At 39.6% G+C, this 72089-nt stretch overlaps 2 protein-coding genes across 5 annotated transcripts; one reads left to right on the top strand and one right to left on the bottom strand.

Annotated features, from left to right (window-relative positions):
• Positions 1-35354: 35354 nt before the first annotated feature.
• On the top strand, positions 35355-46586 carry MNS1 (meiosis specific nuclear structural 1). 2 transcript variants are annotated; one of them, XM_072870783.1, is made up of 10 exons: positions 35381-35414; positions 35492-35614; positions 35897-36024; positions 36964-37066; positions 37929-38158; positions 38916-39132; positions 39211-39318; positions 40858-41115; positions 42037-42162; positions 43846-46585. In XM_072870783.1, the coding sequence occupies exons 1-10, from the start codon at positions 35412-35414 to the stop codon at positions 43942-43944; spliced, it is 1395 nt and encodes a 464-aa protein (XP_072726884.1). In that variant the 5' UTR covers positions 35381-35411; the 3' UTR covers positions 43945-46585. The 2 variants fall into 2 exon arrangements, with proteins under 2 accessions (XP_072726883.1, XP_072726884.1); XM_072870782.1 differs by having other exon boundaries at positions 35355-35614; positions 43846-46586.
• TEX9 (testis expressed 9) lies at positions 45330-70733 on the bottom strand. Of its 3 annotated transcripts, none has more exons than XM_072870786.1 (12): positions 70586-70733; positions 70385-70476; positions 69345-69408; positions 67721-67791; positions 64014-64062; positions 62898-62983; positions 61191-61369; positions 57199-57281; positions 54608-54781; positions 50150-50284; positions 49520-49654; positions 45330-45535 (listed from the first exon to the last, which is right to left on the bottom strand). In XM_072870786.1, exons 1-12 carry the CDS (start codon positions 70634-70636, stop codon positions 45458-45460), a joined length of 1197 nt encoding a protein of 398 aa, XP_072726887.1. In that variant the 5' UTR covers positions 70637-70733; the 3' UTR covers positions 45330-45457. The 3 variants fall into 3 exon arrangements, with proteins under 3 accessions (XP_072726887.1, XP_072726885.1, XP_072726886.1); XM_072870784.1 differs by having other exon boundaries at positions 54599-54781; positions 70586-70709; XM_072870785.1 differs by lacking the exon at positions 45330-45535 and having other exon boundaries at positions 50190-50284; positions 54599-54781; positions 70586-70709.
• Between the last annotated feature and the right edge of the window lie 1356 nt (positions 70734-72089).

Genomic DNA, 72089 nt, shown 5'->3' with positions numbered 1-72089 from the left:
TGAAATGAAACAAAAAAGCATTCTGTGTGAAAGTGGACCTCTTTTCCTGACTGTGAGCTTTCACGGAGCAAGTTAACTGCACTAGGGAACTGCTGTTTAGCAGTAGTATTTTGCAAGCTTTTAACATGCTGTTTCCTCTTATTGCCATTTGTATTTTGGCAGTAATAAAAATATATCTGTTATCTTCTCACATCATATGTAGTTTATATTCATGTATTCTTTATTTGATGTGTTTACACAGTCCTTACAAATATGTTGGTTCTTTCCATCAAAATCAAATGTATTGTTTGAGAGAGCTTACAATCCACTTGCACTTTTATGAGAGCTTCTTGATCACATCTCATTATGTCATTTTGTATGTGAACTTGCATAAAATAAATTGGGGGGAGCAGGGGGAGGGAACTATGGAAAAATGTTTTAGAGGTCAGTCTCTTGCTTATCCCTAATTAGAGTGGATAAAATATATCCACCTTGAACTTCTGACTCCCTGCAATAACAGTCATATTCCCATCCTTATAGGTGGTGCTAAAGCTGATAGGAATTCTGCTGAACAGAATCTCCAGAGAAAATACAAAGCAGCAAATGAAGAGTGTCATTGGATTGTCAAGGTGCCTCATTGCAATAAAAGATCAATAAGCAGCAGCAAATGGGAACTTCACTGTGAGTGGAATATAGAACATGTACAGAAAAAATGCTTCTGCTTTTAGTTAATGAGTAGAGGTCTCTATCAAGAAACACGAGATTCTGTGCAGCATCTGACCAAACTGTCTGTTATCAGTCGCTTCACAGCACAAAGACATTTGACCTGACTGTAAACTGATATTCTTGAGTATAATGTACACCAATTAGATAAAGGTCAATAATTGACAAAGTTCACTCAGTCCAAACTCAAGTAATAATTCCTGTCCATCAAGCTAAATATATCTCACTGCCATATCTGGTTCAGGGGAGGTGAAAAGCACTTTCTACAACTCACCCGTATTATCCACTAGGGTCTCTTGTCTTTTATTTAATCTGCTGAAAAGAACATGCACAGAGTAGGAAACCTTTATGCTTGCCAGAGACCATATTAAGTCAGTACCGTCTTTTTTTTTTTTGTGCAACACCTTGCATTTTGGGGATGCTGTAAAAACAGTTTCAGTTTAACTGTCCTCCTGTTCTTCTAGCATAGGAAATGGACTTTCTCTCCTGCATTTTTTTTTTACACAAACATATCTGTACTGCTCTGCCATCAGTTTGACAGTGTATATTTTAGTTGTGCATAGTACAGTTAGTAATGCTGAGATATAAAATCAAAATGTTTAGAAACAAGAAATAGTTCTCTTTATTTATAGATCTAATATTCACCAGTTTCATGGTGCCTCTCTAATATCCTAAACTTTTGAATACTATGCCGGATCAGTTCTAGGATCGGGAAGATAAAGAACCTCACTGGAGAAAGAAATGTTATTTTTTTTTTATTTTGGTGATAACTGGAAATCCAGAGAAAAAAACAACAAAGATACAGATATTTTAAAAAAGTTTGTCTTCCCCACTGCAACAGCAGGCAGAACACTGTGATTGTAGAGGTCATGTCACAGAGCTACTAATCAGGCTTTTCCACACAGTGCCTGGTGGAAGCTCTAGAGAAAGTTACTGAAGCTGAAAACAGCTAAAAGAAATGCAGATTCATCCATTTAGGTTTCACAAGAGTGTCCTTTAAAATTCCAGTGGGTTCTGCATCAGATACTTGTATTTTTACCATTCCGATCATCAGCAAGTTCTGTGTTACAGATGGTGCATGACTAGAAAAGTTAAAATGTAAAAGTTGATCAAAGGAACTTAACAAAAGAACTATTTTGTTCTGCACGTAGTTGCACGAATAAACTTGACTAGGAACATGCATATCTAAGGAAAGGTTCTCAATGCATGTGCTGAGCTTGAACAAAGAAATTAGCAGCCCTTCTACTGATTGCAGAAAGGCTCTGCCTGCACATGCTGTTAAGGTGAAGCAGACAAGCCATTACTGTTTTTGTAGATGGATAGCTACAGTAGTTGCCTATGAAACCATAGCTCATTAATCTTTGCACACTTTATGGACTGTTAGAGTATCTGGTGAGGTAAATGAATTGCAAGGTTAACCAGCTGCAGTTGTGAAATAGACACATGCTTAACTAGATAAGATTTGAGATATTAGAACTAGAGTCTCTACAGGCAATGATTTGTCCTATTACTACAGAAGCAAGAGGGTAATTTTTTTTAACAATACAATGTATTTTTCAAAGTACGGGTGAAAATCTGGATAAAACTCTGAGGTTCAACTAATTCAGTAATGAGCTGAGACAGCTTGGTATGCAGTAGCTGTATTGATGATTGAGTATGTAACCACTGCAAGAAGATATTAGCAAAATTGAAAATAGGAGTAATTGGACCCACCTTCAGGTTTTAAAAAACTCTTTGCAAAACTGGAGAGACAGCAACTGTAAAGTATTCTGGTCTTCCTAAAATTGAATTCAAGAGTCGTCTTGTCAATGAAACATGATAGGTTTATTAAATATGCTGTAGAATATTGTATGAGAAAGTTGGTTTTATCTGCTACAGTTTTTCTCCTTAATTTCAGCTGTATGTATGCTACTGCAGCTTCGAAACATCTGGGTACAGCAATTTTTTTCTTTTCTGCACCTGCAAGTGTAAGTACACACATAAACAAAAAAGAAATTAAATCTTTCACAGAGCCAAAGAGAAGGAAAAAAACCAACCAGCCATGAAGCTCAGGGGAGCAGTATGACAAGTGCTGAGCTGTAAACAAGCTTGAGAGGGATTTAATTCTTATGACAAGCGCCAGTGGTAGCATCTCACATGGACTCAGCATATGCACACATTTCAGAGGAGGAATCACAGAGGACTTAATGCAAATATAAAAAAGCTCAGAGCACATCAGCCTATACTGTTCTAAAAATAGCCTCACAAGTCAGGATGAGCTAGGGTTGTAATTATCTTGATTTTTCAGAATTTTGCCACTTGTAAGAGGGTTTCTGGTTTATGCTCTCACTATAATTAGACTTTATAACATATAAACTGCAAACTCTTTGGGGTAGGGATTGTGTCATATATTTGTAGGACAAGTACAACAAGACCTCATAGGGTGGTGTTTTCAGGGTGATAGTACAATATAAAGGCTGAGTAGTAGCTGCTGTACTCAGTCTTAAAGCAGCTTATTTTAGGTCAGAAGCTTTTTTGTGGTTGTTGTTTGTTAAGGAGAGAGAACTGAGATGTAATTTGGTATCCAAATTAAATTTTAAAAGCCTCTAATGCACACTTATTCCCTAATTACAGTCAGGTCCTTTCTCTTTCAAGTATGCTTGTAACTGCCTCATTTCTTTAGCAGCATTCTAGGAAGCACGTACTGCAAACCATACCCTGCAGTGTGTACTTAAGCAGATTTCCCCATGGCAGTTGATGAGTTAGTGCTGCAAGATGTAGCCAGTTTCCACGTAACCTTCAGGCAGCTTTGAGATGAGTAGCATGCTCCCTATGCTCCACCACTACACAGGTTTGACTAATTTAAGAAACCAGAGCAGTGCTCTATTCACCTTAGATCTTCAATCCAGCTGCTTTCTTTTCTGCTTTCCTCAGTTTGCAATAAATTAAATTAAAGGTTAAATTTACTAGCAAAGGGTTAATAATCCCTGGAGGTATGGTTTTGGATTGTCTTCAGGCTCAGCCAAATGCTATTGTGTTGGGTTGTAGTTAGCTAAAAAACTGTTTTTAACCATAGTTTAGATTTCATTGGAAAAGGAGGTAGTCTCTAGGAAAAGAGCCTCTCTGGGACCCAATCTTTCTTTTTTCACTTTGATGATTGACAATTGGAAGGGCATGTTATTTTACCAAAGTTCTATTATGTTTTAAATGTACTGAATTTTAAATGCAGTTTTACAATACTGATATTTCTGGATTTAAATATGAGGGGGTTTTTGTGTGCAAATTACCCTTCATTTGTATGATGTAAACACTCAGTTTCTTAACCTGTTTCTGGATGTGTTTTGGACATCCCATGTACTGTGAATGATTGAAAATGGCCTTGCATTTGCAGTTGGTATGAGTAACCTTCAAAATAACAACAGGCTTGACTTTACGAGTGGACTAGTTTCCCACCTTTGGCATGGAAAGCTAAAGCTGTTCTTTCCCTCTCTCACGAACACAGTAACATCTTCTGTTTTAAAATTATTTTTTAATTCTGACTTTTATTTCTATAATTTTTCTTTTAAGGACAAGTAAGCATAAAAGGAGCTCATTTTGTTTTGAAGTTAGTATTCTAATGGTTTGCAAAACTGTAAATAAGCATTATGTCTTCCAGGAATCTGTAATTATTTGCTTTACTGATTCAAAATTGCCTGGATAGATCAGTGTATGGGAGAAGAGCAGAATATTGAAATCCTTTTTTACCAGGTGACTAGAAAGAAATTTTTTTTAACTAATTCTTTGTTACCAGAGCAGATGGAAATCCCCAGCCTGAACTGTCCATTATTTGTAGAAGTTTTGGGAATCATGTCTAAATAAAGATTCAAATACTGAAGTAAGTTAAACATGCATTAAAATCCAGGCATCTCTGAATCTTGAAAGCCAAATCCCAATGTAGTTTGGATCCTGTAATGTTTATATTCTTTTTAAATGTTGAGCATAGTGCTGCGTATTACAGAAAGCCACATATTTATTTGCCCAAAATTCTGGGACTTTAAAGAGCTCTTATGTGAAGGTAAGACGTTTCCCTCTCAAAATAATCTTTTATGCAGATCAAGAGCTAGTATCTGATTTAACAAAACAAGTTATAGTGACTCCATTTATACTGTAGTCCTTTGAAAGAAGCATTGTACCCCTGTCAGCAACTTACTATTTATTTGTGGCAAGATATAATAAATTTGACTTTTCTGAAGAGCTTCTAGAGGAAATGCTACATAATATGTTTGGACCTAAAGGTATTGAAGTAGGCTGAACTGTTATTTTGCATACTTTATGATTCCTGATTTTTCAAATATCATTAATCTTCCCCACAAAGAGAAGGTCTGGGTTATGCTAAATATCTCGTAGTAATTTTTAGAATTATAATGGGTTCTCATGTTCTACTTGTCTTGCACAAGTAGGTTGAAAATAAAGGAGGGTTGTTTTGTTGATTATGGGCACATCTGTAAGCTTTAATGTCTTCTAACTTGACACAGGTAGCCCAGGTAACTCTGTTGTTTACAGACCACTGGGTAAGCATCTCTGCCCATCATTGGTTTTGTGCGTTATTGCTGTTTGTAGAGAATGTGCTAAATAAGCTACATCTCTCTTACAGATTTCTTTTGCTTGTTTTATTTTTAATATTCTCTGTTTTGTTATTTTTCCAATACTTGTCTTTCTCTTTGTGCAATAGCAGTTGGAAGGGTGGTACTGGGAGGACACCGGATACTGTGGCTGGCAGTAGAACTGCTCATTTTTATTGTCCAGGGATTATGATCTGTTGAAGACTAAAAATTAATATAGACAATAGACAAGGCTATGATAGGCTCCTGTGCCTATGGGTTTTCTATTAATTTTGATACCTTTATATAGGTAGTGATGTGCCTAGGTATACACTTTATGATTCTTTATGTCAACCTTGCCCTTCTTGTTGGGGAGCGCAAGAAAGTCCGTGCTCACCCTAAGCTTTGAGTGAAGACTAGTTATGTGAACACAGATATATAACAACTAATTGAAACTAATTTGATTGCCCTTCGGCCAATCAAAAGGCAACTATATACTACACTATACTATTCTTATAATGTCCCTGTAATATAGCAACAGGCTATGACAGATAATGTATGTATATATGGCTGGTGTTTGGTAAGCTTTCTATGCAGAATGTTTTGCTTCATTTTATAACTTGATTGAACCGAAGTTGTGTGTGTCTTTCAAAGGTAGAAGACTGGATTTAGAAGACGGATTACTGAGGTAAGAGATAGTTAACTGTTATTCTGGGCTTCCTTGTGCTTGAGTGCTTTGTAGCCAGAGCAGAGTGTGCCTGCCAGGCTCCCTCTCACACCTCTCTGTTAGGAGTGACTTTGAGCCCATCCTACTGCAGATGTCATAGTTTTGGTTCTAAGAATTGTAGTGAAAAGACCGCTGCTTTCATAGTAGTGGGGAGAATTTCTATAAACAAGGCAAATACCTGTTTCTTGAGGAGGGTCTCCATTTTTTTTGTAGTTAACAGAAATTAAGTTGATTGAACTTTTTTGTATGCTGTATTATTGAACCTAGCTCACTCTTCTAGTGCTGTAACTAAAAGCAAGTGAAGAGCAAGCTACCAGTTTATATAGCTTCTTCAAATAGCTTACAATTTAAATCTTGCTTGGACTACATTTAATAGTGAGACAGTACTTTTAGTCCTCTGGTTGCGTATATTGGTCTGAACATTCAGAAGGTTAAAAATATTACATTTACTAGATTTCTCTTAGTAAAAGACAGAAATTCATTCTGCATGATGAAGATGACATTCACCAGAACACAAAATTATCCTAAACACATTGGCTGAGTTTAAACCTTGCTCCATTAATTTAAACCCTCTGTGGATGCACAGGCCAAACATGAGTAACCTACAAGATTTGTTAAAGGCTTTACTCTTCTAATTCCCACTGGGGTATTTTAATGTTGACAGCTGTTAAAATTCTCAAACTGGAGCTTCACATCCATATTCTCTTCCTCACAGACACCTGTAATGGGATTCATCTGTTTTCTTTGTTATTCCCTCTGCTCATTTAAATGTAATGTGCATTTCTCATCACACCACTGGATTAACTTTTATATAAATTACTAAAATGCACAGATACACACATACATTTGTCCCAGAAGTACAGAGCATGGGGTTTTGGTTTTGAATATAAAGCTGGCCAAAGATAAATACAGTACTATAATCCTTATGCCTTTCTTTAAAACAAAAGAAAATTTTTATTATGTGGCCAGTAAGGTGTGGCCTTTTGAAGCTCCTCCGGAGATTTTCATCTTCCCTATCCCCTTATCATTGAGCAATGTTCCAGGAGTGGAGGAACTAATTCCATTTATACTTCTGGTGTTTTACTACCAGTTACAGGCTGCCTCCCTGCCCCTCCAGTCCATCTCTTTTGGTTTATATTAGCTAGAATCATGGCTTTGCTAATTTTTCTCCTGGGAGGGTTTAGCCAGATATCGGGTGGGTATTGTATTGCTTCAGGGATTATTCATTTCCGGGGCCTTTGTTCCGCAAATGATGCATTAATGGGTGTTTTAACCTGATGTCTGGTTGAGATTCCTATTGAACCAGTCTTCTCTGCCTTGGTTCATCTACAGTGCAGGCAATTCAGGATGCCAGCCTTGTATTTGCACTTGAGTTAACTCAAAAATAGCTTGGGTACAGTGGTTGGTAAAGCTGATGGAGGGTGGCTGAACAGTCTGAGACAGAGCTGTTAAACCATACAAAGTTTTCTGCTGCCACAACTATGTTCCTTGTGATACCTTACTCGGCCCATTTGAAGCCTTGTTGGTGAGTCTTGGCTGTACTGTGGTCCTAACAGGGATCAACACAGAATAGATCTAGCACACGAATTAAAAGTATGAGATTAGCTGAGATGTAGTCATTAAGAATCTAATCTGCAGAAGATGCATGCTGCAATGCTGGTCAAATTAAATTCTAGTAGGAAGTCAGGCTCATATGTATCTTATTTAATTCCCTTCCTCAGGGAGCAAAAGAATAACTTAATCTAGATGAGTCAGTGTTATCTACCTCTCTGCAAATACTCTTTCCCATACCAGCAGTGTTGCCCACTCAGCTGGAAGAAAGGCCTGCTGGTGTGATGACTCTGGATATCATATTTGCTTTTACAGCCTGTATATGAGGCTGTCAGGCTGTTTGCTCATCAGTCAAGGGTGGCTTTTTGGGATCAAGTGATACTTACGTGCTTAGATGAAGCTGTGGTCCTTGTAGCTGTTGACAAGGATAGGGGTTAGACTTCGGTAATTTAGTAACTGGTCTAGTGGTCTTGTGAGGAAAAACAGCAATGCAAAGAAAAAGATGTAAAATACTTCATTTGAACAAAATCAATTCTAGTCTGCCCTGACTTCTGATTTTAGCTACTTAGGGAACTAGAAATAACGTCTTGCTATTTTAACTGTGCAACTTTGGCCTCTTAACTCCAACCCATATTGCTATTTTTTACTTCTACTACAGCTGCATGCAGAAGCCCAACCCAGATTTATAGTTTTTGTATATATGGTATAAATATGATTTTTTTTGTTGTTTCCTAGTTAACAAAAAATCCTGTAAAAAGTTGCAGTGGGAGGTTCGAGAAAGGAAGGATTTTAATGAATCAAAGTCAGAAATATGGAGAATAAGCAACTTTCTAAAAGTAGCCTTCAGTGAAAATCAGATTAAGCAGAACGTATATAGTACTTTTAGTAGAGCTAGAAACAAAGTATTTCCTTAATTTCCATTCCAGTGTTTTCATTTACAAGGCCTTTCCCGAGCAGATGACCAAGGTGTACTACTCAAAAAACACAGAGAGAAGCATCAATCACATAGAACAGAAGATTTATTTTGGAACAGTACAGAACTTCAGTATTACAAAAAAAAAAATAATCCTATAACATACTTTGTATGAAGAATGAAGGTATGTTTTGAATCTTGTTTTTATTTTCGATGGTGTGAAATGCAATCATATTTGCATATTTGAATAGGAAGATTTTGACATCTCATATGAAGCCTGTTCCTGTCATACCTTAAAAGCAAAGAGAGTGTATAGTTTCTAATAATAATCTGTGCTCTTTTTTAACAGACACATACTAGCATAAAGATGTTACCTGTGCATCAAACATAAAGTATAATGTCTTATATGTCAAAATATTCTTTAATGAGGAAAGGTATACAAAATGTACAAAGCAGGGCAAAACAGCTACGAATACCTTCATTTCTGTCTGTCAAAAAATGACAGTCCTATTAGTAAATGAGTGAGCTAGAAAGAATAAATGGACAGTTTACAGAAATTGCTTTCACAGTGATCTCTGAACACAGAAGATGCAGTTTTAAGCCTTCAGATTTCAATGCAGTCATTTTGGCAACAGCAACATATGAATGTGTTAGGTGTCAAAAATGTTTTACTCTTTATATTCCATAGTTAGGCTTTGGAGTATTTTTTAGTTTTAAATACCTTTTGTGAAATATTGGTGTGTTCTACCCTTTAAAAATTGTTTAGCCACTAGCATTATTCTGGACTGTAGAATTCAACCTACTAATTACACTTCTAACAAGTATAGTTGTTGGGGTTTTGGCCTTTCAGAATTAAAGGACCTCTTTGCTCGAGGCATATCGGAGCATAATACCACGAACAAAATGCTGATCTGACCATTGGTTCCAGGACATGATGTTGGGGCATAATATTTTTGAGGCTCATTCCAATAATAAATTACAGTTTTAATGATGGTTCTGATAACATATGGCAAATAGAAAACACTTTTAATAGATTAAGCAACATAGCTTCCATTAAACCTCTGCAAGGACTAAAGACCAGTAAATTGTTAGCCACCTAAATGTTTTTGTTGTACTTTCTGTTTAATTATTTAACACCTTCCTCCTTCCTGCTTTAAGGTATAATCTGCATTAGAAATACTATTACTAATCAGGTTATCAAATCTTAAATCATATATACTGCTCCTGCTATTTTAAATCTGTACATGATGTTTACCTGAGAAGCAGTGAAAGGAGACTATATTTCCCATATATAGATATTGATCAATTAATTTACCAGATGGTTTTTCAAGTGCTAGCCAAAAGTGATGGTCCTTAAACCAGAGCAATTGACAAAGATTGAAATAAGAAACTCATGAAAATATCTGTGGAGGGGTAGTACATTTGTGACTTATAACAGCCAAATTATTTATGGATTTGGAAGTACAGCTTGCCTACTGCTGATACATTCTTGAGCTTCATGTTCATGATTGTGCATCTGATCCTGTAGTTAGCCTGTGCTTTTAAGAGAATGCTTACTGCTGTACATAGCACAAGATTAGCAAAGGCTGAATGTATGACGACTCCTGTAACATGAATATCTATCCACAGTATCCTTCAGAAGTAAGACTCTGACTCAGTGCCTCATTTTGCTGTGCACTCTTTGAAAGGCAAAATCTTTGCTTACTGGTTAAGGATTGAAGTCTGAGACATGTGGGAAGGTGATGGTTTATTTTAAAAGGTGCATTCCAGCCTTTACTTAGTTTATGTCTATTTTATACAGTTTAAATTAGCTAAATTTCAGTACATTTGTTTTAATGTATTTGTACAAGCAATCTGTCAGTTATCTAGTAGTGTTTGCCTACAGATTGAATTTTAGTGCCATCATCTGTTGACAGTGTATAATTGCAACATGGGCATATTGGGATCCTGAAACATGTAAGATGACACTTTAATTGCTTGTTTCACATATAACTTCAATTCTTGTACTCACAGAAAGACCTTATATATGCTGGTTTGAAGAAAAAAAAACCCCAAAAGTCTATACAGTGGAGCAGCCCTTGTCTGTTGGGTTGGATGTCATATGTGAATACTAGTGCAGACAAAGCAGAATTTTTTTCAGGGAAATAAACTAGACAGTGTGAACTCTACAACAGCATCTAGAAAGTTCATTTTACGTAGTCACTTTATGTCAAAAACTACAGGTGCTCCTGAGATTTTGCAGCAAGAGTGTGTGTGGTTGTTCTGTTTGGAAACTTCTGCTCTTTGTTTTGGTAAAGAGTTTATCTGACCTGCATGAACAAAACTATTTGAAAGTGGTTTACGCTGATTTAATTCTGCTGCTCTAGAAACTAGAGCTAAAACTCCCATTCACTTTTCTGGGAATTAAGTATCCTGCCAGTATTCTGTGTTCTCTTCAATACTAGCATTTTCAGAAAGAATTATGATTGGTTTCTTTGCTTTACCAAAATGGTGTATTTAAATTCAGTAGATCATCCAGAGACAAGAAGATTTAACATGAGTCTTACTTGCTGGTAGTAGCTGCCTACACTGTAATCAGGCTTTTCTAGCAGTGAGGTGTTGTAGTAGTAAGGTTCCTTTCCACATTTGTAGCTCATTATCTCTGGGTGAAAAACTTATCTCCATTCATAGCCTCAGTCTCAGCCTCCATTTGTCAATTTCTATCAGAGTCCAGCAAAAGAAATAAGTATGAAGATATTGGAGAGATGTCTGGAGTAAGTCATGCTTCTCACAATGCAGAACAAGACTTGGCTGCACCTCAGGGCTACATGCCTGATGTTTGTGGGTGAAAGTCATTGTCCAAACTTGTCTGTGTCTGAGTTGATCTTTTTCCATTAACAGCCAGTGGAGAGAGATACTGACATGATCTCACTCTGAGGTAGGCGTTTATAATTGGCAGGCATACCTGCTTCTATCCATTGGCAGTAACAGGACCTCAGACTCAACTGGCGATGCTACAGTCTGAACTTTGCTGAGATCTATCCCATACAATATATCCACACTGTCGCCAGATTTCTGTTGCAGAGAAAGAAACTCTGTGATGAATATCTACAAAAGGTTGTCATCTGAAAAGGAATTACTTAGAAAATCCCAGAGCCCTGAAATGCAGAGCAACATGCTGGAAACTGGCCCAGCTCTGAGCAGGGGGTTGGACCAGACAACTGCCAGAGTCCTGTCCACCTACAACTTGTGAGTGGTTTTGGGTTTCAAGCAGGTACCCTCTCTCAAGGGTGAGAATCAAGGGGAAAGCTTTCTCTTGTAATGTGTGCAGGATTTCTGTGTGTTATGGGTGATCCTTAGCAACCTAATAGATTTATAACTCAGTGACAGATCTATGCTGCACAGTAAGCTGCCCAGGTGAACTCAAAACTTGTCACTGATTTTTGCACTCTTAATCTTCCTGTTTATTCTGTGCTTCATTAAAGTCAATCTCTGCTGGGCAGACTGTCACTCAGGCTAGGCCTGTCCTGCTGTCTGTACTCTCTGGGGAGCACCCTTCATCCTGATAAATGGTCTATTAGGAGAGCACGTGTCAGAGAGAAACCCTCCGTGAAGCTAAATAGATTAGAGTCTCTTTCCTCTGAAAGGTCTCAGTGGAATGGGGTAGGCATGATCGTTAAAGCGGATTTAGAATGAGAAGACACTTTTTCCTCAGGACAGGAAATTGCTCTGAGTTTAGAAACATACGGATTAGTTCTAATAAATGTATAAAGTGAAAACTCTCAGCATTAGCACTTGCCACCAGAATGGATGCAGTGTTGATGTTCTGGAAGTTGCTGAACTTTCTCATGGTGCCCGCTTGGGAAATGAGTAGAGAGCGCCTTTCTCTGTGGAGGTTTTGTAATGCCTTTCTGGAGCTACAGCAATTGCTAGTATGGAAGAGCAGTACTAAAAAAGCATTTAATATTCTTGCAATGCAGTTTAGCAGCTGTAGCTATGTTAGTGGGACTGGTGTAATGACCAGCAAACCTCCAGCAAAGGGAGGGAATTTCTTTTTCTTACAGACATCCCATCCCCCTAGCTGTGGCATTGTAAGTCATTGCTGTGCTGCCCTTCACCCTCTAAACACATCATGGTAACAGCAAGGCCAAAAAATCCCTTACAAATGGAAAACCTGCCCTTGAAACCATCTGTTTACAAGTGTGACTTAGTATGAGGTATCACACACCCCAATGCCTCTGGTTCATCATCTGGTGCTGCCCTTTCTCTAGCACAGGTTTCCTCAGGCACAACATGGGGAGAGGAGAGAGGAGCTTGGGTTGCTCCTGTTCGCTTCTTCGTGGAGTTCTGGAAGTGCTAGGGAGAGGAGGATAAGCTCAGTTGTTTCTGAGGTTAATGGCCATTTACCAGAGGTTGGCTCTGTTCTCCTGCAGACCCTCAGAAGCAGCTTTGAGCTCGTGAGGTTGCTGTTGCCTTTTTTTTTAATTTTTTTTTTCCTTTAGTGTATTTACATCTTCCTTTTCTCTGTATTAGTGAGTGGGGATGAAGAGAAAACTGATTCAGAGCTTTTCTCCACAACTGTTTGTGTCCTGAGCAGACATTTCCATTAGCAGCAAAAGTCTCCCATTTCTCTGGTTTTGAGCTTATTCACCACTCTTGGATGTTTGAGGTGTTGCAGGGGTGCCTGTGGGAAAGAGAAAGCCTACGCGAAGAGTAGGCAGATGAGATCTTGGTGGTGCTTTTTTGTTGCTTGCAGGACCTAACATGCAAAAGCTCTGATTTTCACCCTTGTTGGAGCCAGTCCAACAGAAATGTCTCGGTTCTGTTGGCACCAAAGAGCGTGGCAGGTCCTCATTGGTGGCATTTGTACCAAAATGGGGAGGGAATGCTGCCAGAAGACTCTTGTGTGTGAAGAGTGGCTATGGCCCAGGGAGAGAATAGAAAAAGATTATGCTGAGAGAAGCTAATTTTAAATGAATTAAAGGAAGATAAATTCACATTTTCTGGTAGAGCATCTTCCAGGAAAAGGAATCAAATGAAATAATATAAAAGTAATAAACAGCAAATTCAACATTAGTTTTAATGAAGGACTAAGCAAATATTGTAGACTTTTTAATAATAGTAATAAAAAGCTACAAGTATCATAACAATATGCATGTTGTAAACTCATGTAATTGCATGCAGTTATTGTTCCTAAACTGCATCTTGGTTTTTGCAGCAGTAATATATTCTCTGTCTGCCCGGGAAGTTTTGGTAGACAATGACTGCAATGATGGTACAAAAGTTGAAAGAGGTGATGTGGGGGAAAGGGAGTTCTGGAAGACTTTTCAGCTCTTTCTTTTGTTGTTGTTTATTTAAATGCAAATCTTTCAGGAAAAAAAAAAGTCCAAAATCTGATAAATATTCAGTAGCCTTGGTGGATTCATGAATGTGAGGCTGAAGTTACAGAAATGGTGAGTCATACAGAAACTTGTCCAGGGAAACAAGGCACCTTCGATATTTTGAAGTTAAAGGAGGAGAAAAGTATAGCAAACTCTTAAAGTAAGCCAAGGTCTTATAGTGTATTTTAGTGTCTTCTAACAGTGTACTTCAAAAGTAATCTTTTAAAAAATAAACTACGTAGGAAAATACTCACTTTGGTCATCTTCAGGCAGACCTAAGCAGTACTGAATTCAGACAGCTATAATCAGTGCAGCCTTCTGCTTTCAGATCTGTGAATGACAAGTGTGTGTACAGGCATGATATGTTATTGTGAGAAAAGCAGGTTGTTATGAAGTCTGGGACCGGGTCATCATGCACAATTGTAGTTGCAAGCATGGTATCTAGAAATGTTGTTCTGCTGTGAATGCACTATTTCAAGTTCTGGTTTGTATCAGTGGAAGTAGTGCTCCCCAGGCTGAGATCTCTCCCTGGGCTGGACACGGTCTGATGCAAACAGATGCAAAAGCTCATTTTCCCTTTCTGTCCCTTGGTCAATCAGTGTTTGTACAGTGTGGCTTTCACTCCCTGGGCAAAGTGCAGCAAAAATGTGGCTGCTCCATGTGACTCCTGTGAGAATGGTACTAAACCTTCCTGCAGCACTGGGGAGCCTGGGTATACCCCCCCCTCTTTCCTCTATCAGTCCTGAAAAGGGTATGAGAGTCAGCTCCTTCACCGGAAAAACATTTTGGCATGCTGTAAATATGTTAATTCTTTAATTTATTAAGCTTAAAATGTGACCCATTTAAAAAAATTTTGCTGTTTCCTGGGTATCAACAATAACAATAATACCTGAAAGAGACCTACAGAAAAGGTTGTATGCATGTCACGAATGTCATGTTATTTCATGGCTTTATGTTTAAGCATATTAATTACCGCATCTACTTACACTTAGAAGATTACCAACTAGAATGGGTTCAAAACTTTGTTTAAATGAAATCTACATAGCATAAAAAGAATTCACAGTAAACATCTTTGGGATGTAGGCAGACATGACAAAAATGTGTGGTTCAGTATTTATTGTGTACTGGTGGTGATGTTTTCTTTTTAATGTTTCTACTGTACCTTATTATGAGGGCTTTGCCTTTACAGTGTGACACGAGTAAGCTTCAGTTGAGCATTATTATTATTATATTATTTGCTTGTAAGCTCTGCCTATTTTATTGCTAAATTATAAATTTTTAGCAATATTTTTTAGAAAATAAATGTCAACAAATGTCTATGTCTAGGATTTTTTCCGGTTTTACTCAGATCATTTTAAAATAAACTGTTCAAATCTGAGATAAAATACAGCTTAGTAGAGTGTATATATAACCTTAACAGTCATTTGGCACTGACTAGGACTGGACAGAAAATTTATGGAGGGTTTCATACATTTTGGATAAAAAGCATCTCAAATTTTTTTCACTGCTTCTTGAGGAAAAAGAGACAAATTCTCTACCTGATGCAGTTGAGGGCATGGAAGGTAGATCTTGTACATCTAAGACTACTGGGTATTTAGGATTATATATTATTTAAGACATATCTCTCTTTTATAGTCTCTACTTCCAAGTCCCTCTTTGAAAGCACATTTGGAATATTGTTGTTTGCTTGTTTTCTTGCTTTCAGTTGGGGACAAGCTGCTACAAGGACTCAAGCTTGTGTCCTCAAGCTCAAGGTGTCCAGAGAGGGACTTGTGCAGGGGGACTCCCTTCTACACCTTAGGTCTGGACCGGTTGGACACCATTCTCATCCCAGGCTGTGTGTAGAGTAACAGGATGCTTTCCAGTTTGCTAGTCCAGCTTGGGAGCCAAGCAAGGCGGGTATTTGCTGACAAGCTGCCTGGAAGGCAAAGAGAGTTAGTTTTTCAAATATTGAAATTCATAAGAAGAAAGGGCTTGCCTCTTTCTGCTCATCCCCCCCCCCCCCCCCCCCCCAATATAAAATAAATTTATAGGCCTTCAGGAAACTGGCATATTACATAACAAGTAGGTAAGAATGAATTGTTACTTTCAAGTCAGTTTTTAAAAGAGGAAACTATTTAGAAAGTGAATCTTGCAGTCTAGATAACAGTTATTTTGTTTTATGCCACTGCCAGTGAAAAGTCTGGTGTCAAAATGCAGTGGTACTTGTAAGTAGTAATCAATAAACGTGAATTATTTAGGAGACACAGGATAAAAATGGGCGAGTATTAAAATAGAATCAGTCCACTGTATAAGCACTAAGAAATGTGTATGAATTCCTAGCAAATTGATGGTGACATCAATTTGGAATCTCAGTTTATGTGCATAAAAATGAAGTGTAAGTGATTATTTCATTATCTAAATGTAAAAAAATTTTATATATAAGTTTTAACTAAACTGCATGAACTAACTGTTAAGGATCAAGTATTTTAAGTTAGAACATCTACAGTATATAAAAGCAGACATGTCTGGCCAGATGGTGTGAGAATAAGAAGTGACTGCGTTTCAAATAAATAACAAGCACCTACAAATCATGTGAGGTTAGTCAGGAAGCAGAGGGATTCAACTGACCACCACGTTTTAAAACAACCTGTAAGGAAGAGATGAGACAGTTTAGGAGTGATTGCTTTCCCTGTGCAACTGGTAGAAAGAAGGTTAAGGTTTTAAGACCATTCCAAGGTGGAGGAAAAAAAATCTATAGTAGAAATGGCAACACACAAGAGGCAGACTGATTCAGGCAATTTACTCTGTTAGACATCAGATGCTTTTCTGAGCTTGTAAGTGATCATTCAAAAAGTTACCTTGGATCAAGTACCCATGGCCAAGCAAAACCAAGCAGAGAGGAGTCTCTATGTGGGAGGGGCAATGAGACATTCTCATTTAACACAGACACTGTTATTCACACTTCTTGCTTATTCTGTCTGCAGAAGTCAGGGCTCAACAGAGCTCTTGGATCCTGGAGAAGCCTGATGAGAGATGTCATTCCGAACCCACCGCCAAGAGAAGTCACCCCACAGAGAGGAACAGGAGTAATAGTCCTCACATGTAAAAGTAGTGAGGCAAGGCCTGAAAAACGCTTCACAACAAGAGAAAAATTGAGGCCAGGAACTAGGAGTGCCCGAAAGAGCACTTTGGAGAGCAAGCGCCTGTGGGATGGTAAGAAAATGCCAAACAGGTAAGAGAGACAAGAAAAAGGGTAGAGATAATCCCTCTGAAAATACTAAAATGAGCTGCTTAACCTACAGTTGTACCTCTGTAGTACATGTCTGAATAGATATGGGGACAGGAAATGGTTATTTATAAGCTAAAGCAAAAAGTAATATTGAGGGGGTTAATTTTTTTTTTCTTTTAAGTAATAAGTGACATGCATAAAACAGGTAGTGAGATCATGACCCTGTTTAAGTCAGTGGCAAAATCCCTTTGACTTCAAGTCACAGTCAAGGCTTTTTACTCACAGTTCCTGGTCACTCCTCACCATGTCACTTTAGCACTACCTCAGTGTTAGAAGTCAATACTGGGCTTCCAGTTGTGTGCCATGTTATATATGCACATATGCAAGTGCTGTATGTTTTGTATGCTGAAGTGTACGTGGCTGACTCCCATTTTGTTGTTAGAAAAACTGAGGCACAGAGAGCCAGAGATAGGACTAAGGCTCCTGACTTGCAGCATAGCATTTTGTGGCTGGGAGCATGGTGCTTTCCTCTGCTCTGGATGTCCCTGAGAGCCCAAACTACCCTAGGGACCTCCTGGGAAAATGGGCCATCCCCTATTCCTAGAAAGCTTGTATCAGTCAGAGCATGACACCAGTACTGCTCTACAATTTGCAATGAGCAGAGAGGCTGATGAGAATGGCAGTCATGCATCTGGGGAAGTATGAGTCCTGATAGTGCAATGACAGCCTTTAATAGGTAGTGATGTATGCATTCAGATGCAGTACAGGTATAAAAATACTAATCCGTATGATGCTCCTCCTATGTAAGTATGACAAGCATTGTTGCAGGCATGCAAAAAGGCAGTAAGATAAAATAGTTTTCCGAGTGCTATGCAGCAAATTACAGGAAAAGCTGGAATTCAGGCACACCTAATCCTCAGTCTGTGTCCAGTCCTACTAATTGCTCAAAGTCTCTTTGCTGTTGTCACATACAAAAGGTAATTACATATTTGAAAATGTTCCCCCGCTAGTTGCTTGGAGAGCTATTAAAGAACCCACATGTGAGGGATGAACAGAATGAGACTGTAAGTTTCTCATTGCTTAACAGAAATGCAGGACTGGCAAATTCCCCCATCACATGCAGGATTGGTGCTCTGAATCACAAAGGAAAGACTTTCATAGCAGTGTTTAAAGTGGAATTGACAAATCTGAGGATTATCAGTCCACAGACCGTAAGAAAATTAATCTGAATATTGCAGCCCTTCAGTGTTTGGAACTTCCATTGCTTTCAGGGTCTGCAAGATTAGCCCCCAGTTTGCAAAGGAAAAGCTTTACCTGACAGGCTTTTGAGGAATGTTCCTCTTTGAAGAAATAATTCAAACCACCGGTTCATTCTAGAGTGTTATTAGAGACCTTCATCCCTGTGCTGCAGTTATTGGTTTCCTTCTGCATGGAGTGAATTAGTGCCATGTTCCAGCTGGATTTCATGACGGTATTATCCAGTCAGTAGTAAAATCCATTCATGTCAACTCTTTGAAATACCAGCCTGTTGTGGATGCAATGTCGTGTTTCATGGGAGCTGGTTACATTATGAGAGAAAGAAAATATTTGCATAGTAGGCTATGTAGCTGCTCTTTGAACTTTTGGACAAGCAGGAGGAGGGGAAAAAGGGGAAAAAAAAATCCTGAAGAATCTCTGGATGGATGGAAGTTTCAGCAAATTACTGATTACTTAACCATATTACTTGTCTCAAAGGCAAAAACATCCTGTGCCTTCGTTCTGCTGTTATCCTGCTGGTGTCAATCCATTTAACAAAGTTGTTCAAGCGAAGAATTAAGCCTACTTGTACGACTCTCACCACTGGGCACTGAGTATTGCAGAGGCAGAGAAGGCACATTTCTGCTTCCCCTGCCTGCCTGGTTCTAATGCTCACCCACCACCACCTTGCACTTGTATGTATGTGTTTTGCTGAATACATGAAGCATGTGCTTATTGTCTTCTAGCTCCACTAAAGTTCGAATTCATAAACTTAAAGTTCCTTCTCCGGTTACTTCCTTAGTTTCCTCTCCTGTCACACTTTTAAAATATGTCCTGCCCTATAATCAGGAGTAAAAGAAGCACATTGGTACTGCTTTTAAACTGCTTTTAATGTATTATCTAAAAGGCAAGCCCATGTGAAATGTCTTCCGAATGAACTTGGTTAAAATTTCAAAAGTATAGATTGATGGAGAGTGGGAATTTCCAGCATATCCAACAGTAGAAGTAGAAACTGCTTATCTTGACCTACAGAATTTTATAGGGTATGTTACTAACTCCAGGTAATGTGCCCTTATTAAAGCACCAAAAATGTTTCTAGACTCATTGCAGCAAAAGCACAGTTGTTCGACAGTGGTGTTCACCTATTAGGACAGCAAAATTACCACCGATTGTTACATGAATAACCGAAAGGTTGAGTTAAAGATCTTCAAAAGGAGGACTTTTTTAGCCACAAGGGACAAAAGGAGGGGGGAAAAAAGGACTGAAGAAAGTTGTATACAAAGAAGCCATTTAATGCAGATTCGCCATAAGGCAAGATAATAATGCTTGAATGTTATGAACTGCAGAAACTCCATGAACACATTATACTTTAAACACTTAATCTGTTTTACAAACTGTGTACATTCTTCTGCTAAATAAGATGAATTGGGATTCAAGAAGCAGCACATCCTGACAAATCTCCTCCTAAAGGCATCCATTAATATAAATCAACAGTAGCAATTTTGTTTGATCATTTATTTGCAAGAATCATTAAGGTTTATTAGCATAATTATTCCCTGTGGGACTTCATGTCACATAAATGAAAAATGGCATTATCAATATTTAAAAGATAAGTGCATAATGTTCAGAGTACTTAAACAGTACTCTGCAGGTGGTGTCCAGCTGTAGCAAATTAGATTAGGTTTGATTTCTACATTGTAGAAATATAATTTCAGTGCAACTGTTTATTTCAAAACTACATTTGCTTATTGTGCAAGGCGTAAATGCATAACCGAACTCTATAGTTATGTGTTACAGTACATGTGTGTACATTGTTTTCCGATTTCAAGTAAGCAACTTGTCTGAAGATATCAAATGGGAAGCAAATGTTGCTTACTGGTGGGAGTCCTTTTATAATCTTGTCTTTTTTACTTTTTACAGTTCTATATGATGATCGGAAACTTTCTCAGTGAAATGAGAAGACTTTCTCCCTCATCCTCCTATCTCCTTCCAAGCAAAATAGTAGTTATGGTGTGATTAGATCTCCTTCTCTACGGAGACATGGAGGAGGGCCCTGCTTTCCTGCAGTAGCTCTGAGACCAAAATCAGCTGGTGCCTCTGTACCAACTCTGTGATCATCTCAGTACTAAGAATGAGCTTGGCTCACATGAGCACTTTTTGAAGCAGACACAGGGACTGATGCATAGTAAAGCCAGCTGGGTAAGACTGTGCCAGTCCTGAGTGGGCAGCTGCCTGCAGCATGGCACAGACCTATGCTCAGAGCCTGCAGGGCAGGCACTTTAAGGTTTCTGAAGGACACCAAGGAGGTCAGACTTAAGAAGAGAGTATATGGGAATATAATTATGACAGTTTGATGGAGGTCAGATGAGTGAACTGCCTGCTTGTCATCTGCTTAGGGGAAACACTGTGTATCTTTGATTCCCTTTGCTCCTGCTAGAGCAAGTGCTGAGTGGCAGGCGTGAGCAAGAGCACATGCTGCTTTGGGGAAAAGTTGCCAAAGGTTCCCGCACAGATGTGTTACCATCTGGGCACTGCTCAGAGTGAAAGCCTTTGACTGAGGGAAGGGACTAGTGAGAGTCCAGCTGCAGGGTGGCAGAGTAAGCACAGCTTTTGGGGCTGGGTGAGCCCCACTTTTGGGCAGCAGATTCATGGTGTGCAGAGCAGCATGGTGCGAGGCAGGGAGTGTGGGCACTGAGCTGCAGCCACCCAAGAAGGCCTCTCGAGCCCTCTGCAGCCACTGGCAGTGCTGTGATCCCCCCAGCTATGCAGTGCCCCACATCAGTGTGCCCTTTCAACAGACCTGGCATGCAGGGTCCCAAGAAATTAATCATGCTGAGAAGTGAGAGACTGGGAACACCTCGCAGGCAGAAATCTGTGGGCTTTGTCTGGTCCATAGTAATACAGAGGCAATTCATCACTTCGCTGGTGAATTTTTTTTGGAGCACAAAATTGCTGTTTTATCAGTAGTGAAATGTATGGTTAACCACTGTGTGCTCTTCTCCTTTCTAAAGGCTCTTGAATAAAACATCGGGGATTTGACTAAAAATGCCCCAGGACTCTTCCACACGCATCCCCATGCAGGGCAGGGAAGCAGAGCCTTCACTGACCTGGGGTCATCACAGGGCTCTGCTGAGGCTGATGGGCAGAAGTGCCAGTGTAAGAGATGGATGCAGGCAGCAGACATACTTTCACATTACTCTCAGCCCTTTCTGGGACTGATGTTTGTTTTCTATTATTGCCCTTCGGTTGCCCTTTCTGTTGGTTGGCTTAAGGTTATAGTTATGGATTAGTTTGTTAAATAGTGTGTTGTTTGCAAATGGCATCTTTCGTCTTAGTTTTCTGCTCTTTGCTAAGCTCCCCTTTGGAGCTCCTCAGTTTTTTAATTATTCACAAATGTTAAACTGAACTCTTTGGAATTAATTGTTTGGTGGTATCTTGCAGGAATGAAAGGGGTCTGCTTTCTTCTAAGCATGTTTCTTGGTGCTGTCTTTTGCACTCAAGTTAGAGTATATACTAACACCTGGACTTGGTGCTTCCAAGGGAGTAGGCAGTCCAGGAAGCATATGCTATCTCACTCTTTTACTTGGTGTATACTTTTCTATGGGTGCTGCTATAGGGAGAAGAAGAGTAAAGCTTTGTACTTAGCAGTTTTTTCTCAATAGCTCATTTGGCCTTGGAAACTATGAAATCTTCCTTCCAGAGGTGTGTATACTGATGGATTGCATACAAAATATTGAAAAGGAAACGGTGATCTGGTCAAGTGCTTAAATGATGGCCAAAATCAGCTGAGGTGATGATGATCGCTGGACTGGGGTAATGTCTGGTTTCGCTCTGAGACACTCCCTTTGCCCTGTTCAGTTGGCACTTTGGCAGATGAGCTTGTTGCAGGCTGGTTACTCAAATGCCTGCTCTAAACCCTGCACAGAAAAGACAAGGATAGGATAGAGCAGGAAAAGATGTAACTGTGGTATTTAATCTTTCTGCTTCCAAATTAAAAGCTACATATGGGGCTCTTAATCTTGAGGGGCACTTTTTGACAAATAATTAAATCAGAGCTCACAAAAATCTGATTAAACTAGATATAACTTTTAAAAAAGCTTTTACAAGCAGAACTTTCATACCCATAAGCACTTAGATTCTCAATGAACATAAGCACTTAGATTCTCAATGAACAGTGATTCTCATCACTGTTCATTTTCTTAAAGAATTTAGTCCTTTTGCTTAAACTTACGATGTCTACTCTTTTTCACGGGGGACAGGATTTTGATTATGATAGCTAAGTGGATAAAGCTCTTGCTGCACAAACCAGAAACGTTGTTATAGCAGTGGTTTTACAACATTCTTTACATAGAATAACTATATTTGCTTAAAAAAATTATTACAGGTGAAGCAGAGAGCCTGGTAATTGCAACTTGTATTCTTCCCAGTGTTTGCTAGTTGGATTAAAAAGAGCATGGTGGACATGGTGCTCTAATTGTTTTTTAATCACTGAATACTAGCAAAGTTGTGCCAGATGCACAGGAGAAATGCTCTGTTGCATAACCCAAACAGATCTACTAGCCAGGCAGTCAGTTGGCAGGAAAGCTGAGACTTTGCTGTGTGCTATAAAAGCTCATTTCGCAGCTCACTGAATGGATGTTGGATGTTGTACAAAACCTGGCTGATACTGATGGTGTAATTGCTGCCTTTTTTCAGGTTACCTATAGGAAGCAATTGAACTGCAATATAGATTAAAGTAGGAACATAATAAGAAACTATAGAATATATAGGACACTTACAAACTACTAAATGTAAATAATGTTGATCGATGGGAGAGATGCAGAAAGCCACAAACTTGGTATTGGTTGGAGAAATAGGAATGGGACAGAAAGTGCAGAGAAACAGAAGCACCCAAAGAAGATAGGAAAGAAACAGTCAGAGAGCCTAAGGCAGCCTTCCCATCTTGAGCCTGAACAAATCCTGAAAGGCTGAATGCTGGCTGGAGAGAGGCTTGAAAATGAGTGATGAAAGAGTGTCCTAATTCCCTACTTTTATTTTACAGTGTCAAATGAATTTGGGCTGCATGTTTCAAGAAGCACTTATGTTTTCTGGCGTTGCTAATGTGGAAACAAAGAAATGACAAGGGTTGTGTGGAGGTAAGATTGTGGGATGAAAAATGATTTTGTCAACACATAAGCCTGGAAGGGACTGTCTATTTCTTCTGCCTGCACAGAAGCAGAATCTAGTGTAGTTGCACTACACTACAATTTTTATTTTTAAAGATCCTCTCTGCAAACTACCTAAGGAGTCTGTTTTTGGTGTTATCCTGACATTTTGACTAGAATAACAATTATTTCATGTCCAACCAGCAAAAATACCCTCTGTAAGAAACATTGGAGTATGATGTCACTGTGGAGTAAAATTAATCTGTGGTCTTTGGAATTGTATGTATTCAGTTGTTAAAAACTGTGTGTCTCCTCAGAAGTTTATAAGGTGGGTGCCTTATACACTTGAATAAATCAGTAATAAATATTAATAGGGAATGTTAAGAACTCTTGAGTTTACCCAGAAATACATGTGTTGTGGTTTAGCCCCAGTCAGCAATTAACTACCACACAGCTGCTCGCTCACCCTCCCCCCTCCCAGGGGCTGGGGGAGAGAATCAAAAGAGCAAAAGTAAGAAAATTTGTGGGTTCAGATAAGAACAGTTTCATAATTGGAACAAAACAAAAAAAAACCCCAAAAATAATTTGTAATGAGAAGGAAAACAACAAGAGAGTGAGAGAGGAACAAAACCCAGGAAAAAAACAAGTGATACACCCACTCACCACCTGCCAACTGATCCCCAGCCAGTCCCTGAACAGTGATTGCTACCCCCTGGCCAACTGCCCCCAGTTTATATACTGAGCATGACATCATATGGTATGGAATAGCCCTGTGGTCAGTTTGGATCAACCATCTTGGCTGTGCCCTCTCCCAGCTTCTTGTGCACCTGGCAGAGCATGGGAAGCTGAAAAGTCCTTGACTGGTGTAAACATTACTTAGCAACAACTAGAACATCAGCGTGTTATCAATATTATTCTCATATTAAAATCCAAAACTCAGCACTATACCAGCTACCAGGAAGAAAATGAACTCTATCCCAGCCGAAACCAGGACAGTATCCACCCCTTATTCTATACCATCTACATCATGCCCAGGCTCTACCTTCTAATACATTCCAATTTATCACCACCACTTTTCCTGTCTTTTGATATGTACACACAGATATAATTCCCTTCATCTCTGGGCCATCCCTCTAAAGTGTCCACTGAGTTCATTTAGTCCATGACTTTGGGCTCCACTGTCATAACAGTCCTTCAGGGCAGGAGAGATGGTGTGTGGTGTTGGATTGTTGCATGCTGAAGTCAGTTCTGGTTCCATCACTGCTGCACTTTGCTTGGTTTTCATCGAAGTTCATTTGTCATTAATCTGGGTGATCCTTACTGAAATACCATTGATATAGTGTATAGTAACCATAAAAGTGATGACATACAGTATTATACAGCAATTAACATCATACCATTTAGTTAATTGGCTATTCTCACCCAAAATCAAATCCCCTTGAGGTACACAGTGGATTTCCCCATCCTTTCGCATTACCCACCAAGTGCACCCAGGTCCTTGAGCAAAAGCAGTCCCACGAACGGGCTTGCCTTTGCCCGAGGCAGTAGTAACCCAGACTGTCTTCCCCAGCATGTTTTTTATGTGCGCTAGAGGGACTTTATCTCCTTCTACAGTGCATAAAAGTTTGGGCAGGGCCAGCTTGACTGACAGATCCCCTAGTGTTGACTAACCAGGTGGCCTTTGCTAAATGTGCATCCCAGTGTTTGAATGTCCCACCACTCATTGCTCGCAGTGTAGTCTTTAACAGTCCATTGTATCGTTCCATTTTCCCGGAGGCTGGTGCGTGATAGGGGATGTGATATACCCCCTCAACGCCATGCTCTTTGGCCCAGGTGTCTATGAGGTTGTTTCGAAAATGAGTCCCATTGTCTGACTCAGTTCTTTCTGGGGTGCCATGTCGCCATAAGACTTGCTTTTCAAGGCCCAGGATAGCATTCCGGGCGGTGGCATGGGGCACAGGATATGTTTCCAGACATCTGGTGGTTGCTTCCACCATTGTAAGCACATAGCGCTTGCCTTGGTGGGTTTGTGGGAGTGTGATAGAATCGATCTGCCAGGCCTCCCCATATTGATATTTCAGCCATCGCCCTCCATACCACAGAGGCTTTAACCGCTTGGCTTGTTTAACTGCAGCGCATGTTTCACATTCATGGATAACCTGTGCAAATAGTGTCCATGGTCAAGTCCACCCCTCGATCACGAGCCCATCTATATGTTGCATCTCTTCCTTGATGGCCTGAGGTGTCATGGGCCCACTGAGCTATAAAGAATTCACCCTTATGTTGCCAGTCCAGATCCACCTGAGCCACTTCAATCTTAGCAGCCTGATCCACCTGCTAGTTGTTTTGATGTTCCTCAGTGGCCTGACTCTTGGGTACGTGAGCATCTACGTGACGTACTTTTACAACCAGGTTCTCTACCCGGGCAGCAATGTCTTGCCACAATGCGGCAGCCCAGATGGGTTTGCCTCTGCGCTGCCAATTGTTCTGCTTCCATTGCTGTAACCACCCCCACAGGGCATTTGCCACCATCCATGAGTCAGTGTAGAGATAGGGCACTGGCCACTTTTCTCGTTCAGCAATATCTAAAGCCAGCTGGATGGCCTTCACCTCTGCAAACTGACTCGATTCACCATCTCCTTCAGCAGTTTCTACCACTTGTCATATAGGACTCCATACAGCAGCTTTCCATCTCTGATGTTTTCCTGCAATACGACAGGACCCATCAGTGACCAGTGCATATTGCTTCTCATTTTCTGGTAGTTTATTGTACAGTGGGGCCTCCTCAGCATGCGTCACCTCCTCCTCTGGTGATATTCCAAAATCTTTGCCTTCTTGCCAGTCCATAGTTACTTCCAAGATCCCTGGGTGAGTGGAGTTTCCTATTCGAGCCCGTTGTGTGATCAGTGCAACCCACTCACTCCACGTAGCATCAGTTGCATGATGTGTAGAGGGGACCCTCCCTTTGAACATCCAGCCCAGCACCGGCAGCCGGGGTGCCAGGAGGAGCTGTGCTTCAGCACCAACCACTTCCAAAGCAGCTCAAACCCCTTCATATGCTGCCAATATCTCTTTTTCAGTTGGAGTATAGCGGGCCTTGGATCCTCTGTATCCCCGACTCCAAAACCCTAAGGGGTGACCTCGAGTCTCCCCTGGTGCTTTCTGACAGAGGCTCCAAGTAGGGCCATTCTGCCCGGCTGTGCTGTAGAGCACATTTTTTACGTTTTGCCCTGCCCGGACTGGCCCAAGGGCTACTGCATGAACTATCTCCCATTTAATTTGTTCAAAGGCTTGTCGTTGCTCAGGGCCCCGTTTGAAATTGTTCTTCTTCCGGGTCACTTGGTAGAGAGGGCTTACGATCAGACTGTAATTTGGAATATGCATTCTCCAAAACCCCACAGTGCCTAAGAAAGCTTGTGTTTCCTTTTTGCTAGTTGGCGGAGACGTGGCTGTTATTTTGTTAATCGCATCCATTGGGATCTGACGACATCCATCTTGGCATTTTATTCTTAAAAACTGGATCTCCTGTGCAGGTCCCTTGACCTTCCTTTGTTTTATGGCAAAACCGTCTTTCAGAGGATCTGGACTATTTTGTTCCCTTTCTTAAAAACTTCTTCTGCTGTATGGCCCCACGTGATAATGTCATCAATGTATTGCAGGTGTTCTGGAGCCTCATGCTCTTCCAGTGCTGTCTGGATCAGTCCATGGCAAATGGTGGGGCTGTGTTTCCACCCCTGGGGCAACCGATTCCAAGTGTACTGAATGCCCCTCCAAGTGAAAGCAAACTGTGGCCTGCCCTCTGCTGCCAAAGGGATTGAGAAAAACACATTAGCAATATCAGTTGTGGCATACCATTTGGCTGCTTTTGACTCCAGTTCATATGGAAGTTCCAGCATGTCCGGCATGGCAGCACTCAGCAGTGGTGTGACTTCATTCAGGCCACAATAGTCTACTGTTAGTCTCCACTGTCCATTAGACTTTTGCACAGGCCATATGGGACTGTTAAAAGGTGAACGAGTCTTACTGATCACTCCCTGGCTCTCCAGCCGACAAATCAGTTCACGGATGGGAATCGGGGAGTCTCGGTTGGTGCGATATTGCCTCCGGTGCACCATTGTGGTAGCAATTGGCACCTGTTGTTCTTCGACCCTCAGCAACCCCACAACAGAAGGGTCCTCTGAGAGACCAGGCAAGGTAGACAGCTGTTTAATTTCCTCCGTCTTCAAGGCAGCTATACCAAAAGCCCACCGGTACCCTTTTGGGTCCTTGAAATACCCTCTCCTGAGGCAGACTATGCCAAGGATGCACGGAGCCTCTGGGCCAGTCACAATGGGGTGCTCTTCCCACTCATTCCCGGTTAGGCTCACTTTGGCCTCCAATACAGTTAGCTGTTGGGATCCCCCTGTCACTCCAGAAATACAGATGGATTCTGCCCCTATATAGCTTGATGGCATTAGGGTGCACTGTGCACTGGTGTCCACTAGAGCCTTATACTCCTGTGGGTCTGATGTCCCGGGCCATCAAATCCACACAGTCCAGTAAACCCCATTGTCCTTTTCCTCCACCTGGCTGGAGGCAGGGCCCCTCTAGTCCTGGTCATAGTATTCATCACCATTTCTTGTACATACGAGTCAGGAGTTCCTTCATTAAAATCAGGAGTAAGATCAGCCCTTTTACTCTGTCTGGGGAACTGTCTACTGGAAACTGCAGCAGCAATTTTCCTGGAAGAACGCCCTTTGTGATTGTTTTTCCTTACAACTCAGGTACCCACGCCTCTAGGGTCGAGGTAGGTTTTCCATCCCACTTCCTCAAGTTCTCTCTGTGGTCACGCAGGTGCCCTGTGGTGTATACCCTCTATATTGTCTCTCTTGAGCAGAGGAATGCTTACTCCTAATAGCTGAGATACTGGTCTGTACAGGTGGAAAGTAGGACCTATCCTCTTTGAGTTGTTGACCTTCTGGGACAGTTTCTCCACACCCGAGACAAGGGAGGAAGAGATACTTTCTTCGTATTCCCAGAGCCGGCTAGCCGCTTCATCCACTGTTGGACCGTCTCCGTCTTTGCAGGTCTGTACTGCCAATGAGTTGGCACATGACAATGGTGCGCTCCGTACCAACTTCTGCCACATGGGTCGTGTGCACTGGACTTCATCTGGATCTTTGGGTAACCGCTCATCGTCCAGGTCACCGTAAATCACCTCCAACACGGCTAATTCCCTCAGGTACTGGACACCTTTCTCCTCAGTGGTCCATTTCCCGGGGTGATACATAACATCTTCCTTGAAGGGATATCTCTCCTTCATAGCTGACAGGAGTCGCCTCCAGAGGCTGAGGATTGTGGCCCCTTTTCCAACCTCTTTGTCAATGCCACCTTCCCTAGAAAGGGATCCCAGCTGTTTCTTTATCCTCTAGTTCCACTCTACTGGCCCCGTTATCCCAGTATCGGAGCAGCCAGGTGACAACGTGCTCACCTGGACGATGGCTGAAATCTTTTTGCATATCTTGCAGCTCACTCAGGGATAGGGGTTCGGTGGTTTCTGTCTCATCCACAACTTCTTCCTCTCCTTGTGATGGCTCTGCTTTTTCATCTTCCCTTTCTAAATGAGCTGACTTTCATTTCCAGGATTTCTTCTTGTGTATAGGGGCGACTGATGCTGACAAGGGTTGGTTCCCTCGTTCAACCACATTGTCTGTCACGGGGGGGCTGGGGTAGCCACAGTGCCTGTCGTTCTGTCACCAGATCCAGAGATCTTCTCTTCCCCTTGAGGGTACTGAATAGTGTGGAACAGGGCTTGGTAGGCATGGGCCAGGCCCCAGCACATTGCAGTGATTTATATCTCCTTAGAATTGCCAGGGTGACAACATACTTTTTCCAAATATTCTGCTAATTTTTCAGGATTCTGCACTTGTTCAGGGGTTGAGTTCCAAAACACTGGAGGTGCCCACTGTCCTAGGCATTTGCCCATGCTATCCCACACACCCTGCCACTCATAACCATCCATACTCTGGATGATATTTTTAAATCACTTACTAATCTTAGACAAAACCAAAACAATATTCTGAAGCAATACCAATAGATGTATCCTAACTACCCAAGGATGTTCAAGATACTGAAAAGTTATTGTAACAAAGGAGGAAACATTGTAGAAGAAGGTAGCAAAGGTGCCATTTTGTATTTCCTCCATAAAAAACCTCTCAGAGGAAGAAGTATAATTGCTAATTGTCTCCACGAGGTGGTACCCGATGTACAGTAATGGTTTCAGTATGAAACTTAGATACCAAAGTAAACCCAAGGTCACTGTTTTAATAACAAATCTCACAGGCAAAACATCACTAATCACTGCAGAGCACAGCAAACTGCAAAAACCAGCACCGATCTTTAACACGTACAGCAAAAAAATGAGCATGGTGCACAGCAGGTAAACCAATATTGAGAACAGACGAATCAATATCAATGCCTGCAACTATCAACAGATCTAAATTCCTTAATATGCTCTGGTTAATCTGTTATTATCTCAAACCCTTCGTGCCCCACGTTGGGCGCCAAAAAAGGACTGCTGTGGTTTAGCCCCAGTTGGCCATTAAGTACTACACAGCCACTTGCTCACCCTCCCACTTCCCAGGGGGTGGGGGAGAGAATCAAAAGAGTGAAAGTAAGAAAACTCAGTGAGTTGAGGTAAGAAAAGTTTAATAATTGGAACAACAACAACAAAATAAACTGTAATGAAAAGGAAAACTTGTTAAGAGTGAGAGAGGAACAAAACCCAGGAAAAAAACAAGTGATACAACCGCTCACCACCTGCCAAACGATGCCCAGACAGTCCCTGAGCAGCAATTGCTACCTCTCAGCCAACTGCCCCCAGTTTATATACTGAGCATGATGCCATATGGTATGGAGTAGCCCTGTGGTCAGTTTGGATCAACCATCTTGGCTGTGCCCCCTCCCAGTTTCTTGTGCACCCGGCAGAGCGTGGGAAGCGGAGGAGTCCTTGACTGGTGTAAACATAACTTAGCAACAACTAGAACATCAGCGTGTTATCAATATTATTCTCATATTAAAATCCAAAACTCAGCACTATACCAGCTACCAGGAAGAAAATGAACTCTATCCCAGCTGAAACCAGGTTAACATGCTATATGATGCTGTGGATGTAAATTCATTCTGATAGTTTTAGTCATGTCAGCCTTTAGACACACAGCTCACAGCTTTTACTCTTGACCAGTAGGACTGAGCAGAGATGGAAGCACAAATACAAAGCAAAAAACATGGAGCTCCTAAAAGACTAATTTCTGTTCGTGTCCATTGCACAAACATCCTTTCTGGCCTGACATGCTCTGTTTATTCTCTTTATTCTTTGAAAACTCAATACTACACCTAAATATTTATTGAAACCACATTTTTCTCATCAGGAACAGCTGTATTTTTGTTGAACACATTTGAAGCACTGAGTATTTTTGTTCCTTGTATTATTTTTGTTTATAGTCCATGATGTCATAAGTAAAAGATCACTTCTGCCTACTGCTGCCATGAGACATTTTTTCCTTACTACTGCAGGATAATTTAAAAAAAAATCAGTACTAAGATTTTATTGACAGTGATAGCCCCTTAGCTGCTAAATGTGCTATCCCATCCATCACTAATCTCAAGCAAAGCAAGCATTAGTTTCTCTGTGACTTATCTAGGTCTTTAGTAGATCAATAGCACAGCTCAGATGTTTCAGACTCTTCCCTGTTAATTCACATTTATCTTTTCATCCAAAGGAAGTAAATTACCTTACAGAGAAGCTGTGTTATCCCCAATAGCGGTTTATAATGTTGCAAAGTCAGCATGACCCACATATCTCAGCTGGAATGCATTTGTCACTGTCTCATCTTATGATCATCTGGTAAAATGCCCTGGAAAAGAGGTAAACCTGCAAAATGGCTTCAGCATTTTCATTTAATGACCTTTTCTGCTGTGTGCTCCTGCATCACCTTCAATTTAAACTGCTAAAATAAAGGGAACTTTCTTTTTCCCTTTAATACTCCATTTCATCATTTTTATCATTAGCAAAATTTTCATTCCTCAGCAGTCTTCATTTCTGCTGTCATGAGTTGATCAGCAGGTGGTGATATTGAGACTGAGAACTGAATAATGTATTAATATGCTATGTTAGCCCTTAGAAAGGACTGCTGAGTTTAACACTACATTTGTACAGTGAGCTGCTGGTTACCTGAAGCTTTTCAGGCCCTGTGGGAGTGTTTAATGCTGTTAGGAAAAAGGAATGAGAAGCAGGTCACTGACTAGTAAGCTGCAACCAGGCTGCTGCAAGAAGAAATGCTGTATCAAAGAAGAGTGTGATAGCAATTACGCAGCTGGGAGTCATTCCTTTCCAAACTATAGTAAAGTAGATTTTTTGTTATCTGTTATTCTAAAAACCTCATAAATTATATTATGGAAAGAAAACCTAAATAGGAACACACTTGACTTTTAAGGAGTCTGACCCAGCTGGTTGCAAAAACAGTACATTTTAATTCTCTTCCTTCAGATGAGCTGAGCAACTCTGCCTGGACTGAACTCTGTTCTGCAAGTGTTAAATTCTTAGGTCTTTAACTGAGAAATTAGTTGGTGCCATTAAGGAAATCTGCTTTTGACATGAGGAAAAGGTATGTCTGTTTTCAACACAGTGCTGGATTTCTTCCCAAATAAGAACGTATGAGGGGAGGCCCCTACATGGAGCAGCGACTTGCTGTGACTGCACAGCTGGGAGGAGTAGCAAAAGCAGATGCTTTCTCCGCAGGTGGAGGTGGATTGTCCAAAGAAGATGACCTTGGTGAGGAGAACAGGATGTGCTAGGAGGGCACAGGACAGAAACGCTTGCCTGGGTGCAGGTGCGCTACCCATGTGCCTGGACCCCCAGCAAGTTTGCGGGTGATTCAGACCGGGAGGTGCAGTCAGTGTCCTGGGGAGACTTGAACAGCAGCCCCCGGTTGCTGTGGGGAGGGCACCAAGAAGACTGAGGTGGGCTCTTTGCCGAGAAGCGCAGGGGGAGTCTGAGAGGCAAATGGTTGCAAACTGAAAAAGGGGAAGTTCTGTCTGGATGTAAGGGGAAAAAAATAAATTAAGATGACCGAGCTCTAGGACAGGAGCCTGCAGTTCTTGGGTGAGCTCTCAAGAAGAGATGAGACCAGCAGTTGTATTTGAATTGGGGGAAATGATAGTTTGTCATCTTTAAGTATTCACTTTAATGAAAGGAGCAGGGCAAGGGTTATAGTGGGTGTGTCTGTGGAGTTTCTGGAGTATTTTCTCCTCCCTGTTCTCTATGTGGGGTGACTACATGCTGAAAGGTTACTTACCTTTCGTTGGAAATCTGCACACACAGTATGTTTACTGAACTGTCCCTGTGGCTTAATTTATGTTGGGAAAAACTATCAGGGCATTAAAGGTAGGAGTTTCTGAGCACAAACTACCGTAAGTTATCGAGGATAAAAGAATTATCTGGTTGCATTTTTTTTCTTCTTTGCATTTTAAACACACTGCAGTAAATCTGAAATGTATGGGAAATAAAAGAACAATGAGGCACCAAGGACTGGAAACCTCAAAATATTTTTCCTTTGGGATCTTACTGGATATTAGTGTTATGTTCTATGCCTTCTGTGAAAGATACACTGCTCGCAAATACTGTTTACATGCAAATACAAGCCACCTCTTAATTTTAAGAAGAATTTTGTGAACTGTCTTACTGGTCTCTGATATATGTGTGTGTTTTCAAGCCTTTTTACTCGTACTTTTCTGTCTTGAATGCCTTGCTGTCCTGGATACTGAATCAAGGTATACTTGTGTTCTCATTTTAGAGTGTTGCTGTTCCAAATCAAGGACATCATGTGAGCAAAGATGAAATTGTACATCTGAGGGTTATTTGCTGTTATTTCCAGAATTGAGGTGAGGGGACCTGATTTTGTTATTTTGTTTGGTAAGAAAGAAAATTCCATTTATTTCCAGTGAGGTGTACAGCTGTTTACTGAGGAGAAGGGACAGCAAAAGCATCTTTTGCACCTCTATCCCCCCATCCCCTGCCACCTCCAAACCTTGAGCACTGAAAGTCAGTGCTGTGTCAGTGTAGTTAAAAGCTTCCTGCTGTCTAAGTCAATACCCTGGAATCATTGGGGATAGGTTTTTTGGCATTTACTTGTTTTCTTGCCTACTGTTGAAGAAACAGATTTTTTTTTTTTTTAAAGACAGCTGTAGTGGTGGTAACACCACTTGGAAAGAAGAAGTAGGGAATGTTTATGATCATCTTCTGTCTCATCTCTCTCTGCTTGTATCAGTTCAGTTAAAGACATGATCTCCTATAGTTTACTGGTCGTCGTGTTGTCCGTCTGTCCCCCCAAGCATTGTGGGAAAACATTTTTCTCATGAAAAGAGCAAAGAATAACCAAAGCTTCAGAAAGAATTCCACTAATTTGAGAGATTTTGTAAAAGATTGGAAACAGATTTAAAATAATGAGTGTTTCCATCCCATAAATATGTAGATATAGGCATATCTAGCACAGAATCAATAGAAACATGCAGACTTATTTTTACCCAATTCTGAGAGGTGGTGTTCTCTTCAGCTTTATTCATTTTAATTAATTTTATAAAGTAGGTGACATTAATGAATTTTAAATACTGCTTTAAAGAAGTTAGTTTCTCATGACTGTGTAGAAAGGAAAATAAAGGTTAGAAAAGTGGTAAAAGTGAGTGGGTAGGGTTTGGGGAATTAGATGCCACAATGTTGATTTCCTTCCTGGAGCAAAGTCCATCCGGAGAAACTCTCTAGAGTGAACAGTTGTGCTCTGTATAAGATCTCTCTGGAAAAATTAAGGGCTGGGTTTTCCTTTTGCCTATCAGGTTTAAATGAGGCATAGTATATACCACGCAACCTTACCAGATTTATGTATTTTGGTAATGTTCATGGTTGATGTTCTGGCTGTTGATTTCTCCCCTGTGACTGTATCCCCCATACTTGTTTGGGATCCATCACAATAGCAATGAAGGAGAGAAATTCTTAATTAAATGCTGCCACCTAGGTTTTGTGATTATAGATGAGTAAAGTGCATTAACTTAATGTAATAATTCAACAAATGCTCTTGAATAGACTGGGGGTTTTTTAAGATATTTTGGTAGTTTTGATATGTTTCTTCCAACTCCCTGTGCTCAACTTTTACCAATTCCTGCTTCTCCAGAGCAAAGGAGGATGAGTGTATGTGCCAGTGACCTCGCCCAGGCTGCTGCTTTGGCTTCTCTTCTGGAAAACAGTGTCTACCCCCTCCTCTCACGTATGTGAATGCATGAAAATGTGCAGCATCTACTATTTATTTATACCGGAGTTCAGAAGAGACTAAAAAAAATACGTTCCCGGTGTAGCTCTTGCCAACGTGGGAAGAGGTCTCTGCCCCGAGCGAGGGCCCGGGCCCGCACACTCTGCCTGCTCCGGTCTCTGCGGGTTCCTGGCCTGCGCCGCCCCTGCTCCTTCTTCCACCGCTCTGCGGCAATCCCAGGTTTTGCACCTGCTACTGCTGCGGAGCTGGCCGGCGTGCTTCAGCGCTGTAACCAAGGGCAGAGCTACGCTCGCGGCAGCCGTCTCTCTGCCGGCCCTGCCCTTCACGGCCACCTCCGCCTCTCCCGGCCTTCGGCCCCTCGCCTCGCCCGCTGGGCTGCCGGGGCGCCACGAGCCGCCCTTGGGGACGCCCGCTGTCAGCGTGGGAAGCCGCGGGGGGGGCCGGTGCGCGTTTGCGGGCACGGCCGGGGCGGCGGGCGCAGCCTCGGCCCTGCGGCCCGTCGCCCCCGCGGGCGCCGCGCCCCGGTTGCTCGGCGACGGCGCGCTGCTGCCGCCGCGCCCGCTCCGAATCACGTGTTAGGGCCGGGTCGCCCCCCCGGCCAATCAGCGCGGCGGGTTTCCCCCGGAGGTTAAGGCCGTTCCCCGCCCTTCCGCCTGCCTGCCCTGCGCGTTGCCATGGCGGCGCGGCGGCTCCGCGGCGGTGGGCGAGATGGTGAGCGGGCGCGGGGGGGAGCGGGGCCCCGGGGCCGCGGCTGCCCTGCGGCACCGCCTCTCTCTTGTCGCCCGCAGGCGTCCGTGCAGCCGGGCGCGGGGCTGGCGGCGGCGGAGGAGGAGCGTGGCGGGCGGAGGCGGGCCGCCACGCTGCGGGCCGCGCTGGAGAGTGAGCGGCGGCTGGAGGAGGCTGTGCTGCGGGTAAGAGCCGCGGGGCGGCGGGACTGGGGCTGGCCCGGAGCCCGAGGGCATCTACGTGTGCGTGCGAACACACACCCGCCTGCCCGGCTGCGAGCAGGCTGGGCGAAGGCCAAGGGGAGGCGGTCCCGCCGCGCTGCCGGAGGGCTCTGCCTGGCTTTGCCTTCCGAAAGCGTTCTCCTCCGAGCATTGCGTGCTGACGGCGCGGTCTCGCAAGCTGCCCGCTTCCGACACGCGTGCGGATGTGGCGAGGAGGGCTGTTGTGGAAACTGCTGCTTCTGGTAGGCAGAAGAGAACAAGCAGCTGCGAGCGCTGCGGCTGGAGCAAGAAGAAAGGCTGGCGGCTGAGCTGGCGCGGTTGAACCACGAACAGCTTAAAGATGAAAAGATGAGGCAACAAGTAAGGGAGAACAGGTAACGCCTCAAAAACGTCACTGCTTTATTTAACTAGGTGTTACTGTAATCTGGCCCAGCTCTGAAAAGGGTGTTTATGGATGTATTCAGTCAGTTGCATACCTCCTGCTCGTTTTTTATTTTTCTCAATCACGCTTTGGACGGAACCTTAGATGCGGTAAGATTACAGCATGAGATGTTTTCGAGCAGTAGAGAGGAAGTTTTAATACACTAAAATCAGATACATAATTTATTTTTTAGAATAGGCTTTAACTTTTTGAATTTCTGCAGCTGAGAAGATCATAACTGGAAAAAACATAGGAAAAGGCAGACTGAGAAGTGCTTCGGAGAAGGCTGTGATCAGAGAAAGTACTGTGGATGTCAGTGAACAGTATCAGAATAGAGTGTGGGAGGTGAATGCGAGACAGACAGGGGAAGGGAGGTGTGACGTCTGAACAGCGTGAGGTGGTGTGGGCTGAGCGGAGACAGGACAGACTTGGCCAAAGTTGTAGCAGAAGCGGAAATGAATCTGACCTGGAAGGAAAACTTATTTAAGATCAAGATATGATGAAAAATTACTTTTAAGCAAATTTTGGCAATAAGAGAAAAACTCTCTCTGATCCACCAAATTGTCATTTTGAGTATATGCTTTTATATATATATATGTACACTTATATCTATAAGTGTACATATTTACGTGTATATATATATACATTTATGTAGTTAGACGTAAAGTCTGCAAAACTATTGGTAGCATATGTACAAATATAGTTCTTGGTTTGAGACAGGTTTTGTTTGTCTGCTCTTTTACTAGGGCAGTATTTTTCACCTAAAATTGTGCTTTTCCCTTTAAAAATAAATTTTTTAAATTGTGTTTAAATAGTGATGGAAATGTTAATTTTTTTCCCATAGGTACTGATCTCCTTGTAATAGTATAATTTTTTTTTTTCCTCCCCCTAGTCTTGAACTTCGAGAGTTAGAAAAAAAGCTAAAATCTGCTTATATGAATAAAGAGCGAGCTGCACAGATCACTGAAAAAGAAGCTATACAGTATGAGAAAATGGTAATTAGCTTCACAGTGTCTCCCAGCACCTGAGTGCTGTAACTCTGTATGGATTGTGCTGAAAATTTTTCCTTTGAAGCTGGCCTTTTTATCTAAAATATTGTTAGGTTTAGGCATTCAGTGTTTATTGAAAATATGTTTTGCGTTATGAAGGACTAGGAAGCCGGTAATAACCAGCCATAGGAAAAAGGCTGACTTTGCTATTGCAATCAAAGTAGTAGTCAATTAAGCTGTATGAATGGATATAGTTTTATTTTACTGGTTTTGTAATATTTGTCTAAGTTAAAACTATTATACACTTTGTACAGTAAGTGCTTAGTGTGGTGAATCCTTACCTCAGAAGCAGATTGTTGAAAATGCTGTTACTATTCTTAAGCATATATCTGAATAACTTCAGAAAGAATTGTGAACTTTTATTTATGTATGGAATAATAATTGGTAGGTCATCAGGCAGATGATTCTGATTACGTGAATGTTTTATACAAAATACACTTCACGTAAATTGCTGTAAAGACAACACGTTTATTGAGGGTGTTCTACGTAGTTAAACCACCTTCCAGTCATTATGCCAATGTGAGCTAGTTTCACTCATGCTGAATGCTCTACTGTGTCTTCGTTCAATACGGAGCTTCCTTTAAGTATTGTTAGTTCTCCTCAAGTTGTTTAGATATTGAGGGTTCTCCTCAAGGTTTCTACTTACTGAATCAAGCTATCAAACACATTAAGGTACTACATAGATTGAGGTGGAAAACATTCCATTTTTGTAATGCAGCATAATTCCTTTTTATACTGTGTATTTTTTCACTACAAGTTGTATTAGCGGGAGTAAAAAGGAATCTTGCATTGCTTTTTTCCCCTGTAGAAACATGAGGCTGAAATAGCCCAAAAGATGAAGGAAGAGTACGAAAGGGTAATAAAAGAAGAAGGCTGTGCAGAACTGAAGCGAAACAAGGAGAAAATAATGTATCAGCAAGAACTGGAGAAACAGCTTGAGGAACAAGAGAGGAAGAAGCAGGATGCTTACGAAGAGTTTCTAAGAGAAAAACTCATGATTGATGAAATTGTAAGAAAGATCTATGAGGAAGACCAAATGTTAGTTACTTTGAATTTTTATTATTTATTAATTTAAAACAAAGCAGCTGATATAATTATGTATAGAAAACTGATTTGTATATATTTATTTCATAGACTTAGGCCCATTTTAGTTTTCCTCGGTCACATTTTACTAACGAGACTGATTTGCATGGATTTTGTTGTTTAAACATCAGAATGTTCTTGTCATTCCAGTCAATCTCGCATCTTTCTTCCCCAAATATGAAATCCAGCTTATTTCAAGGAGTGCTTCCATTGGGCTCATCACGCTGGAAATGACTGCATTTCACGAATTTCTGCCTCACCTCATGTCCCTGCCTCTTTGTGAGACATGTTGTATGGCTGTCTTACAGACAGGGAGAGGAAAGGAGGTTTCTGAGGGCAGGGTGGTAGTGTCTGTGGGGGAGAGTTTAGTATAAATAAATAAATAAAAAGTTGAGGAGATTCTGGTGCCATTGGGCTATTGGGCTTCCTTCTCCTCGTCTTTCTGTTTTGGTGGACCACGTATAAAATGGAGTAGTAGTGAGTACCTACGTGTACAGTCTGTCCTCCTGAAGAAAGGTGTTAGACATGAGATTCCCTTTTTGGGGCAATTCATTAATAAGTATTTTCAATTTAGGTATCTAGTTTCCAGCTGAATGGGTAAGGAGAGTCATTTAAATCTTCATTTCTGGCATACATTGTTAATGATGAGCACATGGTCTGTTTAATGTTACTCTGCGGTATGTTAAATAACTAAACATTTTTTATTCTACAGGGAAAAACAACTGAAGTTAGATAAAATGAGAGCAACTCAGACATATATTGAAGAATTTAAAAAAGAACAAGCTATCTGGAGGAGAAGGAAACGGGAAGAGATGGAAGAAGAAAACAGGAAAATTATGGAGTTTGCCAACATTCAGGGACAAAGAGAAGAAGATCGGATGGCTAAAGTTCGAGACGCTGAGGAGAAAAAGCAAAGACTTCAAAGCATGGTATCAAAAATTGAAATTGTAGAAAAAATTATTGTACATTATTGTCTTTCATTTAGAAATCCTTCCTTCTTGTAATAGATTGCTCAAAATCTGGAAAGAGAACAACAGAAGCGTGAAGAACTGGAACAAATCCGCCAAGAGCTGTATCTGGAAGAACAAGCGGAGACAGAAAGGAAGAAGGAGATGGTAAGCGCTGGCAGGTAGTTGGAGTAGTACCTCTCTATTGGTGGGGGGAATATTTCACTTTCCGTAGACTTCTACTGCAGATACATATACGGACATTTTGGTACTTGTCAGATACCAGGTTTTCGTATGTTGTCTGTACGTTCTGTGTACCCATGCATTAACTGTTAAGGGAAAATGCAAATGGAGAGGAGTATTGCAACTTTGCCATAATTCCTGCAGAACGTTCAGGTTAGCAGAGCTGGTCTGGGTGAAACTTTTCTAAAATAAAAATAGTAGTGTATATGCAGGAAAACACACAATTTATGGAGCACTTATAGCTATGGGTAAACTAATCTAATTTAAACAGACCAGATAAAAAAATGGAAAGAGAAAATGAAACCATTTTCAATTGCTGATGTAGAAAATAAGCAATAAAGTGAATGCACGGGGCAGTATTTTACATAGTCTTCCTCCATCCCTTCACTCCTCCTGATGTCTTTGTGATGGAGCAGCGCTCCTTCAGTCTTTGGAAATGGAGTTGTGATGCTTAAAGAACATTTAGCCAGAGTATATCCCACATGCAGTTCCTTCTGTATCTGAGGATGCTCTTCAGAGGCCAAGTAACTTCAATTTCCACAACTTTTCCTCTAACAGTGCTGGCAGGGTTGTTTATGGACTGGGTTGGGTTGGGGTTTTTTTCACACTTTGGATTTGCTAAGTCTGCAGTTGTTATTTGTGACTTAGGGATATTTTTGAGGGACTTCCTTGAGCCCATTTTGGTCTGTGGGCTGTCTCAGAGCAAAAAGCTTAATTCTGACATGGTTTTAGGTGTATTAAATGAATTGGAATTGTTTTCAATTCTGTTCTGGCACAAAGTGTCTATTTCCAACGCTATTTCCTAAATGTTCTTAGTCAGACAAGGGGTTTGTATATTAACTTAGTTTTTGGAGGGAAAATTCTGTCCTTTGAGTTTCCTTTGCTGTCCCTAATGTATTTGTTTTTATTTCAACCAGGAAGACAACTGAAGGTTTTGAATACCCTTATTGTCCCCTTTATATATTTATTTATCTCTTATATTTACCTTTATATATTTATATATTTATTTATTTATTTAAGGATAATATCAGTAACTTTCAAGTTCAGGTTTAAGCTAAGCAGGTTAATTAATTGCTTGCTTTTTGCATGTCCATTTGCTTTTTCCTATGGGCCCACCACACTCTATCTTATCTTGCTATGGGTGACAAACAAAATGAAACACAGGCTGAGATACGTAATGCTGTTATTTTTAGACAGTTGTTCAGGAGCGCTGTCTTGTTGATTCACTTCATGCTAGTGGAAAAAAATAATCTCCTTTTGTTTTGGACTTAATTTTGAGAATCTTGAGACATTTGCCAAACTGGTTAATACTGGAGAGCACTGTCAGTTATGGAGTTACTTACGCTAGAAGGTAACAGCTACAGTAAATTTATTCCAAGATAAATCGAGTAGATTGGCTGATAATGATCAAAATTTTCCAAAGTACGTTCAGTAATACAGCCTTTCGTTAAATTTCCTTTATAGGCAGAAATTGAAAAGAGAATAAGGCAACGCCTAGACTTAAGGCAAACATATGAAGAGCAGTTTGCTTTAAAGAAGGTAGCACGACAAGCTATGCAAGAAGAGGAAGAAGCCTTCAGACAACAGATGTTGGCCAAGTTTGCAGAGGATGATCGCATTGAACAGATGAATGCTCAGAAACGAAGAATGAAACAGCTCGAACACAGAAGGGCTGTGGAAAAGCTTATTGAAGACCGTCACAAACAGTTTATTGCAGATAAAGTAAGAGTTTTCACTTTTGCCTTTGGTTTAGCCAAAACCTTTCAGTATGAGAATACTTTTGCGTTACTAGGGAAAGGTGACAGGGGAATTGCAGAGAAATGTGCAGGAGGGGAAGCAGGCCTTTGTTTTGGTTTGCTGACGAGAAAAAAGTCTCTTTAGAGCTAACTTCTTTTGTAGCTGACGAGGTTAGAATCAGCAACATCCCTAGACCCCTGTATACCTGACATGCTCTGCAAATCTCTCTCCAAGAGCTATGGGATCAGTGACACAACTGTTGTCCAGTTCAGTGTCCCTGATCAGCAGCACTGATGACGATGTGTGAGAACGGGAAGTCCCAGCCTTGATTTTAGATTAAGTCTCTTGAATTATCATCTGAGGAAGAAAAGGCGTAAACTGAAAGCAAGTCACGGAATCCTATACTGCAGTTTTCAGGCCTGTTTTATAGAGTAAAAATCACATGTGTAATGTGAATTGCAATTTCTAGTCATCAGCATGAGAATATGTGCCTATTTTTCCTTTTCCTGGATTAGAACAGTAGGGCAAGAACAGACTAACTTGTCTGAGAGCCAAGAAGGAACCAGAACTTCACACTTAATTACCTTTAAAAGGGCTTCTAGTACGAGACCAAACACTTACATAGCAGACTAGCCCCATGTCTTGCCATTCAGTCTTCTCTTTTGTCTGAGATTTTTTCCTAGTTACCAAACATGTGTTAACATTGTTTAAACTGTGCTTTGTGGGTTTTTATATACGCTTTCCCATCCTTTTCAAATTAATTTCCTCTGACTAGGAGTTAATAAGTGCAAGTTCAAAATTTACTCCATGAAAAACATTTTCTCTTTATACTGTGGTGGATATTGGTGGAAACAAATGTTCGGAGCTGAAACTGAACCGTTACAAACACTTGCTTGTTTATTGTAGGAGCGTGAACTTGCAGAAAGACAGTTAGAAGAGAGAAGACAAGAAAACATCCGTACAATTGTTGAAGAAGAGAGACAGAAGCTCCTGAAAGAGCATGCATCTAAATTATTGGGTTATCTTCCTCGAGTAAGTGAATTGTATTTTAAATGCTTTAAACGTTTGTCCTGTAAATCAGTGTTCTCTTGGACAGTCTGAAGTCGCATAACTGCGTAAGTTCCTGGACTCAGTGGGTGTCCTTATTGTGTCAGCTCTCCTGTGCTCACCTTTTCCTTTCTTCTTTTTTTTCCTTTTCTTTCTGAGTTGGGAAGCAATTTACAAATATATTCTTTCTGTATGAGGGGCTTTGGGCTCTATTGCAATATTGATGCCTTGTACAGAACTTGCTGAAAGCTTCCACGGCACTTTGCGCATCCCATTTTTGGGATGTGGAATGTAAGTTCCAAAGCAGGGCTTTTCTAGCTAGAAAGTGGTCCACTATATCTTAAACCATGTTTCCACCAAATTTCTCAGTTGGTGTTTTGGGAGCAATTTCTTACAGTGTTGGCTGTCTTCGAGGCCTCCTGTTACCATGGAAATGAGGCCTCCTCTCTGTTGCAGTGCAGTAAACTGCAGGGCTTACAGAAGCATTTCAAAGCTCTCTCTGTTCATCCTCGTGTTTGTAAAAGTTAAAAAGATGCCAGCAATTATTGTAACAGGAATAAACTACAGTTTATTTTGTATTATGTTTCATAATCGGAAAGATCACTTGATGGCATGCAAAGGAAGAGAGAGCTGCCTTAGGGATGTAAAAATGCATGTACAGTAGGGAGGGAATTACCCAACTATTTAAAGAAATTCTTTTCTGCAATACTGGAAAATATTGTAAATATAGCAGAGTGTAAATTTTATTCAAATATGAATATGCTAATTTGGTATATGAATTTGGAAAATTTGGAGCGAGTTATCTTCTAATGTAGATTGAATTAAAGGATAACTCAAATTGGCAGTATTTTGATACAGTTTTCTGGTTTGAATTTACTGTTGTAGGAAGCCTTGGCTATTTCAGAGTGTCCATGGCTCATACCTGGTCCACAGTATTGATGTTCTACTTTGTTCTTCTCTCTGCTTCAACACTGTGTCTGAATTGTGTGGTCGTACATCGTGTTACTTCATTCAAAATGGTTACATAGAAAAGTGCTACTTATTCTTAAGTCTCCAGTGTAGATGCAATTTGCAATTTATTTTTTTTCCTAAATGCTTCAAGGTGTGTTCTGTGGGTCATACACATTTTTAGCCCTAAAATTAATTTAGATTTAGCTAGAGATTTAGATTTCTGGGTTCCCCTGCTTCCCTTCCCCAAAACATAGTTTCTGATTAAGTTGTTCAGTATCAGTTGATTTCCAAGATAATTTCTTTGTGTGGGCTCATTCCAACACAACTAAGGGTGGAGACAGAGCCCACCCCAGCCAGTGCCCCTTCTCAATGCAGTTGCTTGATTTTACTAAAGCTGCACCTGTGCTGTGCTGGCTATAATCCCTTTTGTCAGAGAGGGAATGCAGGTAAATGTTGTCTTTTGTATAGTGCTCATGTTGGAGTCTTTACCTCAGCATTTGTGTGAAGAACAAAAGAGGCGGTTCTGGTTATCACCAAGTACACCCATGTGAAACTCATCTATTTTGTGATGGTTTTCAGGGCTGTTTGTTTTAAAGGTAACACCGGTACCATGGATACAAGCTATTCCATTCACTTCCGTCGAAAGTTTCAGAGATCCATAATAATCTCTCTGCTTTGTTTTACCTTCTGACGTGTGTTTCGTTCCCCTTATTGCAGGGAGTACTCAAAGACGAAGATGACATTAATATGCTTGGAGAGGAATTTAGACTGGCTTATCAGAAGAGAAGAGGTAATGCATTCTCAGAAGAGAGCTGAAATTTCCCCCATTTCATCTGCTGGTTTGCCACTAGGTGTCATCTGATTACTAATGAAAATTTCCATTTGCTGTTAACAGTGAGGAACTTCCTAATATCATAAAAAGTCTCCATTTTGAGACTGGAGTTCTAAACTGATGAGCAGCTAGATTTATGTAAGTGTATGTTGTACTTGCATTTTACATCAATAAACTGTCACGGATTGCTCAATTATTCTTGGTTAGTGATGCAGCAATGTCAAAAATGTTTTCTCCAGCAACTCTGCAGAAGCCAAAGCTAGTGTAAATTCAAATGTGTATTTCAGTATGGACTATAAGATTCTCTTAATGGACTACTTCTGGTTGCAATTTAGAGATTTATCTGCATTGGCATTACAGTATTGAAATACTAATCTCAGTGTGGTTTGTCTCATCTTAAAGGGGTAGGTCTGAGTTACTTGTTTCACTCTTAGTTCATGTGACTTTGCTAGTAGGATCTAAGCAGAGACATTTTTCCATTTTGAGGTCAGAATCACTGTTTATACCTTTCTTTCTGTGCATAAACTTACTACTTGTGTGCGGTGTTCCTATTCAATTACTCCGAGGGAGGAATCCATTGAAACAGCTGAGGCTTGGCAGAGGTTCATGCAAGCAGCATGGGCTTTTCTTGCTCCTGTTAATTCATGTACACGTGATATGCTCAGCTCATCTACACTCAAACTTTTATCTAACTCTCGATCATAACGATGATATAATAAAATCTTTAAGGATGTAATGCTTGTAGAGCACGTGTGAATATGGAGCCATCGCTCCTGCTGTATCCCGAAGCAGCAGCTGATGGCCAGGGAAAGATTTAACACTTTCACCTTGACTAAAGTAGCAATTTAAAACAATACAACTGTATCAGACTATCTGGATAGTGAGGGGCAAGTCTCATGTATGTTTTTGCCAGCCAAGGGTGTAAGATGTGATAGCTAAAACAAGTTATGATCATTTCTGTAAAGGTGCTGTTGGTGCTTAAATTAGATGCCAGACTAACTCACTGTGAGGGGAGATCTGTTATAGAGAACAGACAATGCTAATTTTCCAACCATGTGTCTTAAAAAGGGCATGACGTTCTCTTCTTAACGGGATCACCGGTTTATTTATTTCTGTTGCAACAAGGAATTTTCTGAGACTAAACCCTGCCTTCTTTGGACTGAATATTACCTTAGATAAGGTACAGTTTTAAATGCTAAAATGGAGCAAACTGATAACAAAGTTCACTTGTTGGAATATCCCTTGCACCGTCTGTGCTTCTCTGTTCATTACAGAATGGACAGTCTGGACTTAAACTTCAGTAGAAATTTTTATTTCATATGATATCACAACACAAGCTATCAGGCTTATAAAAGTTACATGACTTAAACATCAGCGAAATCAAGGCACTGGGATATACAGTTATTAACTATTATTATTAACAAGCATTCATATACAGTGCCAAAATAAATGTACCATCTGACTTGTATTTCAAACAGAAGGGGTTTTTTTATGGAATCAATAATTTCCCCACTCAAGAGCTTTCATGAATTCCTCTTCAGTAAAAGAAAGCATCTTAGCAGCTTCAATGTGCATCTTAAAAACAAAAGAAAAAAAATTAGGAGCAGAAGGTAGAATAGTGTGAGTGACCAATACAAAATGCTGTACAATTGGGATAGCTGAAAGGGGCTTCAAATCTATCATTCTGTTCTTTCGTACTATGGTTTTGATGGATGCTCACCTGTTTAAGCTGAAGCTGGTATTCATATTTTTCTGCAAAAATTTGTAGTGCAGGGATAATGTGATAAATTTGATGCTAAACATTGCAACTTCAGCTCTAGTAAAACAGGAGCAATAGCTTTTCTTAGTTCCTTATATTGCTTTAAAAATACCTCAGTTTTAATGAGGCATGAAAATTACTGAAAATCTGACAACTCTTGTGACCTCTAAAGAACACGTATAAGAAAACTGGTATACATTCAAGCTGATCAACATACAGCTTAACTTTAAAGCTATTACAAATCAAATACATGATTAAGATTCAGCATGCTAGCACCTCTAACATGTGTGATTTAATGTTAAATGAGGATTTTAACAAAATAATGTAACACCATTAAAAATTAACAATCAGCGTAAAACAAAGAGTAATTGTACTACACCTTAATGAGAAATACCTGGAGCTGACCACAGGTAGCTGTGTTACCATGTGTCACACCATACATCTATGGTCCATTATAGCACATACACACACACCCCCCCCCCATGCATACATTTGTATTTCTACTACATAGGATATAGCACATTACTTTAAATGGAACACTGAAAGGAACAAACAGAACTTTTTCACTTATAACAAGGGTGTTTTCTGTTCAATGTAATTGCTTGGAGAAACATCATCAGGGTCATCAAGATTGGATGAGAGAACAAGTACTAAACGGTCAGTGTATTTGCACAGAACTACCTATCAAATAGGTGCAGCAGCCAGAAAGCCCTGAAAGCTCCCTGGGTTCCAGCTGATGTCACAGCAGATGTCACAGCTGTGCCACACGTCCTCATCCCCACACTGGAGTATAATTTCTTTACCTATCGTCATTCAAAGTGGAAAGGGAAGTGTCCCAGCTAAATGTTTTTTACTGCAAATTTTAATAAAATGGTTATGTTTTGAAGAACAGGAAACAATTAATGTCTACAAGGAATCTGTTGTGGGGGTTTTTATATATAGACATAGTCAGTTCAAAAGAACAACAAAGCATTTTGCCGTTCTCACAGGCAGTGTGGGACTCGCTCTGTAATACCCTCCAGCTCTGTAAAGCTCAGAGTAACTTCCCTTAATCCCTTTTAAAACTCCGATTTTTCTATCAAATTCTCTCTCTCAAGGCAAGCAGAGAATGGTCTGAAGAGACCAGCTGCAACACCAGCAACTGCCTGCTGCCAGCTGCAACTCATCCTATTACTGATACTTAATACCTTTGGGGGATTTTTTTTCCTCGATCATTCTTCATGTGGTAGCACATCCTCACCTTCAGGCTAGCTGTACCTGCTATGTGCATCAGAATCTGCTGCACAAGTACTACACAAATGGCCCAAATTAGGTTTTCCTCATTCATTTAACAAATGGCTTGTGTGAAGCAGAGTGGAAGTCCTTCAGGTGGTTACGTATACTGAGCACAAGTGAGCTTCAGCTGCCCTTCCCCTGTGCCTTCTGCCAGAAGCTATCAAGGGCAGAGTTAGCGCCATTCTCTTTCGGGTTCTTCCAATCATAGTCTGTTCTGAAAGGACAACTAACAGCATCCTTCTTCTGTGAGTAAATAACCTTTTTTATAAGAAAAGGTAAGTAAGTGGCTTCCTCTACTACCTGCAGTTCTGATACAGCATTAATAATTATTTTAAAATATATTTAATGAAATTTTGGAAGTTTATCCGAGACTGTGGTTTTGATTCACAAACAGAAATACTGCTCTTTGACACCTATTTCGGTGAATTCACATTCCAGAGGACAATGAGCTACCTCATGTATAGAGAATATTTTGAGTGACCGCTATATTTTTTTCATTCTCAAAATAAACTTGAAGAGCTAGAAGGGCCAGCCAAAGGCTAAGCTAGTGCTATTGCTGTTAGATGAATCCCCAAGATCTCCTCTGCATCCTGTTACTGCCAGAAAAGTTCTCTTCCACTGGAAATGCACAAGCAGCCCCAGTTCCTCTTATTCCAATTACCTATCCTCCTTTGTCCTGCGCTGGAGAGGCATTCCAGATTCAAGGGTGTATTTCCATATTGCAATTCGCAATTCTGAGGATAAGTATGTGTATTTTGTTACATGAAGTTGCCACTTGATACAGAACTATTCTTTCTCTATGGGGGCTCAACAGCTTCCAGAGTGTTTACAAAATGTCTCGTGACCACTGCAGTGCTCTAAAGGGCAAATCAAATGTTCTATTTTCTTATCTCAAAGGCTGGCCCTTCTAAGGTGCTTCTGCTCAACAAGTCACCATACATTGCTTGCTTTACCTCTCTTACAGCTTTGGTTTGAGAGCGCAAAAAGAAGCGTATTAACTCCGTTCTGAAATGAATCACATTAGATTCAGCAGAGTAAGCAATTAGAGGTGAACCACTCTGTGATGTTAAGATCCTGTCTAGACAATTGTGAAGCCCATAGCTCTGCACGTGTCTTGTGCAGCCTCAGAAGGAAAACTGATACAAATGATAGCAAGCAATCCCAAGTATTTGGTAAGTGAAAGGTGTGATGGAACTGTAAGACCTAGATGCATCAGTAAGTGGAAAACTGTTTGATTTGGGCAACATCTCTTGGTATACACTCCTCTCACTTTAATTTCCTTTTATGTAAACTTACAGGTTCTTTCAATTTGTACCTTCAAAGCTCATTTGACAGGTCTATGCTGAAAATATAATTTGAGAAATACAACGTATTTACCCACTCTGCAGTGTCCAAGGTTTCTCTTCCAAGTAAAACACCTCTCTCTTCTGGGACATCAGTACAGCTTTATCAAATACGATAGTTATATATTTAATATATATAACTATATATATAAACTATATATATATAAATTTAGTGAATATATTTTTAGCTATATTCTGTCTGAAGTATTAATCCACTTTTTGCTACAACACCTTTCTATGAAAGCTGTATCACTAGTTGTTCAGCATGAATTGTCAGCAAGTACTCTACTACCTATCCTCCATTCAATTTCAGCTAAAGAAACTAAAAGGCAGTAGCCCCTGCCCTCCCTTTTATGCCCTGAAGGAGAGGAATGGAGGGAGACATGAAGTGAATGTAGAATCAAACTACTTTCAAACTAAGGCTAGCTGCAAGTGCAGTGTGGATGGGAACAGCCATGCAGATGTTACTACACTGTGTGTGATTCAAAGTATGCATGATATTCCAGGAATCACAAAAGGATGGAGATCAACTCCCCTCGTTCAATCTAGTAAATTCACAGCTAGGATAAGTACTCTCTCTCTCTTTTTTTTTTTTTGGTCTTTTTTTGCCTGACACACAAGGAGATCTGCACCTGGGCAGAATTGTAGGTGTACAGAACACCCCAGAATATAAAGAAAAAGAAACAATGTGAATAGAGAAGGACACACTTCGAGAACCCAGGAAGAATGTAGGTCTGAAATGTAACAGATCACTCCTGAGAGGGCGGGCTGTTGCAGCTGCTGATACGACAAGTAATATGCTGTGGGGGAAAAACAATTAAAAAAAAATCTTGCATGCTAAAATGGATTCTACTGACACAGCACCAAAGGGAGTTGCTGTTATTACCTGAACAGCATTTGTTCTTGAACGAACAGATACGCTCGGTCCTAAAGCTTGTCAGTTGTAATCCTTCACCATGACAGGATATGTTCCAAGTTAGGAATGGGGTCAATTCACAAGAAAATCAGCCTTTGCTATAAAGCAAAATATTAGCAATGTGCACTAGTAACACCGAGGCTGGTGCTCCCTTGCATTGAAACTTCCCAGTCTTGGGGCTCTAGTTCACGTGAGTAAGTTACTTGGCAACAGACATGTTTAGCTAGAGGCTGTTAAATGAAATATAACAGTACTCTGGTCCTTACCTTTTGTCTCTTTAAAATATCAATTAACTTTAACTGCTTTTTAAAACCTGTCATTAGCTCTGCTTTTTGTTTCTGCAGTTTCTTGTTTTCTGTTTTTAATTCTTCAATTGTTTTGAGTTCTTGGTTAGCTACATCCTACCATGGGAAGAAAAGGAGAAATGTATTATTTATGAAAGTGGTGCTTTAACCAATGAAAACTTGGCATTAGGTAACAAAATGACAAGCAGTAGCCACACATGACATTTCTGAAAAGAAATGGGATTAATCAAAATATTCCCACATCAAAACTTAAAAAAAGAAAAGAAAAACTCAAAGATAACAGCCATGGTTTGCCTGTGTATGTATTAGGTGCGTATGTGTACTTCTCCCTTTTTCCAACCACATCTAATTTTCACACAAATGGGGAAAATCAGAAAGGCTATAACTTTATGCTGTACATTTCTTCCTCCTGCATAGGTTGCAGTAGTGTCATCCGAGATAACTTATCAAGCCCTTTGGTGTCTTGCTCTAAGTTAATTTTGGGACCGTCTGTAAGAGACACAATACTTCCAAAGCGGATCAAACCTTTTCTCTCATTCTAGCATTACTGAGTGATTACAGGTTGGAAATTGCTTTCCGAAGCCACTATACCTTGTTACTTTGCTTCAGTTTATTCAGCTCCACTTTATACCTTTCTGCTTCTTCTAGGGCTCTGTTTAAGCGAACTGCTGTTGCACTCTGACTGGTTGCAGCCTGCTTTTGTACACGCTTTAGATTCTCCAATTCCTATTTAAGAAGCAAAGGATAAACATTATGAATAATAGTATTTTAATAAATCCCATATAGACAACACATTTACAGCAAGGCTTATCCTTGAAAACTTAAAGAGTCTGTGGACTTCTTCGGCCTGCAGACAGCATCTGTCTCAAAGACTATTAATTCCACTGTTAAAACATCCCTTTCTCCTTTGAAGTCTTGAAAAGGGATCTTCCTCATCTTTGTTGTAAACTTCTCTCAGAATAATTGTGGAGCTGATCATGTCAAACCACAGGATTGACTGAAAAACCTTGTATGCTCAGTCAAAAAAAGATAAAAAAATGTCGGTATGTCCACTCTGTGGCAGATTTTGGGACAGTGACTAGTATTCCCAGCTGCCTCTTCCCACCTGTTCCTTTTACCTCTTTTCCCCAGGGATTACTACATGCAATTACCAACAAAAAGTTAAAACAGCCTACTGAAGATGGCTGAGGGCAGTAACTATTTCATCTAGCAGAAAATAGTTCATTAAGTGTTTATGGCAACAATCAAAACAGTTCCCTCTTGTCTCTGATGATAGTATTTCATAGTGCTGTAAGTGAGGAAATGAGAAAGAGAGACCAAGATGAGGAACAGAATAATGAGATTAAAGATCAGGGAATACAGATAAAAGGCAAAGTAGAAGAAATAAACAATTCTGGCAGAAAGAGCACATCTTGTCATTTGTGAAACAGAAACAGACTTTTTAAAAAAGATTATAAAATGTTTAGTCACGGGCACAGGAAGATTCTGTTAACCAAATCAGGGTAGAGAGGGGGCTTGTTAACCTTTTACCCTCAGACTGCCTTATTTCTGAGTAATTGTTCCATTTTCTCAATTCCACATCAGCTCTTGTGGTGGTTACTTCTAATCTCCACATCACTTATCCAAGAAATACATACTAATTGACAAGTCTATGCAGCAAAGACATTATGGCAAAGTTACGACTGGAACAGGTATTTCTAGGAAGCTTTGAACTTTCTCCAAAATGGATGAAGAAAACAGGAGAGTAAGATGAATCTCACTAATCCTCCAAAACTCTATTGGTGGATGTGCCTCTTCCAAGAGTTCCAAGCATTCCAAAAACAGATATTGCTTCACCATTTTTATTTTGTTGCTAGCCTGTCCATCTGATCGATTAAAAAAAAAGATGGGTGAAAGCCTGGCTAGGAGGGCAGCAGAGCCGCTCCTTGGAACATGTGCACATGCATCATCAGGGAACACAAATTTGTTTCCTGGAAGCTGACCCCCATGTTTCCATAGAAAACAAGCTGCACAGCATGCAAACCTCTTTGTCTTGATTCAAGATGATGGAGCTGTGGATAGGGTCAACTAAATCTTTTGTGCTATGTATTTTATTCTGCATTAATATGAAAAGCTTTGGAATATAGCCTTTCAAGCATTTAATGACCAAAAAAACAGTCCGCATGCAATGCAAATTATGTACCAGCTAATCATATCATTTAATGAAAGAATTCTAATAATTCTTTTAGGGCTTTTTGACATTTACTGTCACACATAATACCTTATCAAGGATTTTTTGCAAGTCATTCAGTGAGGGTATATTGTTAAATATATTCGACTCCAAGTTTTTCATCTTAAAACTGCCTGAAATAAGTATTTTATTTTGTAACTAGGCAAGGTTTCTGCCAATTATTCAATACTTCAGGTAAAAGCTGGATTAATTTTCTCACATAATGTTTCTCTAATGGGGAAAACACTACTATGTTCTAAAACTGCATCCCATTTCAATCTCTGGATGTTCTCCCCTGTTCTGGGGTCACTGAGGCACTTTAATATCAGTAGAGGGTGTGATACCAGAGACCTGGTCTATGAGTAACTCTCCCAGCAGGCTTTCTTTCCTCCCAGTAGCAAGCATACACAGCACTTCTATCTTTAGAAAGCTCAGCAACACCTGTCCACTCCCAAAAACATTTGAGAGATAATGTTTGCTTAACATCAAGCCCTTCTTCAAGGCAAATTATAAAATCCCTGCACTAAGCCTTAAAAGGAATAAGAGCACAACTTTGGTGTTTCCCTGACCTTTATCCAACATTATAGCTAGATTGAATTAACAAGGGAGAGAGAACACAGAGGAAGGAATGTTCTTGTAGACAGGTGGTGAAAAAAGACAGGAGAGGTGATATCATGTATTAGATCAACTAGGTGGGGAAAAAAGAGGAATGCTGGAAAGAAGAGGATGGAAGTTTGGGGGAGCATCAGAATTCAGCTGCTGCCTGAGGTGGGTATTCCAGCAGAAATGTTCACAGAGACCAAATACCAAAAGAATGAAATGTAAAAATAACAAACTAATTACCATGTTTCAGGTAAATTGTGAAAACTAGGTGAGACTCTTTGCCTAGGCACATACAAAAAAAGTAGCTTGGGAATTCATGAAATTGTATGAATTGTTGATAATCTAAGGAAGCTTGGGAAAGCATGTATCACAACTGAAGTCTTCTATTATTTATGTTGCAACAGAAATCACAACAAAAGCAATAAAAGCCCAAAAAACAGAGGTTACATTTGTGCTTTCTCAACTATACAGAAAACTTTCTCCAGACTGAAAGTAGGCGTCTGGAGAGTTTAGCGGCACAGCAGTACAAATTCAGGCCCATGTTCACAGGAAATTGTTTTTAAACATGTCTAGAATTAAGCTACAGCTATGTTAATTGTATAGTGTTGAATAATACTTCATACCTAAAGAATAAAACCATTTTCAAATTGCTAAGTCCATAGGAGATTTAAGCAGTTACTGCAAAATTACTTTTAAATGCATGTTTTTGGCAGTTAGATAATTTTTTATATCAGAAAAAATGTGTAAACTTCTGAATTCGCAGAGAACCATTCATTACATATACCTGCCTTTTTTGCCTTCTCAGTATTTTAAAGAACTACCACTATTTGTCATGATCATGTCTGATCAGTAACCTTGAGAAATTCTAGAAAACACAACCTATTAGGAATAACTGAAGCAACTGAGGATGGTAAATCCAGAGCAAAGAGAAGTGAGGAAAGCGACCATATTTTGGATATGGTGGCTGTACAGCAGAAGTGAATAAACTTTTCATCACAACAGACATCTCCTAAATACTGGGATAGACTTTCTAACTGTGACTGTGTACAAGAACCAGCATAGACTAAGGAAATTATGGAAACTGCCATCACAGAAGGCTCTAAGTACAGGTTAAACAAACTTATGTCCACGATGGTTTGGATATAATTTATCCTGTCTTGGTTTAAGAGAATGGACTAATTGACTTTCTAAGTCTCTTAGCCCTGTTTACTGTGAGCCGATGAGTAGTATGAGTACTACTATTGAATATATTTTCCTGACAGAATCAACCATCAGGGTACTTATTTAAGGGAACTTAAAACCTCCAAGAATCTGCACAAAAAGAACACACAAACTTAGAACATTTTAGTTTTAAAATGCCAGAACTACATAACGTTAAGATGAAAGCACGCCTATACAAATGCGTAGTATGATTTAATGGCAGTACAATGAGACTTTGTTAGGCTGAGTTGTGTTCTGTTTTCCCCAAATTTTTAAGTGAAACATTCTCCTGGTTATATAACATGTACTACACAATACTATATGTATTACATGATTTTGAAGTCAACCTCTCCAGCTCTGAGTAATTAAAGAAAAACACATGCTGCTTTTAGATTAAGTTCCAAACAAACAAAGCTGTGTATGCAGGCCATCTGCTACAACTAGGCACATATACAATTTTGCATATGTGCCCTACAGCAGGAGCCAGGTTAATTTTGATTCATCCAAATTGGAGCAGCTGCTTTTCAAACAGTCCATTTTCAAGAACAATCAAGACATCATCCTTTCCTCTACCTGCAGAAGATACTAAGATAAGCTGCAGGTGTTTTTTGCCCAAAATGTTCACCAGGTTCTACAGTTTACAATAAAACTCTTATTACCAGAAGTAATTTTTAACAATTATAATTAAAATCAGAAAAATAAAATTTCCCTGTATTTTTCAAGATTCTTTTGCGAATTTGACAGCAGTTTCTGAAAACGTTGTTTTGTCTCTTGCGGGTCTTTTATACAAGAATTTAATTTAAAAATACAGAAATATATGATTGTAGAAGCAGAAGAAAAGTAATCAGCAAAATATATTATTTCTTCCTTTAAAAAAAGTGATTAGACCATTTAAAAATACAATTTCTAAAACTATTATCAGAGATTGAAACACTAATGGGATCATTGGATGTGAATCTATCAAACTAGGGTACAGAGGGTGATTTGATGCATTTTTTTCCCTTTTGTGAGATAAATGAGACTAATACCTGCAATACCTTTTCTAACGCAATGACCTCTTGTTGTAACCCTTCACTTTTTTTCTTTGCTTCTTGTGACAACATTTTGTACTTTTCAGTCTGAGAATGTTGCATACTGATCGTTCGTTGCAGTCTGGTGTTTTCTTCTTCAGTATCTGTAAGCCGAGATTTTAAATTCTGATTTTCATCATCCTGTTTGACAGTAATCGGCAAAAAAATGCAACTAAATTATTGCAAGGAAGCAGTAGGATAATGCGATAGTAATGTTTTGTAAATAAAACGCAGTAAAAATACACATATTGTGGATATGGAGATAACTATTTTTTTAAATCATGTTATTTTTAAATGTTTAGATCCTTCATGATGGATTTCACAACAATTTTAAGAAAGGAAACAACTAAGACAAACTAAGAAAACAAGACACCAGTTTACCAAGACAATACTTCAAAAAACAGTAACACTTTTCTCATTTAATTTTTTGCAGTCTTTTACTTGGGACTGTCTTGTAGCAGTATGTAAAACATTTAATTTCTCATAGTTCAAAGGTTTTGAGAACTAACTATCAAAATGTTATAGAATAATATGAATAACAGTGGCACATAGGTATTTTGTGACATTTTTGTGACAATAGCTAAATGCACACATTAGGAAAAATTCTGGGAAAAATAAGAGAATATAATTACTGATAAATCAATCCATTATGTTTTAGAAGATTATCTGGTTTTGACTTAAAAGCAATCTAATGATCCAGGATACATCAAGTATTCAAATTCAAGATTCTCTTAACATCACTGTGAATCCTGTATTAGCTTCATGACCTACTGGCAATTACATCCCACATTAAGCATTATAATTTCAAGGCATTTTTCTTTTATAACCTTTTAAACATTGTAAGTGAATACTAATGTAGGTTATTTCTGAGATACATTATGCCCTTCATTTCTTTAAGAAACAGAAATCAAGGCACATACAGAAATGGAGTTTCTATGAAAACAAGTCTTTCTCTCCTGTCCTCTCAGCCCCGAGGAATTCTCACTTGGGAAATGTATGTGCTTTACCCTAAGTTTCATGTGACCGCACACACCTCAGAAACTCCTACTTCTTTATATTTAAAAGAGATTTACTGCTTCCTTATAATAATTGGACTGTGAATTGGAACAAAACCCAGAATCTATCTCAAGGCTTTGCTAATATGAAATTTTTGTGACCTTCTGGATGTAATAAAGTTATTTTCACACCAGAGAAACTAGTACCCAAAATGATACATTTACATAGAGAGTGCTATGGGAGCAGGACAAGAATAGGTACAAGGTTGTCTTCTGTCATCTGCTATAGTAACTGAATTCTGTAGTATTTTTGGCATGGAATGATGAAGGTCAATAGCTACTGACAAAATTTGTATTTCATTTGAAAATGAAAATGTCTTTAAAATCTAATGTAACAACTTTCTTCTGATCACAGCATGAAAGTATTGAAATGCAGAAGCAACTATATTGATAAAAATGAAATAAAGTATAAAGTACAGATATAAAATGTCAAAATCTAATTCCTTCTAAAGATTTTTCTCCAGGTACCTATCTCAAACCCCCTATTTAGTATCACCCTGCTCCTTAACTCTAAATTAAAAGCTTGAGAGAAAACATATAGGTGGTTTGCCATATGTTCTGAATGTCATCATCACATTGGGGCCTGGGGAATAGGTGGAAAAAAGCATTCTGAAGTTGAGAGACCACAACTAAGAATAATTTAATTGTGTAAAATGGAAAGTTAGTTCAAAAGCCTTGCCTGATTACAAATGCATGAAAAAGAGGTGATCACTCTGGCAGACAGACACAAACTGCTTAAGGTTTTACAGTTCAAGAGATGTTTGAGCATCACCTGAAAACATATTGCCAGACAGTGCAGATCATAGAACTCATTTGTAGTACACTATAACAGTAAAATATCAGTGTAGCTTCACACTGCCTTAACTTCAGTCTGATCTGCCCAAACATGTAATTCCAAATACAGTCCTTCGCAGCAAATGTAATCTTGAGAATGGAGAAAGCCTGATTTCTGTTTTGATTACAATATTCCACTTAAAGTGGATCACAGATAAGCAGTTTCCACACTTCTTTCCACCAAGGACACCCAAAGCACCTGACTAAATTTCTCAAGCTTTTTTGTTTCTCATTCTGCCCTAAACATCCCTCTCCTCCCATCACCCAGCTCTGCGCACCACTGGTCTTCTCTCTGTATACCAAAATCTGTTTTTGACTGCTACCATATCCTCCTCCTCTTTCTCAGCCTCTGGAAGTGCTCTCCTTCCCAGCAGTGATGGCTAGGGCACTCTGCAGCACCACAGTGTCCCTACAGCTGGGGCACACCTTCATTCCCAGTGGTTCGTTCCTGCCTCAAATTCTTTTTCATTAAGTATATTTCAGAAGCTTTTAGCCCAAGATCACATTTATACAGAAATTACTATTCTTGACTCTAAATTCTTAGGAAATTTTTAAAAATAGAACCTTAGTTCTTAATACTTGAAAAGGAAAGGTGAGGGAATTCTGTTGTGACTATTTGTTAAAGGAGAACCTACTCTGTTTCTACAAATAAGAAAACTCAGCTCTTACCTTTTTCCTGCATTCACACACTACACTATCCAGCTCTTCCTGTGTAACACGTAACTTTGCCTTAAGAAATCTGATTTGAGCTTCTGTGAACATAAAAAGTTATATTTAATATCCACAAGTACTCATTATTCAATGCAGAAAAAAAGCAAGACTGATGTAAGAACTCACTTTCATCTTCTTGTTTTTAAAAACACACGTTGTTTATACTTATTAAAGAGAAATAGGCAAATAAAAACTCAGATTTCTAAATAAATGTTGCAAGTTTCTCATTCTTAGGCAAAGCTTTGGACAGATTTTGCCTTTTAATGACTGAACTTGACATCTTTAAAATGTAAAAGACTCATAATTCCCAAAATTAAAACTTACTGGAAACTTTCATCATACGATGCTACACATTACAGCATTCCTTGAGACTGAAGTAAAGAAAACTATATTGTAGGGTATGTCTACGTTGCAATCAATCTGTGGCTGCAATTTGTGTAGTTATACCCACAGTAGTTCTAAACTGCTCACAACAAGGAATTAAATGTAGACTGCAAAACCCTCCTAATAGGTAAATACCCCTCCCACACAGTAGTCTATGCTTTTTTTAAAGTACACCACTAACACTATCCAATTAATAGATTAAAATTAAACCAATTTAATCAGACGTTTTTTCCAAATGAAGTACTTTTTTGCTCTTGAACAGCTAAGAAACATAATACTGTCATGACAAAACAAGCTGTGTGTGAACAGTATGTTCTTTTACTCCCTATTCCCCACCCTTTCCCCAGACCATTCACAAGGAACTCCCCCAGAACTTGCACAGGCACAAAGCATGGAAACAGTATGAGGATCAAGTTGAGCAACACAGGAATAACCATTATTCACAGTAGGTACAAGGGGAAAAGAATAAAGTGGAGGAGGAGCATCTGGAGCTAAACGTGAAGGGATGGATGGGTATATGTGTTCATTTGCTGTAACAGGAATTCTTTTTATTTCACCCATCTTCCCTGATCAACTGTCAATTGCAGCTTAAATTGTAACTCTGCAGAAGCCAATAATAAGTAGGATTTAGGAAAACACCACAAAAAAATAAGACACAGACTGACTTTTTTTCTCCTATTGCATCCTCGGTAGCTTCTGGTAACTAGTGGCTATCCTGAGATGGAGACCATATTGAAGCCATCAAGTTTAATACTCTTTCATGTACTTCTATACTATGAAGTTGTTTGATTTTCTTCATAAAACATATTGTAGTTTGTCATTCACAATATCCTGTGGCAATGAGTTGGCTAATTTAGTTATGCATTATGTGAAAGAAAAACACTTTGTATAGTTTGCTTTAAATCCAATTTAATGTGGTATTTACTAGTGTTGTTTGCATTACAAAAATACAGCTTTCCCCTTACCATTACTGTTTTCATTACAGAATCATTCATATTGCCCTCAATTATTTTGTTTTCGAACTGAAGAATCAAATTCAAATTGTTCCATGCTTCTAATTGCTACTATATACTCTTTCCTGTATTTTTCCTAGTTCTACATCCTGGTTTTGAGATGGGGTGCGCAGAACTGTGTGTCATACTCAAGATGGGGTAACATCAATTATATAATAGCATAATGATAACAGTACAATATTTTGTTTTCTGTTATCTTCTGAAGGATTGCTAACAATCAATTTGCCTTTTCCACTGTGAACAAGCAATAAGTTTATGCTTTTGCAGATGTCTTAATTAGTAATAACTAAACAAAGTCCAACTCAGAAGTAGGTGTAATTGAAGTTGTTTTTTCTATCAATCAGCATTACTTTGCACTCTTTAATATTTAATGTAAAACTCCATTCTGCCACCTCACTCAGTACTATGAGATTCTTCTACAACACTTCAATGTCAGTTTTAACTATCCTAAAATCATTGTTTCATATATAAATTTCTTTACCAGCTATCATTCCTTTTTCCCCAGAGTATTTTTCTGTATATTGAACAATGTAAGCTCGATGACAGATCACTCTAGGAGTATACCACTACCTACAAAAAGTGGTTCCTTTTTACCATTATGTTTCCTCTTTTACTCAGTTTTTAGTCCACAGACAACTTCTCTTCTGTCTTAGACAGCTCTGTGTCATTAAGAGCACTTAGTAGTAAACCATGTTGAAAATCCAAGAGCACAACTGGAACCAGATCAGCCTTGGGAGGTGGCTATGATCCAAAATGAGTTTGAATTCTCACAAGAGGTAAAGATAATTAAACAATTAGCTTCCTAATTGGTCAATTTTAATCACCTGATGGGGCTGAAAAGGGGGAGGGGTATCACTTAATAGGATGGTCTTAGTTTATAAAGTAACCATCAGTTTATGGAATGGTAAACAAGAAAAGGACATCTGAGAGACTCTGATACCCTACAAGAAAGAGTAGGTGTCTTGAACTCCTGAGATAATCTGAAGATTAACGTGAAGTGTGACAACACATTCAGGTATTTTGTTCATATGTGTAAGGGTATATTAGATTAAAAATAGAGCTTCATCTTCAGCCTTGCACATGTCTGTGTGCTTCTATCATTGCTTGTTACTGCAGAGTTGAGTTATAACCCACAGAAACAGCCCCTGTTCCAAAATAATGTGTAAGCTACTGTGTTGGCAGACAAATGGCTGCACTGTGATAACCTGTGATCATGAAATAAAGATATTGAACCTAAGTCCAGGAAAAGCACTGCAAGAACTGCTCAGGGAAAGGACAATGCTATGGAACCTTATCAGCATGTTGGCCTAAAAAGTCTAGCACAGGCACATAAGCCTAAGGAGTCCCTGACTAGGAGATTCCCACTAAGGGATCAGCCCACTCTGTAACAGGGCCTATTTAGTATCTATATCTACTTCCTTGTGAAAACTGTAACTGTTTGAGTTTGACACTGCTAGCATGCTCTGCAATAATTTATTTAGCATATTAAGGAGGCATTCAGAGTGTTCTCAACAGTCAATATCAAATTTAAAAAGCAAAAATTAATCCAGGGTATTTTAATTTCATTTCATCATTAAAGTTACAGAAACAATTCTCAATACTCAAATACATGCCCTTGGTCCACAAGATGTGATTACGACACACGAGTAATAAATTCAAGGTAACCCAAGAAGAGTTATTTGGTGAAAGCTTCCAATTCAGTCCAAAGAAATTTATTTTTAGTTCAGAAACAACAACTATAAAAAAAGATATCTGAGGATCTGTTTTGGGAGACTTACTAACAGAAGACTTGCACAGAATTACATGAGGTTAGAAATCAAGCTATCTCTGTGTTGGCATGTTTGTTGACATCCAGCTGTTAGATTAAAAGAAGAGGTTTGGGGCATTTTGTACTACTGCAGTGAGTCTATGACTTCATGCTTGCTTTAGCATTGTAAGAAACTACATAAACCCACTTTTATCACACCAGAGCCAAGAAGACAGATGTGCATCATGCCTTTAGCTTCACTGGCAAATGCTGCAATCCCCTTTGCTACTCTATTTCTAGGACAAACATAAACACACCATTTGGAGTGGGAAAGTATCTGGAGAATTCTCATTCCAGTACTGTAGCCGAAACATTACTTCATTTAAGCCACTTACTAAGATCCACAGCATTGATCTGAGGAAAGGCTTTTTCCTCTAAAGGCAGAATCTGTGCAAAGGACTGAAGCTCATCTTTTTGGAAACACAAGCTTAGCATCGTGTATTTCTATTTCCCCAGAGAAATGAATTGAACGTTATGCACATATTCAACATGTGTAACCATCCAAATGTCTTTCTACAAAGATGGAAATCAAGATAAAAATTCACTTTTGCCCATGATTATTCATATGTGACCTGATCTTCCTCTAGCACTACATAAAGAAGAAAAACCTTCTTTTCCTTTAACTTAAGAGCTTTAGAACTTGGCCTGTAATTTCTACAGAAACTCTTCCTTTTTTACCCAGGAGAACCCATTTCTAACAGTCAGGAAGTAAGAATAAAAGTACTTAACCATGGGAGGAAACCTACCTGCTCCAATTTCGTTTCCAATGCTTGGAATATCATCATCATCTAGACAATCTGGTAAGCCTCCTCTCCCTAGTTTTTCTTCAATTTTGCTTATTGTTTTTGCTAAAGAAAAATCTATGCAATCCTCCAGTACTGCAACATCATCAGCACTTTGTACTTCCAGGTTTCTTATTTTTGAACTAAAAAAAAGCAAACCCTAGATTTTAAATTCATAAGACAAAAAAATTTACAAAAGTATAGCATATTTGCCATTTTTAAGAGTATACAGAGTTATTTACCTAATGCAACTTCATTGCTCGCATTTGTATGAAAGATGAATTGATGGCAATTTCTCATTTTCCTTATGTAAGATACCTTTACTGTATTCCACATAAACAATTACAGGATTTTACATATTATAATGTAGGAGGCAGAGAAACAGTACCATTTTCAACTAAGAAGATTTTGGCATGGTCTTCTTGCCCAACAACTGCATAACTAAATCAGAGTAAAAGAAAGAAACAGAGGAATGTTCTCTTGGCTTTAGCTACTATCCTCTGCCTTAAATTCTGCTATTTTTCCCTGTGCATGTTAACTTTTCTAGAACTCTGTCCTCTCTAGCTATACTCCTACCTTACCACCACAATTTCTGTATCATTATGCCTGGCCTAGGAAACTTCATTGATCCTAGAAGTTGCATACCAAAGTTTTCATAAAACCAAAACACAAGGGATGTGACACATCTGCTACATAGGGTGTCTCCTCAGCTTTCTTTTATAAAAAGATGACATTAGTTCCCACAGGATCTGAAGCTCCTAAGTTCTTAGTCCAATATATCCTCATCCCAATGCAGCCTTCAAACTCCTCCTAGCTGCCAAATGTCTCCCACAACTTTGGGTTCACCCTGCAGGTCCTGTATCTGCACTTGTAAATCTCATGATGTGGTGCCAGCATGACAGCCTCCTGAACTGCCCAAGGGAGGTCCAAAGGGTCCACCAGTGAATCCCAAGTCCTGAAAGACAACCTCGGTCTGTGTCAATTCCATGTTCTGCCACGTTGCAGGCAGTTTTCATCCTGTTTTGGTATTTGTCCATATCTTGTGGCAGTTTTAATTTGCTCCCAGGATTTTATACATTTCTCTACTCTTTTCTTTTGTCCAGATCTCCATTTCTTGCTTTTACAGCCTTGAATTTGCTATCTACAGAGCTGAAGCTTTTCAGCTTTAAACCCCTGGAAGCTGTGGTACTATTACTGAATCCCTCTTGCCCTGTGAGCCCAAGATTCACCAAAATAGGGGAGACCCTCGAGGATCTCATGTTTCCCATCACAAGTCTGATCACAAATCAGTCTGCACCACCTAAGTGTGCTCTCTCATGTTGCCTCAGATGATGTATTTCCCACATGTATGCTCATTAGACATCCTTTCACTGAAGGAGTTAACAGAGTTTAACTGTCAGCCATGAGAAGTCCTTGAGCAGAAAGCAACAGTTTCATTATTGTAGCATTAATCACAGTTCACCAATACTTTTTGGTGCAAAAAGTAAATTACTTTATGCGCAAGTAAACAGAGATAGCTACATGGTGGAGCTGACTGAGGAGGACCAAAATTTGATACTTTCATTTATACAAATATATATAAATGTAGAAGCATACATGAATAAAAATAACCTGATAGACAAAAATAGCAACTAAAATATTTTATTACAAACAGACATGTGTATAATATACCTTGAAGTTATTCTTTTTCCGTTACTTCCAGAGTACGGTCTGTTCTGAGCCATGGGCATGGAAGCAGATTTCTTCTTGTTTGCTAGCTACAAATTTTATTCAGAAAGTAGTGATTTTTTTTTTAAAATTAGTAAGGAATTACTTTTTTCTAGTGTGTTTTCTGTTTTTTTAATATATATTCAGACTCAAGGATACTTTTTGAAAGTTTGAAAAGCATACTTTGAAAGCACAGTTTTCCAGTTTTATTTGCACTCGTCTTTATCTTGCAACTTTCATGTCCTTATGCCCAAATTATAATACATCCCATAGTCATTGCTTGTGGGAGTTTTTGCACACATACTCATAATAAATTCATGCATAAGCAAGGCTCTTGGCTGTTATCAAGAAATTACCTATTGGACTGTCAACAGAGTGCATTTCTTTGAAAAATGCTTATCATACCTTCAAAAACATGCTATTTTTACACATTATTTTAATCTTATAAATTCCCTGTAGAAGGAAGATCTAACAATATTTTTGTTACTTTCACTCAAATAAATATTCTTCAAAAATTAGGCTTTTTTCTACTGTATTTTGATAAATAACTGAAGACAGTATTTTTGGAAGCTTTAGCTCACCTCCTAAAAGATTCAATATAATTGTAATTAGAGACTATTGAGTTTGTTACTAACCTCAATCTCCTTTCTCCATTATATGTCCCTTCCTGTATTCGGTTATTTTGACTACTTGTTTATTATTACATCTAGAAGACAGTAGACCTGTCTTTAGTATTATACTGGTGGGGGAGGGAAGGGGAGAAAGGAAGAAATGAATTATGTTCTAATATTTTGCACTTGGAATTCTTAATTTGATGTTCAAAACACTGAACACTTCTGTCAATACTTTACAGACGAGGAAACTTAGAACACAAAAATTAAACGTGATGTAAGTCCACTTAACCACCAGTGGCACTGAGAAACCCTGGTAACACTGTCCCTGCAGCACTGCTTTGAGAACATAATTTCCTTTCGGCTTCCCACCCATGTAAGTCCCTAGTAGCACAGCCTCAAAACCAGAAGTAATATGTGGAAATTATACTAGAAGAGAAATTAACCAGGATAGTTTTGACTTTGATACCTTGGCATGTGAGTGTGTAAGAGATGAAACTTCAGGACACAGTGGACCTCTGCAGGAAAAAAAAAATTCACTGAACATGTATAACAAAATAAACATTTTATAATAAAAATTCATACCCCTGTCAGAATCAGGAGAATAACATTTTATATGTCTAGAATGAACAATATAGCTAAGGTGGGAACACATACTAAGTTCAATCATAAATTCAGTCTCATTCTCTGTCTTTCCATTCTAACTCATTTGCTATCTAAATCACTGGGTGAGTCTAGGGTATCTAATACAATGTACCAGAATCTGAATCTCTTCTCTTGCAATTCAGGCAATTGCTGCAACTACTGGCTTATTAGATCAATGATTCCCTGTACCAGAGAGTACTTAGCCCGTATGCAGAGTGTCATCAGGTTCAACAGGAGAGACTGACAATCCATTACCAAAGATCACCAACAGCTCAGTGGTTAATACGCCTCCCTGACATACAAATCCCTGAATTAATACAAAGAAAATGAAGATATAAACCAGTGTTCTCTACATCCTAAGAGGGAGTGCAATTGTATGCTCAGATTGACTGTTGTAAAGTCAATTGACAGGGACTATCAAGTGAATGTAAGGTGGGAGCAATTTATAAATTAAGCCTCACAGTTTTCTCCGAAATACATATTACAAATATTGTATCCATTTTACAGATGAAAAAAGCAGCTTTCTTATTTGCTTATTTGGCTGAAAACCATGCTTCTTAGTAACTGAACATCAGGTTAAATGATTATTTTTAAAATCTGCTGGAAACAAGCAGAAAGTTTTAGCATGCTGTGTACTATTCAGGTCAAGTTTCTTGTCATACATGTAACTTTTTTGCTTTCAGAATGAGTTATGTGAATCTGAGTTATTGCACTGAAAGGCTAGTTTTTTACTACCCTTTATAATTTTTACTTCAGTTAAAATGCTGGCTTATAAAAGATTTGGAATAAAATTTAAATTTCAGGCACATCAAGTCACCTCAAATTTTTTGCCCAGCTGATTTGAGCAAATGTTTAGATCTTGCCTTTAAAAATTTCACAGACATCCATTCATCAACAAGAATTATCTGCACAAAGCTCCAGATTTTATTAATCCAAAAAAAACCTGGAGAAATCGTCTGTGTGTGGTTGGCAACAGAATTCAAGAATAGGATGATTAGTTTTTGTCTATTTACCCTATTTTCCTCATGCTTCCTTCCCATTGGCTAGCTTTAAGAGCATGCAGAAGGTGAGGATTTGCTGCCACAGAAATAGCAGTTATGTTATTCTGAAAAATATGAAAATACAACACTTTCTATACTCAAGAAAACAATGTTCTTTCAATCAATAGACTAATTTGTTCCTACTATATCTGTAGTCTCAGGGCCTTCTTTTAAAAAAAAAGCAAAAAAGCAACAAAGCAAAACAAAAAAACCCCTTCGTTGTTCACTAAATTCCTCAAACTTGTTTAACCTTAATGGTTTCCTTCCTCTTCCCCATATGTGACAACCCATTTTTAAAACCTCATAATACAGTTCTATAGTTGTTTGGTAAGTGAAATTAATGTGTAAATCCTGAAAAGGTATACAAATAAGTAGCTAGAGGATTGTGGCAACACTGAAACAGAAGCTAATGTTTAACAATTCCATCTCTGCATGTAAACACGAGATGCATGCGCATGAGCAAACCCTTTGTGTTTGCTAATCCTATTCAAAGCCTATAGCATGCTTGCCCATGCGCACACAGTTTCCATCGCCATGAGCCTGGCAATGCTCTGAAGAGTGAAAGTGTAAACAAAAGCTGATTTCAGTGCGGTGTCACTGGAGCTGCTTTGTCTCTATGTAATTCAAGCTTCTCTCCAAAAATTATGCCATAAAAACTCCAGAACAACTTATTTTAAAATATACACTGACTTGGAGAGTGACTTAAATATTTGTTGCCTTTTTTTTTTTTACTTTGCTTACTCATTTTTTTTTCTCTTAACCCATCTTTTTTTTCTTTTCCCCCCCCTGATACTACCTCTTTCTTTGCTTCAATTTCTCCCCTTCTTTCCAGTTGCTTTAGTGTTCATGCTCCTTAAAGGAATCAATGGAAATTTCAAATGGCTATTTCAAAAATATCTCAAGGGCTTCCTTTAGATTTATGGCCTATCTGCTTGCACAATTTTGAAAGAAAAAAAAAATTTAATTAAATATTAAATACTTGGAACTAATCTAATTGAATGGCCTCAATGTTCACTCATGGATAATCAGGGTGCCTAATTCCTAGCACACATATCTAATTTTTTTCACTACAGCATGGGATTTCAATTCTTCTGTCACATTAATGTTTACCAGAGCACAAACTGTGGCTGTTCTAAGGTGTTTTAATTTATGTAGGTAATTGGTAGATCAGCTGCTACTCTGACATGCCAATTGCCAATATTTTTTTAAATTCTTCCAGCACTCCTGTTTATTTCAAATGTATACCATCAAAGCTGCTAAATCCCTTTGTGGGGCTGAATCCTGTGATCACGTTACTTCATAAAACTGCCCTATAACTCAATTCCAGTTTGAAGTTCTTAAAAATCTTCTGTCTACTGTTCAAAATCCATCTAACAGAACATAAAACTAAAGCAAGATCCAGAATTGGTTTGCAAAGCATGAGAAAACACATGGAATTTCTTTTTTTTCCCCTCTACAACTGACAGGTATGGCTTTAAAATAGCTCAGGAATAATTTTAACTATAGTAGCAAACTTTTGCTGGCATAGCCAGGCTTCTATCACAGACTTCCTGTCACACCCTTTTGTGTACTGAAAAACCCTTTTACGTTCATAAAAAAACCTCACTTTTTGTTTTTGCTTTTACTCTGCACAAAAGCAATTATTTTATCATCTCTAGCAGACTTTCATGTATACTATTTCAAAACAGTTTCCCATCTGCAGCTTAACATTTGAAGCGCTTTGTAGTCTAGCCCTGTATCTTTGTTATCCAGATTCATGGCATCATAAATTTAGGAACCTACCAGATCAGATCCTTGATAAACTGTGTATTAGTCTATCTTAAATTCACCCACTTCCTATACTATCAATATACAAACCCTTGAACAACTAAGTAAACCATAATGCCTCTGAACAACTAAGTAAATATGGCTATGTATCCACTCTAGAGCTAACAGGTTTGAACGTAGAGGCCAAAACCCACAGTTGTATGTATGTTCATACAGGCCAAAGGTATGTCGGCCTCAGAAGTGTAATGATATCCAGATTCCAGAGGGTGGCAGCTGAGTGTTTGGCTGTCTGAGGTTTCTCTGTTTGTGTTTTTTTTATCAAGCACTTCCTGTCCCAGGAACATTTAGGCCAAGTTAAATGTGAACCAGTACCTATTTCTTTGCTTTGTCAGCTGAACTGGTTAAAAACCATCTACTGCTGAGTGTCTACTATTTCGTACTGCAAAGAAACCTGTTACCTTACCTTGCTTTTTTACAGATGTCAGCACTACTTAGCATCCTAGATAGAACCATTCAGCAAAATTAAGACTTCCTTGAAATAACAAGGAACAACAGTTACTTAATATCAATTATTTCAAATAATAGGAAAAAATTTAGACTCCATCAATCTAGTATGCTGCAAAGATAGATAAAACAGGAGCGTGACTAGGGCGCAAGTCAGGGTGTGCAGGATCAGTGTGAAAGATTCCCCACAAATTATATGCAGCAGTTGTAAAGCACGTACCTCTGTCTGTCATCTTCACATGACTTAGTCTGTACTGAAACTGGTCTAGATAGTATCTCCCGTTGGCCTTTCTTTATTTAATAAAAAAAAAAAGCAGTCAATTTTGGGGGAATATAATCCATTAAAGATTAATTACATATTTGTGAATCACAGATCACAACTATAGTCCTCTATGGAAAAGAATGGAAACTATAGTCTACTGTGGAAAAGAACTTCTCAAACACAGGAAAAGATACCTAAAATTAAAATGCCATTGCTACCCCCCAACATTTATTTCTGCTCCATAACATGTAATTGCCTTTTGCCTGTAAAACTGCCTAGCTTAACATCATCTGAGATGCTGTTACCCTCCCTCCTTTTTCTCTGAAATATAGGAGTAGCAAATGCACAGCAGGTGGAACAAATTTTCAATTTTCTACATTGCACAATAAGCCTTAAAAATAAGTCTTTATTCATGCAATATGACCATAATTGGACACTGATATGTTGTATGTACCTTAGAGAACAATTCAGTCTGAATGTTCAGATAGCTTCTAAGTTGCTAAGTTACAGTTAGAAAGCATAATCCACAACAAAATGCAGTTGTCCTGTTTGGCGTTTGGGTTGGTTTGTTTGTTTGTTTAAACTTAGTTTTTCTTTTGTGTTAAATGTATATCTGTGCAACCTGGCAGTGCCATGTTGTATATTAAGTGTCCTAAGAATATTTGATCTTCTGCTGTATTTAGAGAAGGAAAAAAAGAAGTGGTTTTGTTGTTGCTGTTTCTTAAAGGAAAGAGACTAGATGCTATTTTGGATGTTTCATCTGCTTCTGTTCAAATGCCAAGCAGTTAGCCTCAGCTTACCACAGCTCAAGAGAAGAGTATGTTTTCACAGGACATAAAAATGAAGTTTCAACAGTAGGAAAAGTGCATATAAGTATAGCTTTCCAGAAGATTTAATAATTTGCTTTTTAAGCCTTATCTGAGTGAGTGCTCTTACAATGAATGTGTCTAATATGCAGAACACCTTCTCCAAACTGTTTTGGATATAAAACATACCTCCCCTGTTCCCTTTTTTATATTTGTCCAATTTTCATATAAAAAGTTGACTCTATCTGGTACACAGCTACACCAATGTTAAAAGATAATACTGACAATAAACAGGAAATTTTTCTGTTTTAAGGAAGTTTCCTTCTTACTAACTACATATTTTCTATTTATGTTGCTTATTCTTTGTATTTCTTACAGCTTGAACAATGTAGATCCTGCTTCACTAGGATGTTATTGCAACAGTATCTGGTTTTCAAATACTAATTTTTCTTTAGTATTTAAGACATAAAACCACCTACAGATACTTTTCTTAAACATCATAAACAAGTTTTTTATGTGGTTTTATGTATATATCTGCACAAATGCTCTATGCATCTATGTGAACATCTACCTACCTGATGAAATTATATAAAAACTACTTTTGGATGTGTTTTTAGTAGAAGTTTACAATTTTGAAAAAAATAAATTAGATGCTTAGATTGCATTTGAAACCAAAATACTTTTAGTTGTCATGGTCTAAATAATTTATTTTGAAACTTGACCCTGTGTGCGTGTGAACCAAGGCTAAGTTATGTAAGTCTGCATAACCTACTCACCATTACTTCTTCAGCCTGACGCACCAGTTTTTTTGTTTTTGCTTCTAATTCTGCATTCAGTTGCCTGAAAGAGTAAGAATGCTTGTCACTCAATTTTTGAAAGATTTACATGAAATAAATGTAAGCATGACAGCATCTCTGCCTGAACTAAGTGAAATTTTAATAAATCCTACAAAGGAACACTGAAATATACTTCAGGCTATTAACAAAGTTACATTTCAATAATTTCCTGGGTTTCTGTCAAATCAATAGTAATAAAACACCTATACCCATTAAACAGTAAGGTTTAGACTACAATTCTGAGAGGTAAAGAGTGTCCTTGTTTTTGGCCTTGTCATTGCTTAATACACATTTTGTGTCTTCATTTCCTCAACACTTTCTGTTTTTAACACAGTCCTTACCTTAGGTACACTTAGCAGCAGGGGTTGGGGAAGGAGTCATGTACGATCACATTACTTAATCACATAATTAAAACGTGTTGCTATACATATGTACAGGTTAAAATAAGCTTGTGTTCTTGCATGCTTCACTTTATAGCTTTTCAGGCAGTCTGACTCAGTTTGACACATGGCTCCTTGTACATCCTCACCATTCACAGGGGCTGAGAACTGACAGGTAACAGAGCCGAGTGCTTTTAAATGTGCTTTCACTGCATTTGTCACAAGCTTTAGAGCTTTTAAGCTCTTTTTAAGAGGCTTAAGCACTTATATATTCATAATTTAAAAGTAAAATATTGTAACAAATGTCAGTGTTTTAAATGCAGAAAAATCTAATGTCCAATGCTGTGGGACCGAAGTGAGGCCTAGAGCAGCGCACAGCCTACCCTCAGACGGCTGTGTAAAACGACAGCAGGCAGGTTGTACCGTGCCGGGAGAAAGTTAAAACATTGCTTTTGGTACTCCCGTCTGGACGCTTTGGGGGAACTAGTTGAGAGACTCGGATACAGGGGACTAACTATAAACTCCGTTAGGACAGCCAGCAGCGAGCGGGGTAACGCTGAGGTGACAAGGCCTGGCCGCCGCCCCCGGCCGCCTCCTTACTTGTACTCCTCCTCCTTGGCCAGCAAGTCGCCGCTCACCGCGCCGGTCCCCGCGGCGGCGGGCGGCAGGGGGCCGCCGGGCGATCTCCGCACCTGCAGCGAGGACGAGTTAGTGTGCGGGCCGGGCACGGCACGGCCACCCTGCCCAGCGTCCCTTCCCGCTGCCCCCGCTCGCCTCTGCGCGCCCGAGCCGCCTCCTTACCCCCGGCAGGCCCCCTCCCCGCCAGACCCCGCTGCCGCTGCCCGCCGCCATTTTGTTCGCGCGGAGGCTGCTGCGTGGCGTCGCCTTCTCCAGGGCAACCGGCTGCCGCCGCGGGGCTGGTGGCTCTGCCCCCGTCCCCTGCTCCGCCGTGGGGCCAAGGGACGGCCGCCCCCGCGGCAAGCTTTCCTCCCCATCGCGGCCTGTAGCCCAGGCCAAGCCTCCTGCCACTTCTGGGTATGGAGGGCAGGGACAGGGGCAGCCACGTTTCAGCCTTTGCTGCCAGGCGGTGGGAAGCTGAAAAGCTTTGTCCCCCTTTCCCTCGCACAGTTTGGTGGCATGGTGGCACCATATCAGGACCCCTGTGACAGTGGTTTCAGTCCGAGGACAGGACCCCTGACCAGAGGCCAGGGATCAGCTGGTTCCTGGCATGGCGCTGGGCTGCCATGGGTTTGGGTGAGGGGGAACTGATAAGATCTGAGGTGGCACTACACTTATTATTGTAATAAATATTTATTACAACCCTTCTGTTCGAGCCTTTTGGCCTTGCTACATATTGTCCTGCCACCATCCCTTCATTTCAGTGTATTAAACTTAGGCGTCTGCAGCATTACAGCAACTGTTCCACCCTGTTTACTGCTCTTTTGTGCTGTCATCTCTCTGCATTTTCTGTTCCCAGTTTTCTGTGATTGTTGTCTGTTTTTAGCCTTGTCCTTGGCCATGCATTTGAATCTCTCCATTATTTTTGTCCCTCACCCCCGCACTGTTTGATTTTGCTGCATTTCTCCTTCCCAGTCACCCACGAACCCATTCTCTCTCTCATCCGTCACTCTCCCACTCAACCTGCTCATTCACTCCAGTTTCCTTTCCCAAGTTTCTAACGGATGCTGCCCCTCCACGCGACAACAGCCCTGCTGTCCTGTGCCCATATAGGTAGCTGGGTATTTATATAGCAAGAACAATATAGTTCTATACCCTGAGTTACATGGACTGTATATTATTTTAATGAAGAGATTTGCACAGGGGAAATCAGAAGGGCTTAGCTGACTGGAAGTAGAAGGTCTGTGTGTAGTTGAAGGATTTCTGCAGAAGTGTTAGTTGCAAAACAGAAGAAATGCTTGGAGGAGATTAACTTTGAGCACTGAGACATGCAGTGTAATGGGATAAATGGAGGTTAAATGAAAGACAGTACAAATGTGATTAGTGGAAGGCAAAAAATAGAAATATCAATATAGAAAATGAAAGTGCTTAACAGTAATGTTGATACAAAGATATTGACACAAAGGGGGAAAAGAGTAAGCCTATGAAAAAAGTTATGGAGAGTTTGAAAAAATTGTCAGGCAAGAAGTCAGTCCGTTACACTCATTTTAATTTTTTTTTCACTAATAAGAATAGCAAGAGGTTAATGGTGGCCTTTCAAAAAAAGATATGCAGAATTTAACTCCATCAGTTATGCCTTTGATTTGGAGAAACAAGAAAGGGTGAGGTCAACAGTAGAAACCAAACC

The sequence above is a fragment of the Ciconia boyciana genome, chromosome 8 (genome assembly GCF_034638445.1).
Source record: "Ciconia boyciana chromosome 8, ASM3463844v1, whole genome shotgun sequence".
Lineage (NCBI taxonomy): Eukaryota > Metazoa > Chordata > Aves > Ciconiiformes > Ciconiidae > Ciconia > Ciconia boyciana.
Note: the sequence above shows the minus strand (reverse complement) of the source record. Positions and strands in the feature narration are given on the sequence as shown.

Bases quoted from the DNA above. Each gene is read 5' to 3' on its own strand.
- TEX9 (XM_072870784.1), bottom strand. From the start codon at position 70,636: ATGGCGGCGGGCAGCGGCAGCGGGGTCTGGCGGGGAGGGGGCCTGCCG. The intron at 70,477-70,585 runs GTAAGGAGGCGG...TCCTCGCTGCAG, and splicing joins GGGGAGGGGGCCTGCCGGGG to GTGCGGAGATCGCCCGGCGG. The intron at 69,409-70,384 runs GTAAGGAGGCGG...TTACTCTTTCAG, and splicing joins GCCAAGGAGGAGGAGTACAA to GCAACTGAATGCAGAATTAG.
- MNS1 (XM_072870782.1), top strand. From the start codon at position 35,378: ATGGCGGCGCGGCGGCTCCGCGGCGGTGGGCGAGATGGTGAGCGGGCG. The intron at 36,025-36,963 runs GTAACGCCTCAA...TCCTCCCCCTAG, and splicing joins CAACAAGTAAGGGAGAACAG to TCTTGAACTTCGAGAGTTAG. The intron at 38,159-38,915 runs GTTAGTTACTTT...TTTATTCTACAG, and splicing joins ATCTATGAGGAAGACCAAAT to GGAAAAACAACTGAAGTTAG.